The sequence below is a fragment of the Danio rerio genome, chromosome 19 (genome assembly GCF_049306965.1).
Source record: "Danio rerio strain Tuebingen ecotype United States chromosome 19, GRCz12tu, whole genome shotgun sequence".
NCBI classification, from domain to species: Eukaryota; Metazoa; Chordata; class Actinopteri; order Cypriniformes; family Danionidae; genus Danio; species Danio rerio.
The window spans coordinates 45,193,375-45,265,463 of record NC_133194.1 but is presented as its reverse complement, the minus strand read 5'-3'; the positions used below and the strand labels follow the sequence as shown (position 1 = coordinate 45,265,463).

The window sequence follows — 72,089 nt, the reverse complement described above, 5'->3', positions numbered from 1 at the left end:
GAGCAAACTGGGAAGTGGACGATTGAGGACGCAAAACAACTTCATCAGATGAAGGAGTGGAACTCACAATTGGATCCACTGATGATGAAGATGGTTGAAAAGGAAAGGCTTGATAAGATGATGAAGTAAGACATGGAGCCATTTGAATAATAGAGCTTGGAAAGCCTTCATTTGGATCTTCAGTAGCAGGCGACTCTGATGGTTTCATCACTGGCAGTAGGTGTTTGAAGTTCATGGCTGGTATAATCAAAAGTTCAGAAACACTTGGCAGCTCTGGAAGATCTCCCTCATTTGGCATCAAAAGGCAGGATTTGGCTGGAACTCGCTCAGGTTTGAGATTTTTCTCCATCTTTATCTCTCTTTTAGGTACTCTGAGATGTCTATTCTTGCATTTTCTGTCTCTATACACGGAAGTGAAGGCCTCAGTTGTCGATTGTGCCTCTGGAAGATTCTCCTCTTGTGCTGTATATTGTGATGTCTCTCTTTTGCAGAAGGGAGTAATAAGACACTCAGACAGTTGTGCAAATACAAAGCTAAACGCTGGCATTATAAACACCGCATGATACAGGTAAATTAAAGAGTTGTCGATGTTCACTGAAGATCACAAAAGTAGCTTTTAATTGTTCTACTCCTAACAGTAACAAACCAACAGATGCCAGATCAAATCCAAACAACAGTTCAAAACAAAGCAGCTTTCCAATGCCTTTCTGTCCATTATATGGTATTGTGTGCATGTTCTTTGTCATAATTGTCATTTTAATTTAAAATTGTAAGATATAATGGTGTATAATTTGTTTAAACAATTAATACTTGCAAAAACCCTTCTGATTTTTCCTGCTAAAGAATAAGCATTTTCTCCAGGCTGTGTGTAAGTCATCATATGGGGATTAAATAATTCCATTCCCTTTAAAGTGAAATAACTCAACATGAGAGAGAAAAAGATTATTTAAAAAAAATTCAGGTGGCACTATAAGAGGCTTTTGCATCTGAACCACATATAGATCAATGAAACTGAACTCTTAAAATGATACAGTTGACCTTGATTAGCCCTTTGTGCTGTTGGGGATGTTTTCATTCACTCGGGTGCTTTTAAGTCTTAAATTGGCCATAACCTTTTCTGTGTTTCAGCTAGTGGAATGATATGTGTTGACAGATCTTATTTTGACACACATTTTGAGAAAATGCTTTGAATAAAAAAAAAACCTTAACAATACACTCTGTGAAAATATACTATGCTTTTGATATGTTCAGGATGAAAACATCGACTAAATTAAACTGCTGTAAAAATGCATCAGATTATTTTCTTCTTTTCATTTTTTTTGCATAAATCTGTTAATCAACCTCTGTCCAGATCAAAACTACTATATGTTTTTTTTTTTAAATTACAGGATTTTTATTCTTTAATTGCAAAATTTATAAATTATGTCACTAATTTGGAAAAAAAAATACACTTATTTAAAAGTAGTTGTGGACTATATTTTTAAAGCTTTTATCAGTCTTGGACGAGAAAAATTAGTACAGCATTGCCTGTTAGTTTTTGTGCAGCGATTTACAAATGTTTTCCCTAATTTACTGTTTGTTTTTGCCCCATTTACTTCCATTACAACCACGTTTTTGATTGCAAAACCATGACAGCATATAATAATGCATTTCTGATTGTTGGTGGTTTTCCCTGTTCGGAAAAGGTACAATTTGTAATTTTCACAGCTCATCAGTTGGCATCAATAACCTTTTAAATACGTCTGTTCAAAAAAGCTTAGTTTTGGATTTAAATGAAGTTATATGGAGTATAACAGCAGATTAAAGTGTGTGTGTCTGTGAGTGTGTGAGTGACCTTTGCGCAGTTTACCTTGATGCGTCCCTAACAAGAGGTAAATTTGAACAGACCAAGGGTTAATAGGAATTTTGGAAGAGCAGACCAATACCTGTATAGACCAATATTAATCATGTTTTTATTATGCTAAGATTACACTTCACTGATGCCAGATGGCGCAGGTCCCGCCTTCACTAACCACAGCTTGATCCAAGCAGAAATGTGATTGGATGATAATTTTGTTCCTCAATATTTGCTATGCCAGGATTGGCTACAATTGATAACCCTATTTTCGCCTCAGAGGACTGCTAACTGCTAAGCCAGTGCGCGCTGTAATTTAGGTAAGATAAAAATACCTGAAAAAACATGATTTTTTTGTATAAAACGGGACGCCTGGTCTCCATGTTATCATAAGCCTATTTTTAACAAGAAGTTTACTTTGTTGTTTACTTGCATGTTTTTTTATAGGCATAGGGTAAACCTATGGCTTAATGTTATGCTATATTGTTTAAATAAACAATCTACAAACAAAGCAAAAGAGTAAAACTGTACTGAATGAAATATAAAAGTAAAAGTGACTCTTAAAATGAGCTTTAAGATAACGAAGATATTAGAAGGAAAACATCTAAAAATTATTTGAAATATTGAAGTGTTTTTTTTCATCAAAATAAATAACGTTAATAAGCTAATATAATGATGGCTACAAAGAAAAACATAAGCACTGAAATAGTTTATTCATTCTGTTAAATGACTGATAAAAGTGAAATCCCACCCTGCTGAAAAAAAACAGCATGTGCTGGAAATATGATTTGATGCTGGTATGTGGATTTCAATGCTGGTCTTGCTGGTTTTAATGCTGGTCTTAATGCTGGTCAGGACCACTGAGACCAGCAAGAACAGAACTGAAACCAGCAAGAACAGCATTGAGACCAGCAAAACATGCATTGAAACCAGCATTGAGACTAGCAAGACCAACATACCAGCATCATTCAAAACATACCTTACAACTTACAAGAATATGCTGTTTTTTTCAGCAGGGCAGAAACTGCATTTATTCATTCATTAATTCAATGATTTTCATTTTCTTTTCGGCTTAGTCACTTTATTAATCTGTGGTCTTCACAACGGAGTGAACCGCCAACTTTTCCAGCATATTTTATACGCAGCGGATGCCCTTTCGGATGCAATCCATCACTGGGAAACATCCATACACACTCATTCACACATACACTACAGACTATTTTAGCTTACTCAATTCACCTATAGCGCATGTCTTTGGACTTGTGGGGGAAACCGGAGCAGCTGGAGGAAACCCACATGAACATGGGGAGAACATGCAAACTCCACAAAGAAATGCCAACTGACACAGCCAAGGCTTGAACCAGTGACCTTCTTGCTGTAAGGCAACAGCACTACCCACTGCGCCACCGCGTTGACGAAACTGCATTTAACCAATTTAAAAATATTGTAATGGAAACAAACTAAACTTTATTCACACTGCATGACATTTTATTGTCAGTCTTCTGTAAAACATGGCAAAATGGATGATAAAAAATATAAAATTAAGACAAAAATATAAATATAGAAAGATATAAAGTCTTACTCATTGTTTTGATGCCCTATTTTGCCTTTGACCCAGTTACTGCCATTCATTTACTATCATCCAGTGAACTCTCATGGGTTTATAACAACAGATTAAGATGTAATACCATATTCCATTTTTAAATTTGACTTCACGTCTATACATAGCCAAACTTCTTATACTGACAAGCATTTAAAATCACCAAAATAGTGTCAAATATGTCAATATATAGGCCACATACTCTAGCAGTAAAAATAAGATAATTTGTTTGCTTTCAGATGCTTTATAGCACAAATATAATCTCCTTTTAAATACAAAACTCCTGTATGCTGTTGTTTTCTAATGCAAATTATAATTATTCTTAAAGCAGGAAGTTGTTTTGATGCTTTTTTGTTAGTCTCATTTCTGCCTGACCATAAGCCATAGATTCTAACGTGATCTTGACTTAATCGCCTTATAAAACCTTAACCCAGCCTTAAATGTAGAGCTTAGTTGTGTGAGCTTAGTTGTGTGAACTTGATGGCGGCCGTGAGGGTGGAACAACAGATTTTTTCATAAACAAAGAAAATGATTTAGCATTACGGCAGAAAATAAAATGAATGCAGAGCTGAGAGAGCACCGAAGCGGATGACATGAATTTCTCTTCAGTCTTGCAATTGTGGGATGAACTCAAGTCAAATCGCCTCGCCAAATACGGCACAGTTACTGCGGTCACAGCTATTAGTAAGTCATGCGATGTCTTTTCATACATCTGTAACTTTTGGTGAGCAAAAACAACATTTCAGTCAATTTAGTTGCTTTTAGGTGTATTATAATAGAGGAAAATGCCAGCACAGTAGAGCTTAAAGTGGCTCTAAAGGTATTTGGTTCACCTGATCTGGATAATCCAGTCTGAGTGGAATCATTTTTTCTATATTTAATTATTTGTATTTTTTTAAATATTTTAATATATACAGGATTCAACGCTATGGATTTTTTTCTACTCGGCCTATCGGGCCAGTGAGATTTTTACTTGCCCACCAAAAAAAAAATGTTAATAGCTATTTCTTAGCCACATACTTGAAATATTGTCTGTGAATCTAGAATTTAAACAATTTAAAAATGTCAAGACTTTATGCAAACGAAAGAGCAGTATGGAAAATTTTGCTGGTGTTTTATTGTAATTCTAAATTATTTTTATGAAAATGGCTTGCCAAACTGACAACAAAATCAATTCGTAACTTTTTGATTTAGTGGCTAATTCGAATAAATTTGTACGATGTAATTCGTACAATTTAGTACGACTTGCTCATCCCCCAATGATGGTTGGGTTTAGGGGTGGGGTTAGGTGCCACGCCTCCTTTTTAAAATCGTACAAATTCGTATGACTGAACTAAAAAAAAAATTAAGTATTAAAAAGTATTAAATGCTATTTTAAAAGCTATTAAATTTTGTATCACTATGCTAAAGTTTGCTTGAATTTAGTTTTCAAATATTGTGATGCTGTGTAGTTTATGAAATCAAACAAATCCTGCTAGATTAGACATCACACTGCTTTGTTTAGGGCAGTAACCAGAAAAAAAAACACCGTTATTCCCGCTGTTGTAAAGGCGCCACCTACTGGATTAACATTTTTATTCTGTATATAAATACAGTTTTAGTTTATTATTTGTTTCTTGGAATCAGTATTTAGTAAAAATACTACAAGTTAAAATGTCGGCAATGTTACTGGTTGAAACCTGAAGTGGTGATGAGGTCTTAAAATGTATGCAAAGAGTCTTAAAAATAGTCTTAAAAGGTATTGAATTTCAGTCTTTAAATCGTGTATGTACCCTGTAATTACGTTTATGATTAGTAATGCATTAGTAAATGTTGAACTGGGGCAGCACGGTGGCGCAGTGGGTAGCACAATCGTCTCACAGCAAGAAGGTCGCTGGTTCGAGCCCCAGCTGGGTCAGTTGGCATCTGTGTGGAGCTTGCATGTTCTCTCTGTGTTGGCGTGGGTTTCCTCCGGGTGCTCCGGTTTCCCCCACAAGTCCTAAAATGTGGTATGGGTGAACTGTGCAATTTAAATCGTCCATATTGTGTGTGTGTGTGTGTGTGTGAATGACTGGAAGGTTTCCCAGTGATGGTTTGCAGCATAAAACATATGCTGGATAAGTTGGCGGTTCATTCCGCTGTGAATAATAAAGGGACTAAGCTGAAAAGAAAATAAATGAATTAATATATATATGTCACTTATTGTAAAGTGTGACTGTGTTTTCCTCAAAATCAGGTTTGCTTCTTCTGAGGAGATGGATTTCAGGTGGAGTTTGCCGCTGCCGTGTGCGTCTGGATGGCAAAACTGTGGTCATTACTGGTTCCAACACTGGCATTGGTAAAGAAACAGCGCGTGACATGGCCAGGAGAGGTGAATAAGAGGTTGCTGTTAAACATCTTTCAGGAAATATTTGAAAGATTCACAGGAGAGCTAATAATTTTGACTTCAGCTGTATATATCCTGCTTTATTTTCAGGAGCTCGGGTTGTGATGGCTTGTCGAGATCTTTCAAAAGCAGAAAAGGCTGCGGCTGAAATTCGCAGATCTACAGGAAACGCAGACATAGTAGTTCGCCACCTAAACCTGGCATCTCTACACTCCGTACGCCAGTTTGCACATCAATACACGGCTACTGAGGATCGGCTAGATATACTTATTAACAATGCTGGTGAGAACTTTGACCATTATTTCAATGCTTTTAGCTGTATTTTGAATCATTTCATGCTTTTGTGTAAATAAACTCATTGTTGTATCAGGAGTGATGATGTGCCCTAAGAGCCTGACGGAGGATGGCTATGAAACCCAGTTTGCTGTCAATCATTTGGGCCATTTTCTGCTGACTGTTCTGCTTCTGGACATGCTGAAGAAGTCCAGTCCTAGTCGAGTTATTAATGTGTCCAGTATTACTCACAAAGGAGGTAAAAAGCACCCAATAACCGGAGCTTTTTAGTTTTGCATGTAACAGCCTTTGCATAAAACCATAGTGTTTATTTCCAGCTTTATTTAGTCAATAATAAAATCAATGCATTTTATTTAAAGGCGCCTTTCATGACACTTAAGGCCACCCTACAGGACAGCTAGAACAATAAATTCAGATAAAAACACAATAAAAGTCAATAGAAAACAATACAAACTTTAAAAATGCAGTCAGGTTAAAGTGAATAGGCTGTTTTAAACAGATGTGTTTTGAGTTTGGATTAAAAGAGCCCACATTATACATGAAAAAGGGTCATATTTCGGTTATATGGATATCCAACAACATACTGATATGCATGCAAGGTCAAAAAACACTTTCATGGTCTTATAATCTGCATTTATTTTTACCCAATTACCTCAGCGACTCCCATATGAATGGTCCAGCGATTCATTTGTTTCCAAACTCCTCCTTAGCGCGAAGCTAATCTGCGCTGATTGGACCGATGACAGCCTGTTGCGATTGGTCGACAGCGTTCAGCGCTAGACAAATGCCCAGCGTGGTTTGTCAAGCCCCCTCCGCGCGATAACCCCGTGAGCGTCATAACCCCCCGCACGGGAAGTATGACCCGCACTTAGCAGTGAAAATGAAACCGATAGCATGCACATCATTTACTGAGCATGATTTCCGTGACCGAGCTTTTCTCCCTTCTCAGCTGTAACTTAGATCATTTCTATTTGCAATCATTGCTGTGGCACCTCTTGCGTGAAGTGTTATATGTTCTCAGGGCTTACCTGTACTCTGCTTTGCCCAAAGATCCCATCCCCAGCCAGGGGGTTGTAGCGCTCCTCCTCAGTGTGTAGTAGACTGCCTTTGTGCCTAATAAACTGGCCTTATTTTGCACGCACCCCTGGTGTATTGTCTGCCCATTCTCACAAGTCTCATACACCAGTCTTTTCTGATCCTTCCTTTAACAAACAAATGAATCGCCCACTGTAAGCGTGTAGACTGCTGAATCAATTATTTCCCCTCACATTTCCAATAATATCCAGGTAGGCACAGTGTCTTCTTCACTCATGACTTCAGGATCTGTTTGTCTACGCTGCTGTGTTAGTGGACGGGGCGCTGGTTTAAATTATTTCCGGGTTTGCGCCCAAAACATCTATGTTTCGTAGTCACGTCATACCAAAACGGCTAAAGACTCGTTATGAAGACGATTCATTCTAACCACTATGAGTCGACTCTTTTATTAGATGAATCAATAGTTTTAAAAACTGTCCACTTTCAGATTTAAGCCTTAGCTGGATATTTCACTTCACTTAGATCTGTGTTACACACAACATGGAAGCTCATTTTCAAAAACCCACAATAGGGGCTCTTTAAATTAAAAAAAGAGAGTCTAAATTACGGAGATCATGAGGGAGTGAATACAATAGCTGAGGAGCAGAGTGGCTGAAAGATCTGCTCCCCATGGTGACAAGGCGGACAGAGGGAATAGTGAGGTGAATGGAGGAAGAAGACCTGAGTGTTCGAGGTGTGGCGAGATGAACAAGATTAGCAAGGTATGGAGGAGAGAGATTGTGGATGGCTTTAAAAGTGAGAAGTATTTTATAATTAATTCTGAAAAGAATGGGAAGCCAGTGAAGACAGAGGGGGTTTTTGTGATATTGCGGGCTGCAGCGTTTTGTACCAGTTGTAATTTATAAAGAGTTTTTTTAGAGAGGCCAAACGGAAGGGAATTACAGTAATCTAGCCCTTCCAGCTACAACCCAGTGTGTGCGTGAGCGTGTATGGGTGTTTCCAAGTACTGTGGCTGGAAGGGCATCCGCTGCGTAAATCTACTGTGGTGTCCCCTGATTTTTAACCCAACATGATAATCTATTGTGCATCTCTTTTCCATTCTGACATGCATGAGCCTGCTCTTATTCATACTAAATATTCCCATCTGATGCTCTTTCCTACAGGAAAGATCCACTTTGATGATCTTAACTTCAACAAAGCACCGTACGATTCATTGGTGAGCTACCGGCAGAGCAAACTCGCCAACCTGCTGTTCACTCGAGAGTTAGCCAGAAGGATTAAAGGTTTGTGCGCTCAATTCCAGTCCAGCAGAAACACAGAAACAGCTTTAAATAACTAATTACTGCATCAGACTTGTTTAATTGCTCTGTGCTTTAACTCAGGCTCTGGTGTGTCAGTGTTCTCTCTTCACCCTGGAGTGATCCGTACTGAACTGGGGCGATACGTGCAGACACGACACCCTTTGCTCAGCGGCCTGCTTTCTATTCCTGCTCTGCTACTCATGAAAACACCCTATCAAGGTGCTCAGACGTCCATCTACTGCGCCACGGCTGATGGTCTGGAGATTCACAGCGGCTGCTATTTCAGGTATACGACTACAGATTACACTGGTAAAAATGAAGAGTTGTAAATGTATTTACTTTTTAATTTAGTATTTAATTTAATTGATTGTAAAGGGGACCTATTTTGCAAAAATCGCTTTTGTAAGGGGTTTAAACACAGTTGTGTGGCAACAGTGTGTGAATATGGCAAAAATATGTTCATGGTATCAAATAATGAATTCCAGTTTTTATAATGACACTTGATAAACAGTCCGCAGAAACACTTTGATTGACATTTTCCCTTCGTACATGTCATCAGAGGGGATAAGCCCCGCCCACTAGTGACGATCACACCCTCATTAGCATAGACAGCATAGACAACAAAAATAAACAGGGGGGGTAATAATTCAGGGGGGATAATAATTCCTGAGTTATTAGCCCGCTGTTTTTTTTTCCTCAATTTCTGTTTAACGGAGAGCAGATTTCTTCAACATGTTTCTAAACATAATAGTTTAATAACTCATCTCTAATAACTGATTTATTTTATCTTTGCCATGATGACAGTACATAATATTTGACTAGATCTTTTTCAAAACACTTCTATACAGCTCAAAGTGCCATTTTAAGGCTTGACTAGGTTAATTAGGTGAACTAGGCAGGTTAGGGTAATTAGACAAGTTATTGTATAACGATGGTTTGTTCTGTAGACTTTCGAAAAAATATATAGCTTAAAGGGGCTAATAATTTTGACCTTAAAATGTTTAAAAAAAATAAAAACTGCTTTCATTCTAGACAAAATAAAACAAACAAGACTTTCTCCAGAAGAAAAAATATCATCAGACATACTGTGAAAATTCCCTTGCTCCGTTAAACATAATTTGGGAAACATTTACAAAAAAACTAATCAAAGGGGGCTAATAATTATGACCTCATCTGAATATATTCTCATTTTATAAATTTTATTGGGAAATATAGACATCAAAAGCCCACACGAAAATTCTCAGCGGATTAACTGGGTTTTTAGGTATGAGTTTGAGCTAAATGTTATGTATGTTAATGTTTGTTTTATTATTTAAAGGCCTGATAACATTCCTTACAATAATAATAAATAAATAAAATGCAGTCAGAACTTACATTTGAGCAGAATAACAGATGTTTTGATTTGTAGTGATTTATAAAATGCCAAAATAACATGCTCATGCTTTGCACTGAATGACACTGAGATGTGTTTACAGTGACTGTGCGCTGAAGGAACCAGCTCCTGAAGGTAAAGACGATCTCGCCGCCCTGCGATTGTGGGAAATAAGTGCAAAGCTGGTGGGTTATAGTGAAGAGGACTGACAACACTTCAACATTGCACCATCTGTTTTTTTTCTGTAATTGTTTTAATCCAGTGAAGAGGATGCTTATGGATTATTAATGCCCATATTCCCTGTCTTGCACATGACAGTATGAATGTGGAATGAAAATTGGTCTTAATTGTCATTTTTGAATCTGATTTTGGAGTATCTGAATTGATTATTGTAAAGTTTTTATTAAATCATACCTCTAATGTTCAATAATAAAATTTCATGGAATTTAACATTAATGTTTTAAAATGTATTTTTGAATGATGTGTACTTTGAATTTGAATAATTTGGTGATAAAATGTTGCTAAAAAAGCTAAAATAGTCACACTTGTGTTGTTTGTGGTCAAAAATGGGGAAATATTCATTCATTTTCTTTTCGGCTTTGTCCATTTATTAATCCGGGGTCACCACAGCGGAATGAACCGCCAACCTATCCATCACGTTTTTACGCAGCAGATGCCCTTCCTGCCACAACCCTTCTCTGGGAAAATGGGAAAATATGAAAATCTTTATTAAAATCCTTGATGAGTCATTGAAACTAGACAAACAGATCAGTTCGGTTATTGGCTCCAGTTTTTGGCTACGTTTGCTGTCTAAAGGTAAACACTTTTTAAATCCCACCACTCTAGAGAAGGCTGTCCATGCTGTTATTACATCACGGTTAGACTACTGCAATGCACATTACTGTGGCATGTCAAAATCCCAGGTTTCTCGCCTTCAGTTGGTCCAAAATGCTGCTGCTAGATTTATTTGTAATAGCAGAAAACATGACCACATTCCCCCTCTTCTAAGAGGACCTCATTGGCTGCCTGTCCAATTCAGAATTGATTTAAAGTGCTTTTACTGGTAAATAAATCCCTCCATAATCTAGCCCCATCCCATCTCTCAGAGCTGCTTCATTTTTACACTCCCCTGAGATCTCTTATGTCAAGTGATCAGAATTTTCCTTTGGCGGGTCCTTGGTTGTGGAACACTTTGCCCCTTGAGATTAGAATGGCTCCACTATTATCCATTTTCAAATCACTTCTTAAAATATACATCCTTAGCTTGGCTTTTGAGATTATTTTAATTGTCCTTTCTACTGCTACATTTTACAGACGTTTCTCTAGCTTTATTTCTGTTTTTATATTCAGTCAGTCTTGTGACTGCTTTTAAATGTGCTCTATAAATAAATGAACTTGAACTTTATGAAATAAATTGTTTAATTGTAATGTGATTTTATTACTTTGTTTACAAGAAATAAATAGTGCACTAGGTTTATTATTTTAGTAACTTGAAAACGTACAGTATGAAATATTAAAGAAAAACATTTTAGAAATGAAATACAGCTAGTACATTAATTTCATAAAATTCATGAGCTAATTTCTAAACAGTAGAAGCTATGGATTTGAATCATATCCTGCAGTTGTTTTACTCTATTTAATTTTATCTATTTAATTTTTCTTTTAATATATATATATATTCATTTTAATCATGTATGTATTTTTTATTCAATAAAAATAATACATAATAGAAGCTAATAGTTAACAGCATCTGAAACGCTCTTTCGCCCTCACCAACATGGCGCCTCATTTACTCCGTTTTACGTAGCAGCCTTGAATTATGGGATATTTGTCATGTACTGCTACCAGATCAGTTACTACACAACACGACCATTCTAAACCCTCAAATCGTTTTAAATTCCAGCTGTTCCCAGATCAGAAGCAGACTGACGCCTCGCGTACACCGGAAGCACTAGTGGGTCTTCTCCCATTGTCAACAGTAAACTGTATACGTGAGTTTACTGATGAAAACTGCTTTATTCACCCTTTAAACAACATTGAAACCATCTGATAAATCGACTTATTCTCAGTAACACGTAGAATATATATATAAAACGCCAAAATGAACGTGACTCTTGCTGTGAAACAGTACATTTCCAAAATGATAGAGAGCAGCGGACCTGGGATGAAGGTGCTGCTGATGGACAAGGAGACGGTGAGTCAATTTAGGATATGCCACTGTGTTTTAAAGGCTTTAAAGATCAATAATAAAAGCGCACATATGTATGAACCACAGATAAACTAGTACTTTGTATAGTATAAATAGCGTTTGCTGACCTGTCATGTGTCAAACAACTGAACTTTAACTCTGAAGTAAATGGCAGTCAGCAGGCTAACGTTACATTGAGGTAAAGTTTATATTCGGACTTTCGCGTCCAATAAAATAGTGAAGCAGAATTTAAAAAGGTTAGGGTTAATACAGGTTGATTATAACGACGTACTGTTATGGACAATGATATGTAATCTCAAGGGGCGACACGGTGACTCAGTGGTTGCTGGGTCAGATGGCATTTCTGTGTGGAGTTTGCATGTTCTCCCCGTGTTGGTGTGGGTTTCCTCCGGGTGCTCTGGTTTCCCCACAGTCCAAACACATGCGCTATAGATTAAATAAATAAACTAAGTTGGCTGTGTGTGAATGTGATAGTGTATGGTAGTTTCCTAATACTGGGTTGCAGCTGGAAGCATATCCGCTGTGTAAAACATATACTGGATAAGTTAATGGTTCATTCCGCTGAATGAAGGGACTAAGCCGAAGTCGAATGAATAAATGTAAACTCAAAATAATAAATAATTCTGATAGTAAATTCTGAGGAAACAAATACTTCTGAATTTTTGTCACAATTTGTTTTTGTTTTCATCTCTCAAATAAGAAATGTTAAAAAGAAAAAATACATTTGCCTAAATTCTAAGAAAAAGTTAGAATTGTGAGATATCACAACAATAAAAGTTAACATATCGCTATCATTCCTTTTTTGCTACTTTTTTTTTCAGAATCAAGAGATGGAAACTACACTTAGGGTGCTTTCACACCTGTGAATTGATTCATTTGTTCAGAAACAGGGATTAAATTGTTACAGTGTTGCTCTTTGCTCTTGGAGCAGTTTGCTTTCACACTGCAAAGTTTAAATGGACCAAAATAGCTAAAACAAGTCATGTCCCTACTGAAAAAAAAAACAGTATAAACCAGCCTAAGCTGGTCAACCAAGCTGGTTTTAGAGGGGTGTTGGTCACTTCCATGCTGGTTTCCAAAATCACAATTTGCTCTTTATTTAATCTCGCTCCAAACCTGTAGACACCAGTACCAAACAGCATTGTTTATTTGTTTTCTAGACCAGTATAGTGAGCGTGGTCTACACACAGTCTGAGATCCTGCAGAAGGAAGTTTACCTTTTTGAGCGCATCGACTCACAAAACCGAGACAACATGAAGCATCTTAAGGCGATATGCTTTCTCCGCCCGACCAAGGTAGACCTGTTTTTAGTTTTATCATGGTCTTTGATTTAGACTAGACATGTCTAGATTATTTCATACTTCTATTATATAATATTTCACACCCTCTTTGATTTCAGGAGAACGTAGAGCACCTGATTCAAGAGCTTCGGCGGCCCAAATATAGTGTCTATTTCATCTGTGAGTGCAAGTAATTTACAGTTCAACACAAAAGCCATCCCATGAAGTATTTATTCTTTTTAAATGTTTCCCGAGTTATGTTTAATAGACAGATTTTTTTTCAACACTTTTTAAAATATAATTAATTTCTAATAATTTATTTATTTTGTCTTGACAGTACATACAATTTTGCTAGTTATTTAGCAAGATATAGTGTTTTGTTCTGTAGTCAAAAAAATGAGACATCTGTGACTCACCGGCCACTTTATTAGGTACACTGGTCCAACTGCTCGTTAACGCAATTTTCTAATCAGCCGATCACATGGCAGCAACTTTAATGCACTTAAGTATGTTACAAACAAGATATGCAGCAACATCTCTGAATGCACAACACGTCCAACTTTGAGGTGGATAAGCTACAACAGCAGAAGACCACACCAGGTGCCACTCCTGTCAGCTAAGAATTGGAAACTGAGGCTACAATTCACACAGGCTCACCAAAACTGGACAATAGAAGATTGGAAAAACGTTGCATGGTCTGATGAGTCTCGATTTTTTTATTTATTATTTTGCTGCGACATTCAGATGGTAGAGTCAGAATTTGGCATCAGCAACATCAAAGCATTGATCCATCCTGCCTCTTATGAATGATTCAGGCTGGTGTAGGTGGTGTAATGGTGTGGGGGATATTTTCTTGGCACACTTGGGCCCATTAGTACCAATTGAGCATCGTGTCAACACCACAGCCTACCAGATTATTGTTGCTGATCATGTTCATCCTTTTATGACCACAGTGTACCCTTCTTCTGATGGCTACTTCCAGCAAAATAACGCATCATGTCATAAAGCGTGAATCGTCTCAGACTGGTTTCTTAAACATGACAATGAGTTCACTGTACTCAAATGGCCTCCACAATCACTTGATCTCAATCCAATAGAGCACTTTTGGGATGTGGTGGAAAGTGAGATTTGCATTAGGGATGTGCAGCCGACAAACCTGCAGCAACTGTGTGATGCTATCATGCCAATATGGAGCAAAATCTCTGAGGAATATTTCCAGTACCTTGTTGAATCTCTGCCACGAAGGCTTAGCCAGTACTAGTAAGGTGTACCTAATAAAGTGGCCGGTGATTGTATGAGTAAATTATATTAATCGTAGTAATTTTTCCATATTTGTCAACACTTTTTTTTTATTTCAGCGAAACTAAATCACAATAAAGTTTCTCCAGAACAAATATTATATTAAAAGTAATTATTATATTATTATAACATACCATTATATTATATATAATACGAAATTCTGTGCAAAATAAACCTGCCATGTCAAATGATCTAATTGAGAAAGAATTAAATTGTCACTAAGAATTTTCTCTTCAACTGTATTTGCAAAATATATGCTAACCTGGTTCTAGAAAGATGCAGATTTCACTGGCTTTTGGATTTATTCTCTGCAGATTTCAGTAACGTGATCAGTAAGAGCGAAGTAAAGGCTTTGGCTGAGGCAGATGAACAGGAAGTAGTTGCAGAAGTGCAGGTAATTAAAAAGCATTAAAATAATATTTTCAAGCTTTACATATCTTTTTTCTCCTCAGACAATTTGTCTTGTGTTTCTCCAGGAATTCTATGGAGATTTCATTGCCGTGAACCCACATCTTTTCTCTCTAAACCTTCAAGGAGTATCCAGGGTAAGAGAAAAAAATGAAGGCTTTTTATTAAACAGGCTTTTTTAAGGGAACCTAACGCTTTATTTTGTTGCTTTGAATGTTTTGTCCTGCATTTAATGAGTTTTAAATTGAAATAATCTATGATTTAAGTGGGTGCAATCATATATTACATATATTCAGGGCTTTACATTAACTTTTTTAATCACCGGCCACTGTGGCTAGTAGTTTTCCAGTGTTACTAGCCACAATTTTGTTGTTGGGAAAATATTTTTATATGCATAAATTTAATGTCGACATGCAAAAATTACTTGATTTAAATTTTGTGTTATGTCCACATGCTCCTCATTCATTTCACTTTTTGTGTGTCGAGTATGAGTTAGCTCAATGAGCATGAGCAGGTCATGGTTTCATAGTGTTATATGGCAATTAGTTTTTATTTCACATGACTTTTTTTAGGGCTCAAAATTATTGATGTACCAAATTTATCTCTATTACCACACGGAACAATAATTATTTCTTAGCCACAAGTTTTTAATGTGTCAAAACAAGCAAAATATAGCTGTATACGAAACTTTTTATTCAACAAAACATTTCTTAAAAAAGAAAGAAAAGCAATTGACTTTTAAAAAATAACTATTGTCATGTATCAAAAATATGCACAGTAATCTGTCGTGGCTAAAGATCTCTCGGATCAACAGTTAACTGCACATAAATGGAGAGTTCATCTCCCATTAAAGCGATGTTGTAAAAAAAAAATTAAATAATTAAACCATTTTAACAAAAATAAAAGCAAATAAAACCGTAAGCAAATGAAAGCAGGTGAAACATACCGTGTGTGATAATGAAAGGATGATCACATGCTCACGGTTAACTTTAGGCCATTTAATAATCTGTTCAAAGTGAAAGTAACCGGTGCTGCTTAAAAAAAGACACATTTTGAGCTCTTAAAAGCATCAGGACTGTGGGTGCATGTTCATCACTATTTGTCTAGTTTATTTGAAAGAGAACCGATGACAGTTGCGTTTCCAGAACCTGTTCCAGACACGGTTGCTTCACAATTCGGGAGCGCGCACGCGTTAATCAGCCGTGCGCATCACATCAGCTGTTAGCGCGAGCGATCATCCTCTCATACGGTATTCACTTGCTTTCTTCTGCTCGGGTGTTCACAATTATTTTACTTCTCGATTCTAAGATCACATTTGCACTCATATTGGGCCATCCTTATATTGTCGAACCCTGCTTTTAGGAAAACTACAATTTAAAAATTATTTTCAACCAGCCAAAGTGGCTAGTGGGATTGTCTGTCTAACCCGCCAAAGCTGAAATCTTGGCAGGTGTTAATGTAAAGCCCTGCATATATTTTAAATTAGCATGTCCTTTAGAAAGTATGCAATTTCTGAAGCAGCCATCCTTTATTAATCATTTATCAGTCAAAGATCCATATATGATAACTTTATTGGTATAAATTACCATGTAAAAATCTTTTTTTTACTCATAAACGTCTCATAATATCTCCTTGTAGCACTCCAGGGTATTTCATACAAAGGGTTAGTAAGTAAATGAACCGTTTTGAATGAATCGTTTGAACTACTGGTTCACTGAATCACTCATTAAGACAGGTACTTGCTGCCACCTACTGGCAGTTTTAATACTTTTTTTTCCATACCTTCACAACTCTTGATTTTGTCTGGCTTTGAATGTCTCTGTATGTTTGTAGGGTCGCAGTTGGGAGCCCAGTGTTCTTCCTCGTGTCACTCAAGGTTTGACATCAGTTCTGCTATCCCTGAAGAAATGCCCCATGATCCGCTACCAGCTCTCGTCTGACATGTCTAAAAGACTGGCGGAGAGCGTCAAAGTATACATACTCTATACATTTATTTGTCTCAGACTTTCTTCCTCTCAAACAAAGATTTATCAACACATGATCTGTTTGTGTTTCTCCACAGCAAATCATTACTAAGGAGTACGAACTGTTTGACTTCAGAAAAACAGAAGTGCCTCCTCTTCTGCTGATTTTGGACAGAAGTGATGATGCAATCACTCCTCTTCTCAATCAGGCAAGAAGACATGTCTCTATTGTTACTGTACACCTCTGAATCTCAAATTACAGAACCAGAGCCATTATTCACACAACAGTTTATCCTCCCACTAAGAGGTCTTCTAAATAGCAAAAATAAATCAATAAATAATAATAAATGTTTTGTTTGTAGCTAATAATTTTCTCTTTAAACCTATTCAGTCTTAAAGTCTTAAATGGATAGTTCACATAATTCACACAGTTTTTTGTCCTCCTGAACCTAAAAGAAGATATTTTGAAGAAAGCTGAAAACTGGTAACTAGTTACTTCCAAAAGAGGAAAAATAAAGAATATGTAAGTCAAAGGTTACACGTTTTCAGCATTTTCCAAAATAACTTTTGTGTTCAGCAACACCAACAACAGAAAAAAACTCAAACAGGTTTGTAACAAGTGAAGGGTGAGTAAATGTTGACAGAATATTCAGTTTTGGGTGAACCATCCCTTTAGGCTAAGAGTGAGGGCGGGGTTGACCTCATTGCGATGATGATGTCACCTTGAGTACAGATTATGCACGCTTTGATTGGCTGATAGGAAGAGGGAGGAGTCTCTGTCAGAGATTAATTTATGAAAACTCTGTAGAGCATGATATTCATTCATTAATTTTCCTTTGGCTTAGTCTCTTTATTTATCAGGGGTTGCCACAGTGGAATGAACCGCCAACTAATCCAGCATATGTTTTACACAGCGGATGTCCTTCCAGCAGCAACCCAGTTACTGAAAAAACATCCATACACACTCATCCACACACATACACTACGGGCAATTTAGTTCAGTTCACCTATCAGTTTCAGTTTTCAGTTTCCTTTATTTATGTCATTCAACACATCACAATAGAATTGTAATGCAGAACGAAATTACGTTGCAACAGACCCAACAAGAACATAAAAAAACATCACTCTACAAACACTGTATAATCCTAACATGATAAATAAGCTTTTATAATTCCATAAAAATATAAAAATATAATTATATAACATTTAACCTATTTTTTAAAAATCTCTGAAGAGAATAACTTAATACTTAAACACCTATTTCACCATTTGTTGTATTATTAACAATTTATGCTAGTTTAACAAATTTATTGATTTATGTTTAACACTAGCTATCAACAATGCTTAAGAAATGGTATTATTCAAAAGTTTTATAATGACAGGATAAAAACTATCCCGAAACCGCACTATACCGCATGTGTTTGGACTGTGGGGGAAACCGGAGCACCCGGAGAAAACCCATACCAACACTGGGAGAACATGCAAACTCCACACAGAAACGCAAACTGACCCAGCCGAGACTCGAACCAGTGACCTCCTTTCTGTGGGGTACCAACCACTGAGCCACTGCCCAGAGCTGGATATTATGTTGCCATATTTAAATAAAGTGTTCAAATTAAAAATATTGCCACATTCAAACAAAGATTATATAATGTAGGCTTGTAAAGAATTACATTGTTAAAATGATCTTACTTGCTTTTAGTATTTTGGACATTCAATAATTTCCTCCAGTGTTAAAAAAAAGTATGCATTTTTAGAAAATAATCAAGTAAATATATTTTTAATTGATTTTAAAATTATGTAAAAGTGGACAAAATGATATTTAAAGGACATGTATGTGCATATATTTATGCAGTGTATGCAAATACATTTATGCAGGAAATAAATGTACACATTTTTAAAAACATATTTCTGACCATTTGGGATTATATTCATGATTAAGGCAATAACTTGTTAAGAACTCATTGTGGTACTTTTGGGCAAAAATGTAGGAGTCTTTAAATAAATAAATAAACAAACAAACAAACAAACAAACAAAATAAACTATTTATATATTTATTTATTTATTTTCTTGTAAATTTTCAAATATAGCCTTAAGATGTTTTGTGAAAACAGCTTCAGATCTTTATTCAAAATCTTAGACAGACCACCAGAGGGAGGTAGAGCCCATGTTTTCATTCTGGATTATATAGAAAATGCTTTGAAGGCATTTTCAGTGTTGTTATATAGTGTTAGACATTAAAAGCAAAGCTTTTTATTATTTTTCTCCACTCTGAGGTTTACTGGAGTCAGCGAGTGCTGTTTGCTTTTGCTGAAATCTGTCTTACTGCAGCACATTAAACGCTACATAATGATGAAGTGTTTAATTTTTGCTGCAGATGCTTGATGTGCTTGTGTTTGCTTCCTCTAGTGGACGTATCAGGCCATGGTTCATGAGTTGCTGGGCCTTAATAACAACCGCATAGACCTGTCCAGAGTGCCTGGAATCAGTAAGGACTTGCGGGAGGTGGTCTTGTCTGCTGAAAATGACGAGTTTTATGCAAATGTGAGTGGCTGATTTGATGTTTTTTAGCACCAGTAGAGCATCCATAGATTGTATGACATTATGAAATTATTAGATTTGTTTTCATATAAATACACACTGAAGTCTTAGAACATGGAAATACAGAATATAAATCTAAAATCAAACAAAAAAGTGCTTCATGGGTAATTAATGTGTCTGTGCTCTTTGGATAAGGGATTCACAAAGATAAACAAAAAAATTAAGTCCGAAGGCACTCGAAAATAAGAGAAAAATCTTTTTATTTCAACTTTTTAACTTATTTTTCGAGTTAAATGAATATTAATATAATTAGTATAATTATTATTGGTCATTTACAGTAAAGATAATAACTTTAAAATATTAAGAGTTATTATCAATACATTAAATAACCAATAATAATTGTTGGTGATTGAAACTTAATTGTTTAGTTTTTTTGTGTGTGCACTCAAAATGTTATACATTTGCTTATTTAACTTGTAACTATAAGATTTAAAGATGTTTTGCTGAAACCGGGGTCCTCTGAGAGTTTTGGCCATGTTTAAATAAATAAAAAACTACATGAAGACTCGGAAATGCTTAATACAGATATCCAAGCCACAGAAATACAAAAGGCAATAGCCTCCCTTAAAAGCGGAAAATCACCTGGCCCTGATGGTATGCCGGTCGAACTTTATAAAAAATTTAGTAATATCCTTATACCATTTCTCCACAGAATGTACAACCAAGCCCAACTAGACAGCACCCTGCCACCAACACTAACTCAAGCTACAATCACTGTTATCCATAAAAAGGGGAAAGATGAGCTAAACGTTGGCTCATATCGTCCAATTTCCCTATTAAACATAGATTATAAAATATATGCAAAAATCCTGGCCAATAGACTAACCCCTTTAATGAATACAATAGTTCACAGCGATCAAACTGGCTTTATATCAAATAGATCCTCATCGTCTAATTTACGACGTCTGTTTGATATCTTATACACTGACAGGAAAACTCACAACGATCTAGCCATATTGACTCTCGACGCTGAAAAGGCATTTGATCAGATAGAGTGGGAATATCTGTTTGAAGTACTTAAACGACTTAATTTAGGTGAAAGGTTCATTAAATGGATAAGACTTTTATACACAAACCCCAAAGCTCAAATTCATACAAACCGCAATTTGTCTTCCTCATTTCATCTGTTCAGAGGAACACGTCAAGGATGCCCCCTGTCAGCTCTAATTTTCGCTCTAGCTATTGAACCACTTGCACAAAGTATACGTTTAGACCCCCAAATATATGGTTATCAGACAAAGACCACAACAAATAAAATTTCGCTATATGCAGATGATATTTTGTTGTATGTGACCAAACCTCTCCTCTCTATACCATCCATTCTTGAAAAAATTGAAATGTTTGGGAAATTCTCAGGATACCAGATAAATTGGACAAAGAGTTCACTAATGCCAGTTCATGACATTCCTCAAACAACGTTAGCAAGGTTCCCCTTTAAGGTTACCAATGACAAATTCACATATCTGGGTATAGAGGTTACAAAGAAACTTTCCTCTCTCATGCAATCTAATTTTCCACCTCTATTGGAAAAACTTAAAAATAAAATTCAGTTTTGGAAAACCTTACCAATATCACTACTTGGGAGGATAAATGCAATCAAAATGATCTTTTTACCTCAAGTACTTTACTTGTTCCAAAATATTCCGATTTTCTTAACAAAATCCTTTTTCAAGAAAATCGATTCAATTATTCAACCATTTCTATGGGATTATAAAACTCCAAGAATTAGCAAAAAACATTTAACCAAATCTAAAATGAACGGTGGTCTATCCCTCCCAAATTTCATGATGTATTATTGGGCGTGTGCTTTGAAAAATATTAACTCCTTTAACATCACTTCTAACACTCTCCCCATTTGGTTAGCTATTGAAATGGAAGACTGTGATCCATATTTACCTGCTGCCCTAGTACTTTCACCTTTACCACTTGACAAAACAAAGGACATTCAAAATCCGATCATACATAATTTGTTTCGTATATGGAGACAAATTAAATCACACTTTACCCACAAGACGCTGCCTCTTTCTTTACCAATTGCTAAAAATCCATCCTTTCCCCCTTCTAATTTAGATCTGACGTTTACTAATTGGAGGAAATTAGGATTATGTTGTATCCGTGACCTGTATATTGAGGGTAAATTTGCTTCCTTTGCACAATTGCAAACAAAGTTCAAATTACATAACAATAATTTCTTTAGATATCTACAGGTTAGAGATTACATTCAAAAATTAATGCCAGATTTCGATACACAACCACAATCTATGCTTGATGAATGTTGCACTATATCCCCATATAAAAATAAATTTATCTCTAATATATATAACAAATTACAAACAATATCCCCCCCCTCATCCAATAAATACAAGGATAGCTGGGAGAAAGACATGGGTACCCATATTCCTGATGACATCTGGGAAGAATCTTTGGAACACATACACTCATGCTCCTATAATACGAGACATCGTCTTATACAATTCAAAATTATACATAGGCTTCACTTTTCAAAAGTAAAGATTCACAACATTTTCCCAAACGCTTTATCCAACTGTGATAAATGTCAGTCCCCTAATGCAACACTTTTCCATGCTTTTTTTTCTTGCCCGAAGGTCACAAACTACTGGTCTGATGTATTTAATGTATTGTCAAGAGTTTTTAAGACTACACTATCACCTGATCCATTGTTGATTATTCTTGGCACATCAAAGCTATTTAGAAAATTTACTTCAGCTCAACAGCGGTTCATTTCCTACTCTCTTATAACTGCAAAAAAATTACTTTTGATGTCATGGAAAGGACCAACGATACCGACTGACAAAATGTGGCTTCGAGATCTCTCCAATACTTTACATTTAGAAAGAATTAGATATTTGGTGAAGGACAATCTCTCAGGTTTTTATAATATTTGGCAACCCTTCATAGACTTCTTACAATCAGTATCTGTATAAACACGCATTTTCTTCCATTTTTTTTTTTTATATATAAACTCTTATTGTACTTCTTGCTACAAAATTGTATTCTACTTCCACACTGTTTGTCTTTTCTGCTTTGTTTTGTATGTATATTCAAACAAAAAATATTCGAGCCTTTTTTGTATTGTTGATTGAAATTGTATAACATATATATACGCTCAATAAAAAAAAAAAAAAAAAAAAAAATAAATAAATAAATAAATAAAAAACTAAAATCAAATACTAGACGATTCTTAAATCATTGCCTCCATTAAATATTTATTTCAATTATTTATTTTTCTCTCTTCAAGTATTATGCTAAGAATATAACTTATTTTAGAAAACTAAAGAATGAGAAAAATACTAACTTCATTTTTCTTCTTTAGTGATTTTGTGTTTATGTGTTGTTTTTCTCTCAATAAGAACTTATACCTGAATTTTGGTGAGATTGGAACAAACATCAAGAACCTGATGGAGGATTTCCAGAAGAAAAAACCCAAGGACCAACAGAAGTTAGAGTCTATATCTGACATGAAGGTGAGTGGAGCACTGCTGAACTTAAATTAATACTCTTCACTGTAGCACATCTTAAAGAGACAGTTCACCCTAAAATGAAAATTTACTCACTATTTGCTCACCATCAAGTGGTTCCAAACCTTTAATGGTTACTTCTTAAACACAAATTAAGATAGTTTATAGAATATTAAAAAACAGGTAACAATTGACTTCCATATATTAGTAGTTTGATATACAGATGTCAGTGCTGTTCACTGTAGCATATCTTAAAGGGACAGTTCACCCTAAAATGAAAATGTACTCACTATTTACTCAGCACCAAGTGGTTCCAAACCTTCAATAGTTTTTTTTCTTTTGTTTAACACAAATGAAGATATTTTGAACAATGTTAGAAACTGGTAACATTGACTTCCATATAGTATTTGTTTTATGTACAGATATCATTGTTTACCGGCTTCTAACATTCTTCGAAATATCTTCAAAAGGATTTTCAGCCTAAAAAAGGATTTGTTGGATTTTCAAAACAGAAAGTTCAGTTTTGGGTGAACTGTCCTTTTAAACGAGGAGTAAATCATGTCAACCCTTGTTGCAAAACTTGCTATTATTGTGTTACCAAAATTTCTGACCGCTTTCTGGCCCCGTTGTAGGCTTTTGTGGAAAACTACCCCCAGTTTAAGAAGATGTCAGGCACCGTCTCGAAGCATGTGACCGTGGTCGGAGAGCTGTCTCGTCTGGTCAGCGAACGGCAGCTGATGGAGGTGTCGGAGGTGGAGCAGGAGCTGGCCTGTCAGAATGACCACTCCAATGCACAACAGGTGGGCATGCAAACTACTATTTGACTGTATTTGCATTCTTGATACAAAACCTCATTTTAACGTACATGACTGTCAGCTTCCTTTAGAAGAAGTAAAATGGTAAAATAAATTCAACATTTCTATTCAGCAAGAACTCATACATTTATTTTAAAAGGGACATAAGTAACTTTTGAAAATTGTGTTTTGACTTCAAAGAATCTTGAAAATGTGTGTTACAAATAATAAATACACACCTAACTGTACATTTAATATATATATAACATACATATATATATATAAACAAATACTTTATAGAGTATATTCATAATAATATGATATAAAATAAAATAATATAATGTTTTATAATGTATAACACAAGACTGTAGTAGTAATGCTGAGCAATGGTTCTGAACATTTTAAATACATATTTTTAGCTTTAAACAGTGAAACATTTATATTATTATCACTGGTAATATTTTAAAACTTCACAGTTTTTAGTGCAGCCTTGATGAGCAAAAGATAACTTTTCAAAAGCTGGAAAGAAAGATATTTCCGACTTTAAGCATTTTAACAGGCCACAAAGTCCCATGTGATTTTCTACAGCATGTTAAGATGAAATAGTCACCTTTTTTAAGATTTACTCACTTTTTTCTGCAGATGCTCAGGCGTCTACTGCAAAGCCCTCGTCTTTCTGAAATTGATGCTGTGCGGCTGGTGATGCTGTATGCGCTTCGCTATGAGAAACACAGCAGCAGTATTTTACCCAGCCTTATGGAGGAGCTCAACCGCAAGGGAGTGTCTGAGAGACACCGCAAGGTCAGGAACTGTGTCAGAGTTTTATTGTTGGCAAAAACGGATAAATTGAATTCAGGTATTTCGTAAAATTATCCAGAAATGAGTTCCAAAATGTACCTAATGATTTAAACAAGCTCAAACACAAATGTGTTTTAATTTCACACACTTCATCATCATCGTATCCACCCAAACACAACATTTATTATTAACGTTAATCCTAAACTAAATTAAATAAAGTGAAACTGAAACTAGCATGTGGGTGATTCTGAAATTGTGGGTGCATTTTGCATTTCTTAGTTCAACTTTCTATTATTTTTCAAAAACAAAACATTAATGAAACTTTTCCAGTTTTGTTTTATAACACAAATTCTATCAAATTATCTCTGAAGGTATTGCTTGTATGTGTATTTAAGGGCGATCATTCATTCATTTTCCTTCTATTTAATCTCTGATTTATCAGGGGTCTCCACAGTGGAATGACCTGCCAATTATTCCGGCATATATTTTACCTTGCAGATGCCCTTCCAGCCGCAACCCAGTACTAGGAAACACCCATGCATAGAATACTCTGTAAAGCACTGATAGAAAGCATGTGACTTGCTCCAAATGATGTCACTTCTTGCGGGAAACTCTGGAATGCACTGAGGCGTGCCATTATTCTTCTCATTAATTTGAACAAACTGTTTAGGATTCACCATTAGACAACAATTAGTAATAGAATCAAATGTAGCATATCACATTTAAGAATTTTGCATTATTATACATTATTAATGCATTCAGTTTACTGTATACATATTTATACATTTATTGTTTATCATTTCAGTTTAAAGAAAACTAATTGAATGTCCCTGCAATTCTGGAATGAATTATGTATGAAGTATATTATATTTTGTGCAAAAAACATGATATATAGTTGAAGTCAAAATTATTAGCCCCCCCTTAATTTTTTTAACTTTTTTAAATATTTCCCAAATGATGTTTAACAGAGCAAGGAAACTTTCACAGTATGTCTGATGATATTTTTTCTTCTGGAGAAAGTTTTATTTGTTTTATTTTGGCTATAATAAAAGCAGTTTTGCATTTTTTAAACACCATTTTAATGATAATATTATTAGCCCCTTTAAGCAATTTTTTTATTCAATAGTCTACAAAACAAACCATTGTTATACAAAAGCCTTCCTTTTTAACCTAATTAACCTAATTAAGCCTTTAAATGTCACTTTAAGCTGTATAGAAGTGTCTTGAAAATATCTAGTGAAATATTATCTACTGTCATCATGGCAAGAATAAAATAAATCAGTTATCAAAAATATTATTTTTAGAAATGTGTTAAAGAAATCTTTTCTCCGTTAAACAAAAATTGGGGAAAAAAATAAACGGGGTCCAATAATTTAGGGGGGCTAATAATTCTGACTTCAACTGCAAATTAAAAAAATAATTAAGTAAAATATTTCCTCCCTCTATACTGCAGATGGTACATGCTGTGGTGGAATATGGTGGAAAACGAATCAGAGGAAGTGACCTCATCACTCCCACAGATGCTGTTTCCATTACAAAGCAGTTTTTCAAAGGACTTAAGGTAGCTCACCTGTTTACCAATGTGTTATTCACTATACCACATTATATGTCTGGTTTGCATGTCATAAATGCTAACATGCATGCTCAAATGTGTGTGTGTGTGTTTGCATAGGGAGTTGAGAATGTGTACACGCAGCATCAGCCGCTTCTTCATGACACGCTGGATCAGCTGATCAAGGGTCGTTTGAAGGACAGCCAGTTCCCATACCTCGGGCCAAGTTCACTGAGAGACAGGTGACACAGAAATATAAATAGATGCACACTCATGCATTAATGATATACGGGCACGCGTATAGACAACTAATGGAAGTGTTTTGTTGTTGCTTTAAAGGGGTGGTTTACACAAGAATGAAAATGTAGTCATCATTTATTCATCCTGGTGTTGTTTCATGGATTTATACCTTTCTTTATTTTTTGGACCCTATTAATCCTTTTGTACTGTTCAAATGAGCTACCCTTTCATTATGTTCGGGGCTGTTTTTGCCCCATTGACTTCCATTATAACAACAGTTTTTGATTGCAAAGCCATAACACCATGCATTCTTGATTGTTGCTGGTTTTATCTGTTGGGAAGGAATACAATGAGTAATTTGTACGGTTGATCATCAGTTGTCAGCATTAACCCTTAAGATAGGCCTGTGCAAAACAGTTTCTGGCTTTTATGTGCAGTTCTATGGAGTAAAACAGCAGATTATAGTATGCGTGCATGAATACACTTACCATGATTACTATGTTCTCAGAGCTGAGCTGCTTATTTTGATTTTCTCAGACATATCAAGTGCACAAAGGTCACACACACACATGTTTGTTTTTGTAAAAAGTGGGTACAATACATGGGTTTCCATTAATTTCATACTGTCTAAATCATATATTGTATTGCCCTCACCCCACCCCTAAACCCAACTATCACAGGAGACTATGTGCAGCTTTACTCTCTGATTAATCTCATCCTGTGGGATTTATACGCTTTTTGAGAAATGAGGACGTCACCAATTTCCTCATATTTCACCTCGTTTTTGTAATACCTGTGTCATACCCATGTCATTATACACATTTGTGTCCTGATATGTCACAAAAACACATACACATTTGATTATTTTATTTGGAATGACTTATACTAATTAAATGTTTGTCATCCGAATAATCACAGAGCCCATTCTGTTACAATTACTAAGTATCTTTTACAGGACAATAATAAAATCACCTCTGCACCTCTAGGTCACAATTAAAAAGAACGTGTTAACCAGGGGTCACCAAACTTGTTCCTGGAGGGCCGGTGCCCTACAGATTTTAGCTTCAACCCTAATCAAACACACCTGAACAAGCTAATCAAGGTCTTGCTAGGTATACTTGGGGGTTTCGTGGTCCTTTAAATGTTTTATTTTTATTTCACTTAAGTTTGCAAAAACAATTACGTCAACTTAATTTGTATTGGGACAACATGATGTAATTTTGTGAAACCCAGCATAGACCAACATGTCTTTACGTCTACATTTTTGTGTTATGAAAACAAATGAAGGGCATACAGCATTGTAACCACACTACAGTGAGTAAATGATGACTCTATGGCTTTACAGATGAACTGTTCATTCTCAATTTTAAACATTCAACCATCAAGTTGCATGATTAATATACTTTAAGTACAGCTTTGTACTTCAAACCCATGAACAGCAGTTACATAAATGCTCTCCTTCACACCCTCAGACCTCAGGACATTATCGTCTTCATCATTGGCGGAGCTACTTACGAGGAGGCTTTGACTGTTTACAACCTGAACCGCACAATGCCAGGCGTCCGCATCGTGCTCGGGGGCACACACATTCACAACACTAAGAGGTCAGAGTCTAAATGCTTTCACCATCTTTCCTCGCCCTCTGGCGCTTGAGCAATTTTCAAGAACGATACCGGATGCAGAATGACGTTATGTAAAGAACAAACATGGTTGTCTTTGTATGACTGTGTTTTTCAGATGAGTGAGATTTCACTGATGCTCTACAGTATTGGGATTCTTGTTTTAGCACGGTTTTATCATTCTAATTTATGGCAAATATAAATAAGGGTCAATGATGAGACGCCATTTTGATGTTCCCATCAAATTAAATATATAGAAGACATTTTTTCATGTATAGAATCATATTAGATGCAAGTAAAGCATCTACTTTTAAATAAGCAATAAAGGTTTCAAACAACTCTTGTGAAAATAAAAGATGAAAATATGGGTGCGATAGTGTTTCATCACCATTCAGTGTAACAGATATAAAGATAAAACAACATAATTTTGTACTTATTAAAAAATGTACTCTACTTATTAATATGACTTTATATGAAGAGTTAACAAAATCAGGTAACAATTTTTTGTTTGTATAGTACAAACTGCAAAAAACTAAATTATTTACTAAATATTTAATTTATTAAAACTTAAATTATTATATATATTTAAGTATATATATACAGTTAAAGTCATAATTATTAGCTCCCCTTTTTCTTTTTCCCCCCAATTTCTGTTTTATGGAGAGATGTTTTCAACAAGTTTCTAAACATGATAGTTTTAATAACTCATTTCTAATAGCTGATTTATTTTATCTTTTCCATAGTGACACTAAATAATATTTAGATATTTTTCAAGACTCTTCTATACAGCTTAAAGTGACATTTAAAGGCTTCAGTCATTCATTTTTTTTCTTTTCGGCTTAGTCCCTATACTAATCTGCGGTCGACACAGTGGAATGAACCGCCAACTTATCCAGTATATGTTTTTAAGCAGAGCATTCCCTTCCAGCTGCAACCCATCACTGGGAAACATCCATACATGCTCATTCACACACACACACACACACACACACACACACGCACACACACACACACACACACGCACACACACACACACACACACACACACACACACACACACACTACTCCACACAGAAATGCCGACTGACTCAGCCAAGGCTCAAACCAGCGACCTTCTTGCTGTGAGGCGATTGTGCTACCCACTCCGCCCACATTAAAAGGCTTAACTAGGTTAATTAGGTTAACTAGGCAGGTTAGGGTAATTAGGCAAGTTATTGTATAAGGATGGATTGTTCTGTGGATTAATGAAAAAAATATTGCCTAAAGGAGGCTAATAATATTGACCTTAAAATGGTGTTTAAAAAATGTAAAACTTCTTTTATTCTAGTCGAAATATAACAAATAAGACTTTCTCCAGGAGAAAAAATATTATCAGACATACTGTGAAAATTTCCTTGCTCTGTTAAACACAATTTAGGAAATTTTTCAAAAAGAAAATAAATCAATGGGGGGCTAATAATTCTGACTTCAACTGTATATCTACCTGTCTTTCTGTCTGTCTATGTATGTGTGTATGTATGTATGCATATAGCAGCAAAATATGATAAATAGGAACATAAAACCTACTGGTTTAAGGAGAGTGGTAAAGTGTAAAGAATTAAAATAATAATTCATTAGTATTTTGGGACTGCACTATATGTCTGACAGCACGCTATATAAACAATTGTTAAAGGAAAACTCCACCTTTTTTTTAAAAAGGCTAATTTTCAAGTTAAATGGTTGGCTTTTTTAATCCATTCAGCCGATTTATTTTATTTTATTTTATTTTTTTATTATTTTTCTGACAGCATTGTTATTAGCTTAGCTTAGCATAATGAATTTAATTGGATTTGACCATTAACATTTTGTTTAAAAAATTAAAAGTTTTGATAATTTTCCTATTTAAAGCTCAAGTCTTCTGTAGTTACATCATGTAATAAGAATAAAGGAAAATGAAAACTTTTTTCTTACTATTTATCTTATTATTTACTATCTAACTTTTTCTTACTATTTTCTTGGCCAATATTGCTAGGAATTATTCTGTTATTCTGGCTTAATTGTCAAGAATCTATGGCTGCACCAGGTAGACCTTAAATAAGAAAATTATCAAGATCTTTGATTGAAAAAAAAAATCAAAAATATTTTAATCTTCAAATCAGATTTGATTTATTGTGCTAAGCTAAGCTAAAAGTGACCCAGCCAGAACAAGTAATTGGCTGAATGGATTTAAAAATGATTCAGGCCAATTGTTTAAGTCTAGGAGATTTGTAAAATAAGCCTTTTTCAATAAAAAGGTAAAGTGTTCCTTTAAGTTGAATGCTGTTTGAGTTGGCATAAATAAATGCATATACTGATTGGACTGAAAAATTTAATTTGTTCTTCTTCTGTGTTCAAGTTTCCTGGAGGAAGTGATGCTCTCTGTGGGTTCTGGCGGTGACCGGTCTCAAATCGGAGGCCGTCAGATGAGCCGGCGCTGAACGGTGATGGAAAAGCTCATTATGTACACTCACACTCTAGTCTGAACCCTGATCTGAGCACAAGTTTCCTCTTTTCTCTCTCCTGACATTCCTTTAAAATACTCCAGATTGTTTTAGGGAAGAAAATAGTAGCACTGCACAACAAGGATTAATTTTACAGTTTCTACACTATTTAATTATCTAGGTTAATGTCTTATAAATATAAACAATTATGTAATATTAATAAATATTCTATTGTTATTTTTTTAATTTGTGTTCATTCATTATGCAACATGAATTTAAAAAAATAGTAGTGTTTGTGTTGAAAACACTGACCTAGATTATTAAATATTGTATTACTAGTTCTTGTGTGTTAAGTAATATCAGAATAACACATATTTTAAGTGATGTGTGAAACACTGTAAATGTCATTACTTATATGACTGTGTGTAAATAATGTTTATATCTCCAGAAGTGTTCACAATGACTGCTTTTATTTATTAGTTCTACTGCGTTTGAGTGTTTTTTGACTGTACATATATCTGTATATATAACTTGGGTGACCGTGATGTGAAATGTTGCATCAAAATTGTCCAAAACAAATCTATAAAATCACTTTGCTTCAAAACCAGCTAATTGTAAAAGCTATTTTGATCTCTTTAATGCTTGGCATTTGAACAGCTGTACCTAATAAAGTGGCCGGTGAGTGTATATTTATTTGCAGTCTGTTTATGAAGAAGCTCATTTGCTCAAAAGGTGTACGATTACTGTAATATTAATTTAATATCAAAGTTATTTAACTGAGCTGGCTTTCATTTATTACTTTAAAAATTAAAAGCTAAATTGAGATCTTTCCAGAGTCTAAATTTTAAACCCTTGAAAAAAGCCTTTGTTTTTATATCTCAGCATGTTTCTTCATACGTTCATACGTTCATACGTATGAAAGCGAACCGCACCAAGAACAAAGAGCAACACTGTAACTATAGTAATCTCTGTTTCGGAACAACTGAATCGATTCCCAGGTGTGAAAGCACCCTTAAATGCTATTTTACAATGTATTAAATTATGTATTATTTATAGGGATGTAACGGTATCAGAAGTTCACGGTACGATCATACCTCGTTATGAATGCAGTACGGTATTTATTGAATCATTTACAGGAAAAACAAAACTAATGAAAAGACTCGAAAAAAGTGCCAAAAGTGTTTATTTACCTTAGCACTGAACATATCAATGACATACTAATTAGCCATCTATCTAAAAGTTTCGAAACAGGAACTTCAATTTTATCATATAACTATAACTATAATCTGGTAAAAGCTGGGATGCCTGGGCATTTACAATGTCCCCTGCAACAGAATTTTTTTTATATTTTTTATTCCCTTTTATTTGGGACTGAGGTTTCTGGGACAGAGAGATATGATTTAGCCAAGGTTGACAGCAGCGGGTAACAATGTGCATTGTCTTTCTACCACTTGAGAGGACAAGCCATGAGTGAGATAGAGGTCTCTTTGCAGTACAAGTCAATGTCTGCATCAATCTGAACAGTGTGCTGTGTTCTGCAGTCCCCATGACTGTTATTAGTCGTATTTCCCAGCTTATATTTCACCACAGTCTGGCAGTGCCTGTATACCGTTTTTTTCTTTTTCTGTCACCTTTTCTCCTTTTTCGTATCTTTTTAGAGAGAAACCGAAATGCTTCCACACATCCGATTTAAAACCTGCTTTAGGTTCGATCATTTCCAGCTCTTTTTCTTCCCCGCTACTAGCAACACACTCCATTTCCGCATTACTGGATCTGTAGTAACAACAGACCGCAAAGGATGATGGCCAGGCCTGGGCTGATGGGAATTGTAGTTCCAGCTACCTCCCGTTCGCTTCATTCGCCTGAGCAAATTTTTCTCAGAAATATAGTTTTATTGAGTCATGCGCCTACGGTAATATTGAAAAAAATTACTATTGCGGTATGACGGTATTTACAGTATTGTTACATCCCTAATCATTTGTTGATCATGCAACGTGTAGCTGTATGCTATAGTTTGCCTGAATTTAATCGGTGAATATTGGGGTTCTATGTAGTTTATGAAATCGCTAAAATAATGCTAGATTTGCCGTCACGATGCTTTGTTTACTGCAGTAACCATGAAAACACTGTTACTTCTGCTCATAGATAAATAACACTAGATATCGCATGCGGACCCTGAACATTCATCAATACCGCAGGCATATTTGTGCAGTGCTTCCAGGACAAATGTCATTCAACCGCACTTAGTCAAGACTGCACCCAATATGAAGATGCTGGGCTTTTGCGCTGCGTACGGGTGTAGTAATGAGCAAACAAAGCATCATTGTCATAATATAAAAAATATTTGCATACTCACCACCGGGAAAACTCCCGAGATAGAGATATGTATGTATGTGTATATATATCTTGGGCTCCAGATAGCCAGTCCTCCACTGCACCTTCATTACAAAGAAGTGTGACCCTGTACCAAAACTGCTGCTCTATTGACGCATTACTTAAAATAGACAACAATAGCGTAGGTGACAACTAATGTAAATATCAATGATTCCTGATGTTCTATACGCGCCCCCTGCTGGAAGAAAGTGAATTAGCATTTATTCAGTATATGAATAATGTTATTTTACGTGGTGTTACATTTTTTAGCATTTTTGATTATAGTGTATGCTAATGTTTGCCTGAATTTAATGATGAAAATATTGGGGTTCTGTGTGTGAAATCGCTAAAATAATGCTAGATTTGAAGTCACTTTGCTTTTACTGCAGTAACCAAGGAAACACCATTACTCCTGCTGTTGTATGAGCGCCACCTGCTGGAAGAGAGTCAATTAGCATTTTGTTTTTACACGATAATTTTCAATTTAATCGACTCAAGTGCATCAAATGAAAGGCTAAAAAGAAGCGTCTTGAAGGGGCGGGTCATGCCAAATACTAGTGAGCATCGGTTAGGATTTGATGAGAAACTAAAGTATGAAGTGATGTGTACAAAACCGTTGATTCATTAAGGCCAGGCATGTCCAAGCTCGGTCCTAGAGGGCCGGTGTCCTGCCAAGTTTAGTTCCATTCCAATCAGACACACCTGGGCTAGCTAATCAAGCACTTACTAGGCTTTTCTAGAAACATCCTTGCAGGTGTGTTGAGGGAAGTTGGAGCTAAAACCTGCAGGACACTGGCCCTCCAGGACCGACTTTGGATGCTCCTGATTTAGGCGGGAGTGACAAACTACAAGCGTTACGCATTTTATATCAGTTTAATATCTTCTAAACACAAACTTTATCACTATTTTTGAGCATTCTAGCTTATAGATAGCTTAAAAACTAACAATGTTGAATTCTAAAAACTTCATTTAAATTTCATGGGATCAAATGTGGTCATTGTTATTGGTTTAAAATGAACCTAAAGTCTTAAAATGTGTGGAAAGAGTCTTAAAAAAGATCTTAAAAGGTATTGAATTTCACTCTCTGATTCCTGTATACCCTTTATCAGCCTTAGTTCAATCTGTAACACAAATTGCATCAAGTAGACTAAGTTTAGCCTTGACCTTTTCGGCCATTACTTTAACCTCCTGAGCTTAAACCCCACTAGACGCGTTCAGTTCTCTCCACGATAACTCTCCTCCCTCCCTCTATAATCGCACCCATTAATCCCCACCATCAGCCGGAGCACCGGAGACCTGAACCACTTAATGGCTTTACTGCATCAAGCACACGATTCGCTGGCTGTGGATGAAATAAGGTTGTTTATGATGAGTCAGTGAAGCCCTGGTAGATTGTGTCACTCTTGTCGTGTTGTACCGAAATACACATTACATACAGCAGATCGAAATTCAGCTCTTACTGAAGATGTTTGTTATTTCCAGTGCTTTATGAAAGAAATGTCTTAAGCTGTTGGTGAGCAGATGTACCGTAGAGCACTTTGTCAATCTAAGCGAAGCATTTCTTGGCCCTGTTTGAGAATAATGTGGTCAATTTCTGCAGACGGAGTAGAAGATTAGAGCAGTGTAATTATAGTGATGGAGTTTGTCTGAATGAGTGTGTGTGTGTTTCTGTGGGAATATCCTGTAGGAAATCCCCTATGTACTCAATGTTGCATAATAAACCTCTTATATTTTAAATAAGATTATTTAGAAGATATAAATGCAACTCTAGATATTTTATTTGAAATATTTTTTTTTCTTTTCCAACATATTTCTTACATTTTATGAGTTCAATTTGTAACACTGCAGTAGCATTTATTACAGTATTACAGTGTTGTAAATAAATATGATAATATTTACAGTATTTACTGTATTAAACATGGTTCAAAAACACTACAGTGTGTACTACAAATTACAACACAGTGTTGTGTTCATTTTATTCATTTATTTAGTAGAACTTTTGGGTTTGTACATAATTGTTTTTTTTAATTGGGTTTGTCCACTTTTTCCCAATTAAATTTAAATGACATGTTTTAACCCAATGTTGGGTAAAGTAATGACAAACTCGTTTTGTTCAGTTTTTTCTAAATTAAATTTTAATCACACTTTTAACTCAACATTGGTCCAACATTTTAAACCCAATGTTGTGTTCATTTTTATTATTAAATTTAAATGACACTTTTTACCCAAATATATGGATATTTAATAAAATGATTAAAATCAACACAATGCTGGGGGTTTTCTATTTTTTTCTGTCCATTCATTCATTCATTCATTCATTCATTTTCTTTTCGGCTTAGTCCCTTTATTAATCTGGGGTCGCTAAAGCGGAATGAACCGACAACTTATGCAACATACGTTTTAAACAGTGGATGCTCTTCCAGCTGCAACCCATCACTGGGAAACACCCATGTACACTCATTCACACACATACATAACAGACAATTTAGCTTAGCCAATTTACCAGTAGCGCATGTCTTTGGACTGTGGGGAAACCCGAGCACCAGGATGTAACCCAGGCGAACACGGGGAGAACATGCAAACTCCACACAGAAACGGCAACTGACCCAGCCGAGGCTCGAACCAGCGACCTTCTTGCTGTGAGGCGACAGCACAACCTACTGCACCACCGCGTTGCCCTTTATTTGTCCACAGTTTTATTATTATTTTTTAATATTATTATTATCATTGAGTTTAATATAAGTTACATTTTTAACCCAATGTTGGGTCAAATATGGATTAACCCAATGTTTGTTCATTTTTTTTTTAATTAAAGCAAAATCAAATTACAATTAAATCACAATTAGGGCATAATGGTGGCGCAGTGGGTAGCACAATCGCCTCACACAAGAAGGTCGCTGGTTCGAGCCTCGGCTTGGTCAGTTGGGATTTCTGTGTGGAGTTTGCATGTTCTCCCCGCATTCGCCTGAGTTTCCTCTAGGTGCACGGGTTTCTCCCATAGCCCAAAGACATGCGGTACAGGTGAATTGGCTAAGCTAAATTATCTGTAGTGCATGTGTGTGAATGAGTGTATATGGGTGTTTCCCAGTGATGGGTTGCAGCTGGAAGAGCATCTGCTGTGTAAAACATATGCTGAATAAGTTGGCGGTTTATTCCACTGTGGTGACCCCTGGTTAAAACTATTATGTTTAGAAATGTGTTGAAAAAATCTTCTCTCCGTTAAATAGAAATTGGGGAAAAAATAAACAGTGGGGCTAATAATTTTGACATCAACTGTAATAGTTTTATATAGTTATTATATTAATATAATTTACTAGATATTTTTCAAGACATTTCTATACAGCTTAAAGTGACATTTAAAGGCTTGACTAGGTTAATTAGGTTAACTAGACAGGTCAGGGTAATTAGGCAAGTTGTTTTATAACGATGGTTTGTTTTATCAAAAAATATAGCTTAACTATCAAAAAATATAGCTTAAAGGGGGTAATTATTTTAACCTTAAAATGTCTTTTTAAAAAGTAAAAACTGCTTTTATTCTTGCCAAAATAAAGCAAATAAGACTTTCTCTAGAAGAAAAAAACATTATTAAACATACTGTGAAAATTTCCTCGCTTTGTTAAACATCTGTGAAATATTTAAAAAATAAATAAAATAAAGGGGGCTAATAATTCTGACTTAAACTGTGTGTGTGTGTGTGTGTGTGTGTGTGTGTGTGTGTGTGTGTGTGTGTGTGTGTRTATATATATATATATATATATATATATATATATATATATATATATATATATATATATATATATATATATATATATATATATATATGATAATTCTGTGTCCTCTCATGTTTTATTTATTTTTTCTCTTTCAGTCCTTCTTGTTAAGGAATATGAAGTGGTTTTGTTGTAAAATTAAACTGTACATGCTGGTTCTTGTTAATAAAGCAAAAAAAAAAAAAAAAAAGAGAGAGAGAGAAGAAGATGATGAGGTGAAAATACAGAAGCCATAATAGAGGCTGAATGTGCAGCGTGACATCACACCGACAGCTGTGCGCGTTCAATAGATGGAGCAGTCGAGCTCTATAAACGGGGAAATCCGTGTCGGTGAAGCACAGCAGCTGCGGGACTCACACAAGCCAATGGAGAGCCCGTGCCCGCGGTTTGTGAACCGTCAATGTAGAGACTGGCTGCAGTTTATCTTCACATCCATCACAGCAGCACCAGAAACCGGCAGATTCACCTCAGAGGATCCCAATAAACAGCTCTGCTTTGGGTCAAAATAAGCGGCACAGATCGCGGAATATACGTTACTTATAAAAGACGCAACATGAAGAAAAGCCATTTGGTCAAAAGGGTAAGAAATTCACACAGCGAGTCTAGGATATCGATTATAAATGCTCATGTATGATTTTATAGTAGTTTTATTGATTACTCAGTGACTTTCTGAATATTGGTTTTGTGTATATTTATTTAATAGCCTACAATGAGTCCTTTGTTATGAGAGCGTTTGTGTACGTTACACTTTTGCTATAAGCTATAGTCACTCGTTTGATTAGCAAAACGGAATATTTAATTGACCACACCCTTAATTGGCTAATTTACTGTAAATCATTTTGGGATATACATTTTCCTAGTTAATATACTCCTCTTGAACAAATCGTTTTAAAATGTTTGGGCATCTAGTATTATTGCTAGCAAACAATCCAGCACTTGCTTGCGTTTTCTGTTAGTGTCTTAATTATTGTAGTTTTAACCCTGTATATTATGGATTAACCTTATTATACAGTAGTTACCAGTGTCTATTTCAATTTTAGCAGTATGTATTTATTAGATGCTATTTTTCTATTTATATAATGCTAGTGTGTGGTCTAATAATACTTGCTAAAGTGATTTTACTTGCCCTAATGTTATTACCAGTACAGTGTTTATACACTAGTATTTATCGGCTGCTAACAAAACTGGAACTATACAGTAGAAGCTGGTTTCAGCCATGAAATAAAAGATAAAGAAGTTAATTTTATCTCACAATTTTGACTTTTTTTATTGCCAGTATGTATATTACATTTTTGGACAATAATAAGTTTATATGTAGAAATGATGAGGAAAAAAATAGTCACAATTATGAAAAATATGCCAAAAAACGATTTTTTTCCCTTTAATTATGAGTTTATTTTTACTTTGTTTATCCTGTGGAGGACATGGCTTCTATACTGTTTTGAACACTCTTTGAATACATCATATAGAGACATACTAGCGAAAGTATCATTAAAGAAAACCCACCAGTAGGTGTCTGACAACATTATAGATGTAAACATTTATACTGTAATAACAGATATGATTTAAATATATCGTCACCTTGGAATTTTAAGTTTCTATCTGCGTCCTGAATGATTGTTAGAAATTGACCTTCAAAGTTTTTGCATTCCATATTACAAAGAGTAAGCGTGTAACATTTGTTTTTTAAATAAAAAGTCTTAAAATGTAAACGACTTATAAAAAAAACATCCCATAATGTAAATAAGCTGACATTCATTAAGAATATGTCCATAACTCAAATTTGACAAAAATGTCAGATAGAACCTTATAATTCTAAGGTGACGATATGAAGACAGTGGTTTTTGACAGAGTTCCTGCTGAAACCTGAATAAAAATATTATGTAATACGAGCAACAGAATAACCGGGTCACTGTTGACACGCACAGGGTCTTCAGGATGCCAACCAGCCGTCGTCCCAACCAGATAAAGTAGGCTGGATCCGCAGATTCAGTGGCAAAGGAATATTTAGGGAAATATGGCGAAATCGCTTCGTGATGCTTAAAGGAGATCATCTGTTCATCTTCGAAAAAGAGGTGAGTCATGATTTTAATAGTAGTGATCGATTAAAACATTTGTGTGCATGTTATCTGTACAAAGTGAGTTCATGTTAACATTTATAGAGCTACCAAGATTTTTACATGAGAGTCAGAGTTTTGAAGCTTCAGTAAATATGTATTGTTTTCTGTATGATAGAAAGTTGACATTTTCTGAGCAACAAAATAATGACTGTCATACTTTTTTTATACGTGGTTTAAAGAAAACGAAAATGTGTAACAATAGTTTATGCACCAAATACACCAAAATATATCTTCAAGGATATTTAGAGGAAGAATAATTTAATGCCATATAAAACACTGTATTTAAGGACACTAATATTTCACATTTAAAGTCACATAAAATATAATATCATTTAAAATGATCACTAATTCTTTTCAGAATAATTGTTTTTCTAGGAAATGCTTATTGATTTAAGACCTTTTAGCGATGAACAAGACAAAAACTCTAAGAAAAGCTTTTTTTTGTAGTGCGCTTATTTATTATTTGGTACATCATCAACTAAACTGTGTTGTGAATAGTTGAATCTTTTAGTTTTTTCACTAGAGAATACCTTTATTTGTCAACTGGGGTTATAAGCATGACTATAAAGGGATAATTCACCCAAAAATGAAAATGTACTCAATATAAAAATGTAGGCGCCCATCTTAGAAACGCCTCTTGGGCAGTTTGCTCAGGCATTCTGTCTGAATGGGGAATGTTAACATTTATGTAGCTACTGAGATTTTTACATGAGAGTCAGAGATATTAAGCATCAGTAAATATGTATTGTTTTCTGTATGCTAGAAAGTTGACATTTTCTGAGCAACAAAATAAAGACTGTCAAACTTTTTCATATGTGGTTTAAAGAAAACGAAAATGTGTAACAATAGTTTACGCACCAAATACACCAAAATATATTTTTAAGGATATTTAGAGGAATAATAATTTAATATCATATAAAAATGAAGTCAACTTGTTAACAAAGGTTCGGCAGCGGAACTACACTTCACTTTGTCTCTTTAACCAATCACCTTTTCCCTAAATCTTATTTAAGGCAGACCAGCCCTCCAGCACTGTTCTTCTCATTCTTTCCAACCCACTCTCCCTCCCTCTATTTCCTCTCTTTCATTAACAATCCTATAACCCTGTCTTCACTCTTAGGTTGAATCGGGGGGTCCAATCACTCTACCAAAAATATTACAGAGACTTTACCCCCTCTCTGAGTCTCTGGGCATCATCGTAGGACACCCGATCAACCAACCTACCTGTTCACTGTTTATCCTCTTACTTCCCTTCCTCTTCATCCCACTGTTCTCTTACCATCTTCTTCATTCCTACAATAAAGTCTAGCTCAAAGTGTGGCGTGGTCCATGCTGGTGAAATTGTATTTAAGGATACCAATATTTCAGATTTGAGGTCACATAAAATATAATATCATTTAAAATGATCGCTAATTCTTGTCAGAGTAAGTGTTGATTTTTTTCATTTTTCATGAAAATATCTGTTACACTGAATGACAATGGAATGTTATTTCATCAATATTTTGAAGTTTTATTTCGTTGCAACATTAAACTTCTCCTGGATTTAATATACTTCATGTAAACACTTTTTAAAAACAACAGTGTTGATAAACGAATTATTAATATGAGTAATGAATGTTTCCCAATACCCCATGTCCTTCATATTAAAGACATACTCTTGTAACATCAAAGTAATCCTTCTGACAAGCTATAATTTCCTAATGCTATTACATAAACACTGAAAATTGAAACCTAATTTTAGCCCCAAACAATAAGCATCACATGAACCTGGCTATTCGCTGCAATCAATATTTCCCTGTGCTTGTCATGGATTTTGTGTCACTACAAAAAACATCCCTAATGCTCCTGAAAGTTGCTTACAAATATTCAGCTGAATTCAATTTCCGGTTCGTTGTAGGAGCAACAAATCTTTACAATTGAATCAGTCGCTCACTTGAAGCATGGTTGTAATTTTCATGGAAGTGTAGCAGCTTGTTGCTGTCAGCGCCTGTAGGCCTTCATCACTTTCAGAGAGCTGTCAGAAAACAGCATATCATCATGGGTAAACAGTACCATGGGTTTTCTCATTACAATCGATGTTTTAGTGGTTTAAAGAGTTGAGAAAGCAGTTGCACATCCCTCATTTTCTTAGCTGGTGTATTTTTTTTAATGATTGTTGCTGTTGTTTGCATTGACCCTCCTGTTGTCTTAGAATTATTTGCCCTTTGGGTCAAAAATGACCCGACTGCGCTCAACATCTAAAATAAAGCAGATCAATTTTATTTCAGTCATCAAATCTATAAACAACATTTTAATCACAAACTTCAGATGAAGTCAGAATTATTAACCCCCTTGAATTATTAGCCCCCCTGTATTTTTATTTCCCAAATAAATATACAAATAGAAAGTATTTTTAACACACTTCTAAACATGATAGTTTTAATAACTCATTTCATTCATCATTCATTTTCTTTTCAGCTTAGTCCCTTTATTAATCAGGGGTCGCCACAGCTGAATGAACCGCCAACTTATTCAGAATATGTTTTACGCAGTGGATGCCCTTCCAGCTGCAACCATGACTGGGAAACACTCATTCACACACATACACTATGGACAATTTAGCCTACCCAATTTACCTGTACCACATGTTTTTGGACTTGTAGGGAAAACTGAATCCAATACAAGGAGAACATGCAAATGCCACACAGAAATGCTAAATGACCCAGCCAAGGCTTGAAACCAGCGACCTTTTTTCTGGGAGGCGATCGTGCTACCCACTGTTCCACAGTGACGCCCCATTATTATTATTATTATTATTATTATTATTATTATTATTATTATTATTATTATTATTATTATTATTATTATTATTATTATTATTATTGGTTTCATCCAGGGTCTTGAATGTAAGAAAGGCACATTATAAATACAGTTTATTATGATTCATAATTCTGCTTAGACACTTTTTAGAGATTTAAAGCAAGATCAGATATAATTTGTATATTTTTTAAATTATGTCTGTTTGTTAGCTGGAAGTATTTAGCAGATGCTCCTGAGAGACAATGATTTACATGTGGAGACACAGTAAATGCAGGTGGTGCAGAAGAGGGAAGTAGAAGGAGTGTCAGAGCTTCCTATATATAGCACTGAATTATTCAAACATGAACTTTACAGAGACAGAACACATGGACATTAACTGGGCCTTCTGACAATGAAGCTTGATTTAAAGGAATAGTTCATCCAAAAAAACAAAACAAATGTCCTTAAATCAAGAAGCATTTTTAGACATGTAAAATGTTTTGTTTTCAGAAGCAATACGTCAAACTAAAGTCATTTTTTCCATATAATAAGCAAAATGATCTTGCTTGCTCCACTTGCAGATTGTTTAGTATTTTTTAAAGGATAAAATTCACTTAATTTTGACTTATTACTTCTGAAATCTTGACAGTATTTTTTACTTGTCTAGAAAATGCTTCCTGATTTAGTACCTATTTGGGTTGTCACGATACTAGAATTCATTACCAATCGATACTGAAATTTAAAAAACGTCCTTTCTCGCTCGTTGGTTTGTCTATATGCTGACATACAAGTGATTCGCTGATGAAACGCAGCTTTAAAACGCTCCAGTGTTCCTGTATCCTTGGTTACATTTACTAAACAGTGGTGAGTTCGGTGAACTGATGACCTTCAGAGCCAATCACAGTCATTTCTGTTGAGCATGTGAACATAATGGCAAATCAGCGCTGTTTAATAACTTGCTCAACAGCGCTCAAATGTTAGCGGGAAATGGATGTTTTTAAAAATTTGATCGAATTTAAGTATTGTGACAACCCTAGTGCCTATTTGAGTGGTAGATGATTTCGGACACAGCCTATTCGAACATATTACTCGGCTCATACTGTTTTTTTAACATACTATAAAAATGAAGTTTGCTGTTTGTTCAAACTACATATTCAAAATGAGCTGAAACAACACAGTTTTTGGAGTTTTCTTTTGACAACCTAATTGTTTTATGTTCAATCCACTTAAATTTGTTAAAAAAAATAAGTTAACTTAATTTCTTTGTGTTGTCTTAACTCACTGATCGTGTGTATTCCAGCATTTTTTACAGTGTATAGTATGGAAGTATGGTGGCTCTGTGGGTAGCGCACGTTCGCCTCACAGCAAGAAGGTCGCTGGTTCGAGCCTTGGCTTGGTCAGTTGACATTTCTGTTTGGAGTTTGGATGTTCTCTCTAAATTCCTGTGGGTTTCCTCCGGGTGCTCCAGTTTCCCCCACAAGTTCAAAGACATGTGGTATAGGTGAATTTGGTATGCTAAAAATAACCGTAGTGTATAAATGTGTGTATGAATGTGTGAGTGTGTTTGGATGTTTCCCAGTGCTGGGTTGCGGCTGGAAAGGCATCCGCTGAGTAAAAACATATACAGGATAAATTGGTGGTTCATTCCACTGTGGCGACCCCAGATTAATAAAGGGACCAAGCCAAAAAGAAAATGAAAGAATGATTATGGAAGTATGCGATTTCGGACGCAGCCATAGTCTTTGTTAATTGTCAGAATCGTTTGGTTTAGTGTGCATGATGACACATTTTCACGTTTGTTTCAATAATTAAACTAGTAAAAGGAGCCAGATTTTTCACATTCTGTGCTCCCGTCTCACGGCTCAGCGAATCTCTCCAGCAGTCGGGCAGGCGAGGTTATTTTTGAAGCATCTGAACACAATGTCAGCAGGTTGCATCAGTCGTGTATGTATGTATGTGCGCTACAGGTCTGTCCTCTAGTGATCGCTGGCTTCAGGCTCTGTGTATGAACTGTTCACAGTGCATGTCTATAGCACTGATATCTTCATGCATCGCTGCACTTCACTTTCCTCCAGTGACCGATGTCACCTGACACAACTCTTCAATAGATCTCAGTCATATAGCATCGTGAAACACAGCTCGCACAGTGCTAAGCGTAAAGGCTACAATGCTTTCTGACTCCCGAGCGAATCATTTGAAGTTTATAGTTGTAGACAGCTGAGTATCTAAACCTGTGTTCAAAGTGCTTCTGTTCAAGCTCCCTATATATCTGCTGTAAATAATTGATGCTGTATTCTGGTATTCACGCTATTCGGGATGATCAGTCATGGATGAACGCTTCATGTGTGCTAATGGAGCGTATATGCAAACGTGTACTCAGGATTTATTTGTTTTTAGTGGATTTACAGATTTTTGTTTGTGAGATTAACAATGTTGTAGAAATTTCTATTTTCAATGTTAATTGTAATTGCTGTCTTTGTTACAAGCACACAAATATAAATAATTATAATAACGATGAATTTAAGAATAAGATTCACTGTGTATTTTTATATTCAGTGTATTTTTATTTATTATTAATAATAAATTTAATATTAATTAATATTCAATTTATTTATTAATATTAACTTATGTTAATCCATTAATTTTCTTTTCAGCTTAGTCCCTCTCTCAATCAGGGCTCGCCACAGGGGAATAAACCGCCCGCTTATCCAGCATATGTTTCACACAACAAATGCCCATCCAGCCACAACCCAACACTAGGAAACACCCATAAACTCTTGCATTCACACTCATACATTACGGCAAATTTAGCTTATTCAATTCACCTGTACTGCATGTCTTTGGACAACACGGGGAGAACATGCAAACTCCACACAAAAATGCCAACTGACTCAAACCAGCGATCTTCTTGCTGTAAGGCGATTGTGCTACCTACTGCGCCAGCGTGATGCCTATTAACTAATATTATTATTCATTATTTTTTATGTATTATTAATATTACAATTAATTGTATTCATTCTCCCTTTCTTATATTAATTCAGTTAGAATGTAATTATTTTTGCATAATGATTTATTTATTAAATCGTGATTTTGTTTTGTACTGTATTAGTTCCTGTAATTAGCATTATTATTATTTTTTAACGATCAACTATTTTAAATAGATTGTTTTATTTATTAATTAAATATTTATAATTTAGATGTTGTATTCATAGAGATCGATGTATATTTCATATATATATATATATATATATATATATATATATATATATACTTTTTGTAGTTCATGTAATATATAACAGTTTTTCAAATGTTAAGGTAAAATATTTTTCTCTAATATTTTAAAATAGAATCTGTCTTATTTATTGATTAAATATTTATTATTTAAATGTAATAATAATAATAATAATTATATATATATATATATATATATATATATATATATATATATATATATATGTATATAAATATAATATTTCTGTATTTTATTACTTTAAATAATTTGTATCATATTATGTTGTAATTTTTTATGAGAATTTACATTCATTATTTACATTTATTACATCATCATGGTGGTGCAGTGGGTAGTGCCTTGGCTGGATCATCTGTGTGGACTTTGCATGTTTTCCCCATGTTTACATGGGTTTCCTTGGGGTACTCCAGTTTCCCTTACAAGTACAAAGACTTGCGGTTCAGGTGAATTTGGGAAGCTAAATTGTCTAGAGTGTAGGAGTGTGTATGGATGTTTCCCAGTGATGGATTGCAGCTGTGAAGGCATCTGCTGAGTAAAACATATGCTGGATAAGTTGGCGGTTCATTCCGCTGTGGGGACCCCAGATTATCTAAGGGACTAACCTGAAAAGAAAATAAATGAATGAAAATAGGATTTATATATTTTTATATTAAAAATAATTCATACAGAATCTAGTTAACTATATTAATTTAAAATATTTTATGTTTCATGCAAAATGATGTGTAAAGTGAAAATCATCTGTCAGTCAGTGATATTTTATTTGCTCTTTGATATTTGACTTCAACGCTCTCATCAATCTGCCAGGGCGAAAGGCTGCGGGGTTTACTTTTTGTGTTTATTTTAATTATGTCTATTTTAGGAAAATTGCTTGACCTGAAATAATGCAGTCAACCAGATTACAGAAACACGCTGCACACGTGACTCGAGGGGATTCTGCAAATCTATTTCCACCTTTAATTCCAGTCTGCTCGTGCAGTAGTAAAACAAGTAACTGCAATATTGGCTTCAGTTTTACTGCGCTCTACAGTCCTGCAGCTGATTTTATGCATGTTTGGCTAGAAGCAAAGTAAAGGAGCCAAACCCACCACCAATTCCTTGAAAACCAGCTCTTTCCTCAAATCCTTGGAAATGTCAGAGGGGAAAAGCATGGAGTGAATGTAATATTTATGAAGTACTGCGTTTTAGTCCTTACATTTAGTTGTGGATGGAGTTACCTCCGTCAGACTGAAGATGGTGGGATTGTGGGTTATTTTTGGTGTGGTTAATCCAGAGATCAGGACGGCCCCCTGTCGGGAACGTGCTGCGCCATCAGTGGGGGAGTGAAATATTGATGTGGTGAAGAGGGGCTCTTTTCCTCCAGGGGTCTTTTGGCCCATATTAGCATCACTAGTGCGCTTTCTGAGAGTGTGCGCTCACTCACATTTAAATGTGTGACCCCAGGAGACCGTATGGAGGCATACGCTCACACAGATTACCTTTGGCCATATGTAGCACCAGGAGGATTTTACCTCTTTATCATAAAACTGCTTGTATTTTAAGCTCATTCAGGGTTGAAAATGAATGGGAGGTGGAGTCTGCAAAAAAAATGCATCTAAAGGAGGTTAAAATGCATTTTGGTAGGGGGGTGCGTTGCATATATATATATATATATATATATATATATATATATATATATATATATATATATATATATATATATATATATATATATATATATATATATATATATATATATATGCAACGCATATATATATGTATATATATATATATGTGTGTGTATATATATATATATATATATATATATATATATATATATATATATATATATATATATATATATATATATATATATATATATATATATATATATATATATATATATATATATATATATATACATATAGTATTTATAAGTATAATGTGGAGGATCTTTATATACTTGTTTATAAATTATTACACAATTTTCTATTTTTTTCCAATTGTGTATATTTCCCTAATTAAAATATACTTTTTATATATACTTTATAGTCCAAATATCAAAAATGTTTTATGACAAGTAAAAATATTCTAAGTAAAAAAAAAAAAAAAAAAAAAAAAAAATATATATATATATATATATATATATATATATATATATATATATATATATATATATATATATATATGTATAGTTTTCAGAAATAACTGTAAATTAAACATTAAATAACTGTAAAAGTCTAGGGGTCGCCACAGCGGAATGAACCGCCAATTTAGCCAGCATATGTTTTGTGTTGCGGATCCCCCTCCAGCTGCAACCCATCACTGGGAAACACACTCCTATCCACACATATACACTACGGACTATTTCACTTACCCAATTCACCTGTAGCATATCTGTTTGGACTGAGGGGAAACTGGAGCACCCGGAGGAAACCCTCGCCAACACGGGGAGAACATGCAAACTCTACGCAGAACTGGCAACTGATTCAGCCGAGGCTGGAGGGGACAGGGCTATCCAATGTGCCATCGCGCCGCCCGTACAGTCAAAATTAAGCAAGTTAAATAATGAAAAAGTTAATTAAAAAGTGACTTTAAAGTAGGGTAAGTAAATAAGACTTTTAAAAATATTATTTTACTCACCCCTTTTGCTATTTAGCTTTTTTTTTTAAGGAAAGCCTCACTTAATTTTGACTTATGTCTGAAAACATAATATTTTTACTTGTCTGTAGAAGCTTCTTAATTTAGGCATTTTGAAAAAAGACAAATTTGTTGTAGTGTGCATTATGTAACAGTCTAAACAAACGTATGTAAGGAGGCAAAATTCAACTATGAAATTGTTAAAAATGCTTTTAAATGAGCAAGAAATTAATGTAAGGTGCCAAAAATGAAGCTTGGGAATGCAAGGTAGAGTTTAAATGGATTTCAGATAAAGTGTTTTTGAAAGTGTTTTTCAAAACTATATTGTGATTTAGTTTATTTATTTATTACATAAAAAAACAACGTCACATTTTTTGATTTGATATTCATTTTTAGACAACACAATATCAATGTTTAAATTTCAGAAGTGTCATCATAATTTGGTGGAATAACACTGATTCACAATCACAACAAATAAAAAAACATTTAACACTTTAGAATGATAGTACAATTAGTTAATGTTAGTTAAAGAGTTTATTAACGTAAAATAAGTTCAATAATCTTCTAAAGCATTTATCAATCACAGTTCAACATTTATTAATGCATTATTAAAATACAAATGTGTGCTTATAAAGATAGATGCACAGTGAGTTAACATGAACTAAAGTTATTTCATTTAAATAACGCTAACAATGGGGTGGCACAGTGGCTCACAGCAAGAAGGTTGCTGGTTCAAGTCCCGGTTGATTTCCCCCAAAGTCAAAAAGCTTTGTAATATATTTTAATATTATTTAGCTGACTTCTCTAATACAGCAAAAAAATACCGGTACCCAAGTGTTTAGCATTGTCACCTCACAGCAAGAAGGTCACTGGTTTGAGTCCCGACCGTGCCAGTTGGCATTTCTGTGTGGAGTTTGCATGTTCTCCTCGTGTTGGTGTGAGCTTCCTCCAGGTGCTCCAGTTTTCCCCACAAGTCGAAACACATGCACTATAGGTGAATTGTGTAAGATTAATTGGCCGTTGTGTATGAGTGTGTGTGAATGAGTGTTTACTGCTGTTTTCCAATACTTGGAAGGGCATCCGCTGTTAAACATATGCCAGAATAGTTGGTGGTTCATTCTGCTGTGGCGACCTCTGAAATAAAGACTAAGCCGAAGGAAAATGAATGAACATTAACAAAAATTAATACTGTAATAAATGTATTACTAATTGTTTGTCCATGTTTGTAAATGCACAACTTCTTAATGGAATAAAAACAAAATTTTACTCAAACCCTTACCTAATAAATGCAGTAAACACAGAAAAAACAAATATAGAGAAGAAATTTTGTTACGAACCCCAATTTTTTAAGGCTCATCTAGGGAGGGGTTACCAACATAAAAGGACTCAAAAAAGATTTTTTTAAAAAGTGTCCTGGCAAAATAAAGTGGCAACAAAAATATAGATAATTAATTGAACAATATTACTCAATCAAAAGAATTACTTAAGCAAACAAACTTACAAAAACAGATAAAACATACAGTTGAAGTCAGAATTATTAGCCCTCCTGAATTATTTGTCCTGAATTTATTTTTTCCCCAATTTCTGTTTAACGGAGAGAAGATTTTCTAAACACTTTTCTAAACACAATAATTTAATAACTGATTTCTAATAACTGATTTATTTTATATTTGCCGTGATGACAGTAAATAATATTTGACTGGATATTTTTCAAGACACTTCTATACAGATTAAAGTGGCATTTAAAGGCTTAACTAGGTTAATTAGGTTAATTAGGCAGGTAAGGGTAATTAGGTAAGTTATTGTATAACGTTGTTTGTTCTGTAGACTACTGAAAAAATTTAGCTTAAAGGGGCTAATAATTTTGTCCTTAAAATGGTGTTAAAAAAATAAAAACTGCTTTTATTCTTGCTGAAATTAAACAAATAAAACTTTCTCCAGTAGAAAAAATATTATCAGACATACTGTGAACATTTCCTTGCCCTGTTAAACATCATTTGGGAAATATTTAAAAAATAAAATCAAATCAAAGGGGATCTAATAATTCTGATCTGAACTGTATATCAACAAAGAATTGAATAAACAGCAACAACAACAGCATCATCAGCAGTGGCTGCACAAGACGCGCACAGAATTCTCAAACCTTCATCAGGACAAGATACACAGAGACTCTCAGCAAGTACAGGTCATACTCTTAACAGAGCAAAGATTGGAAGGATCAGTCAGATGCGCTGGAAAACAAAGAGCCACTAAGACACACACTCAGCTTCCGCTTATAAAGCCGACAATCCAAATTAGCGGCAGGTGGAAGGTGGAGTTCGCCTCAAAGAAAAGAAAATCATCAATTAATATTAAAAGCTTCCAAAGCAACACAAATTAATGATGATAATAATAATAACAAGAAGAAGAAGAAGAAGAGGAAATAAATACTAAACCGTTAAAATTTATGAAGGTAAAAAATCCAGGTGGCACATTTTTGCTCACAATAAGAAAGTCTCATCCTGACAATGACTTTAAGTAAACATGTGCTGACTTTTAAAGAATGTGATATTGTAGAGTCATATTAGCCAGAGCTGTTTTGAACACGCTGCTTTACTGCGCTGCTGCTGTTTTTCTGTGATCACTGATCTCTTTGATCTCTTGACTTTAATCTCAAGATCACTCGCACCAGATTCCTTTGTTGCGTATTTCTGTTGCTTAGTAACTCTGACCCAAAATGTCTGAGTTTATCTTTTTTGGCTTCGTGTGACATTACGCAGCGCATGCTAAAATATCCAGCGTTGAGGTTCTGTGTTCATCTCAGCAGAAGCTCCCGTGACCCTCACTGCGGCTCAGTGGGATTTAAAGCCCCTCTGTGGCTTTTTTTCCCTCAGGTTCAGTGAAACGCATCACTTTTTTTCCACCAGAGTCAGCTATAATGAGGCCTGACCTGTCTTAAAATGAGGCGTTTTCACAGATGGGTCACTGGTTGAATAATTAGAGGAGGAGCAGAGCTGACTGAAAACCGTTTTGAACATCTGTCTGGATTCATGATGAAAGCAGTCACAGTTATTCTACTTTTGGAGTATTATATATAGGATAATAATAGTAAGATTAACATGAATCCCGAATATATTCAGAATCAGGTTATGTATCCGTAAGGCTTCCCACAAAGAAATCTGATGCACGTCAAATATATGCAAATTAAGTTTACATTTGGATGTCACATATATAAAATATAAGTCATAAATGCAATATATATTTTCAAATATTGCAGACATTTCCCTTTAGATATATATTTATATTTTTTCAACCGTTGGAATTACATGTACTATACATGTAATACAATATATACAATATATGTTGCAATGTATTAGCTATAATGTTATATATTTGTTAATATATGGCTATATGTGATATAATTACATGTAATTGAACATTTATAGAAAATAGAAAAAAAGAGCATTTTGAGGAATAAAGTTCTGCTAAATTAAACAGTTAAACATGCTTTATTTTTTAAACCTAGAAAGCATTAGATGTAAATGTCTAATTTAATATTTTCTGATAACTATGGGTGAAATAATGTTCCATTAGTTAGTGTAAATGTCACGGTCACCAGCAATCCAGCCTGTGCAGAACGCTGGTATATACACTGATCGCTAACAGACAACAAATCTGCCATTTCATAGACTACACAATCCAGTCATGCACCACACACACTCACAGCAGTTCTTAATCCTGACTGATTGCATACACACAGCCGGAGGATTGTCAAGGACTGATTACATAGGCTATTTAAGCAGCACAGACACACGCACACTGTTGCTGAGTCTTTACTGTGCTTCTGATATTAAAACCCATTTCCTGTTTTGACCTTTGCCTTGTATATCTGTTTATTCCTGCCTGCTGCCTGTTTTCTGGCCATGCTTATTTGACTACGACTCTGGATTGTCCGTGTACATCTGCTTACTCCTGGTTTGACCATTGCTACCCTGACTATTCTCTGTTTAATAAACCTGCATTTCTATTCACACTTCCGTTGTCAGCGTCACATCACATAATTAGTTATTGTAAACTAAAACAATGTAGTCATTATGACCTGCAAAGATCATGCAATTTTTCTATTATATTTTAAATGTTTAAAATCTTCTTGCTGATGATTGGATGAAATCTGGTGGTCTGAAGTATAGTGACAAAGTGTAAAGGTTTAAAATGACAATCTTTTCATTCATTAAAATATATTAAATTGTAATACATTTTTAATGTATTTAGGTGCTGCACGGTGATCCTTTAATACAGTCTTTTAATATGGCTTCAAAAAATTATATTAAAACGACTTTTGCTATATGATCTATTTTAACACTGAATGACTCTTTGGTGGGTGTCACAATAGTCATTATATTTTGCTCATAAAAATACAACACACATGAATGTACAGAACTATGACACTTGTATTGATTTGTTTGAAATGCGATGTCTGTCTTTGACCCCCATGGCATGTTTCCTTAAACAGATGCTTTTGTAACTTCATGAAAAATGAATGTTTTACAGTGGTTTTGTTTAGTGTTCTGTCAGCATTGATTGAGCTCATAATGATCTCACAGCAGTGCTCTGTTGAACATTAATTATTGCTGTCCTTCAAGCTAAAATCAATACGTCCCACCATGGATCACTGTTGTCTGCACAGCTGGTCTGGGAAAAAGCACTGCTGATTTCAATTAATGGTAGCTGTTATTTGTAGCTTCAGGCCTGGTGATGATGTGTGTGTATGTGTGTGTGTGTATGTGTGTGTGTGTGTGTGTGTGTGTGTGTGTGTGTGTGTGTGTGTGTGTGTGTGTGTGTGTGTGTGTGTGTGTGTGTGTGCGCGCGCTGTATTTGTGTCCAGATGAAAAATAATGGGAAAACTCATGAAGTGTTTGACCTGGTGCATTACGAGCGCTCGGAGGAGCTGCGAAAAGCCAAAAGCCACAGCAAGAAGAACCACAGTAAATTTACCCTGCTCCGCTGCCAGCATCCCGGAAACAAGGTGAGGACAAGACATTATGTGCCTGTTTACATCTGATATTAAGATATGCTTTTACCAGTTTGATCACAAGGTGACCACTCTTAATACAAGTGAAATGCACAGTTCATAAGAGATGCACACAGTAATGAAAATATGGGTCAATCAATATCAATGATATAGGACTTATTATTACAGTATATTTAAAGCAGTCGTGAATTAATAATTATAGTATAACACTATGGATTAGGATCATTATTGTTAAAAAAAAAATGACTTGAAAGAAAATTAAAATTTACTGAAATAAAATAATACATACAAAACTCTTAAAAATATTTGATTAAAGCTAGAAGATTATGTGTATATATATATATGGTTTTATTTTATTTTATTTTAATTATTTGTGTCAAGGGAGTCAACAATTAGGCATGGGCCGGTATATGCTTCTGGCTTATGATAACCTTGGATAAAAAAAATCATGGTATCACGGAATTGTGATTACTGCTCTAAAATAAGTAATTTTTAAATGTCTCAGTAAAAAAAACATCAAGATAACTTGTATTTTTAGGAAATATTTTTAATATTTTGTAACAGTAAACATTCAATTATTAAAATTTCCTCCATCTTAGTTGCTTTATTTATAAGGGTTCGCCACAGCAGAATGAACTGCCAACTTATCCAAAATGTTTTAGACAGCCATTCCAGCTGCAACCCAGTACTGGGAAACACCCATACACTCTCTCATTCACACTCAAACACTACGGCCAATTTAGTTCATTCATTTCACCTATAGCGCATGTCTTTGGACTGTGGGGGAGGCCGGAGCACCCGCATCAAAGTTTAAATTTAAAAAATCTTTATAATCAATAAAATAATTAATAAAAATAATTAGTTTAAAAATCTTTATAATCATTAAAATAAATTATAAAAAATATTTTAAAAATATTCAGTTTTATAATCTTGAATGATATTAATGAAATGACGTAATTTCAGAAACTTCCAACTTCTATGGTTATCCGTCTGATTTTACGGTCAGTTTCTTTTGACCGCCCTCCTGTAGTTTTAAAGAATATCTCGATGGCAAACGCATTAAGTATAAAAGCCTTGTCCGTTTCGTGAGGTGCTTGCATAGTCAGCGGAGGTCCACGACGTGATGCCAGGCGAAAGTATAAATCAGGCTTTAAAGTAGGGATGCTTTGATCAAGATTTTTGCAGCGGATACCGAGTATCAATTCCTTGTCATGGCCGATATTAAGTATTGATTCTGATGCTTCAAGCTGTATAATGCACAAAGCACATTTTCCCTCTAAGTGTGATACTTAAGTGGAGATCTCTGCCTACCTAAGAGAATAAAGGAAGGATGTTGCATATATTTCCGTAAACATGCCTCTCGTGATCAGTTCTCTTTCTCATTCACTCTCGCCGTCATGATTTACGGGGTATTTTAACTAATTTTGAGCTGTCACGAAGCCGGTATGAATATGCGGGAGACTCGTTGAGCTTCTGGGGGAGGTCAAACGATTTGATGAGGCACTAGATAGGCACTAGATCGCTCTGCTCGCTTCACAGCAGCTCAAAACACTGGATATACAATGGCTGTGACAAAGAGACCATCACTCACACGAGTTGTGCCAATAAACTGTAGAAACAGAGGTCGCACCGCATCTGTATGTATTTTAGCTGGTATTATAGCTTCTTACGCATTGAAGATTTTTATGTATAACCCAGGTGCACACATGTATCTTCCTCTGCTTGTATATTCCATCAAACACTTGCAATCAGTTCATGAGATCGGCCAGATCAGCAAGTAATGTTCGAGTCATTAAATGGGATTATCAGCCGATACTGATCTCTGGCCGATCAATCTGAGCATTTCTACTTTAAAGTTAATGTATGAAAATTCGAAATACTAACATAATTCATTTTGAAGCGCATGGTTATATATGTGATATGATATTACAATGTTATTAAAATATTTCTGTTTCCTTCATTAGAGCCCCAATCTTGTATTTCTGGCTGTGAGTCCGGAGGAGAAGGAATCGTGGATCAATGTTTTAAATACAGCAATTACCCGAGCGAAGAATCGTGTGCTGGATGAGGTGAGCAGACACTTCCAAATACTCTTTTTTTTTATTCTATCCTGTTTGATGCTCGACTTCCCACCTATATATTATAGCTTTCCTCTCCTGCTGTCTCTTTCCTGTCATTAGTCTTATTTTTTATATTCCACCACCAACCCTCTTCCTCTCACTTTTCAAAATTTGTTTTGTCATTCTTTTATTATTAGGCTTTCGCACTTTCATGATACTGGAAATGCCAATTATTTCACACTGAATGTAAATAATATATACATTTGTCATATACACATGTCATTTTAACTAGGGCAAAATCATGCTTTATTAATTTGATCAAATTAATTAATTATTTACAATTGAGGGTTTAGGATTTAAAGGCACAGTATGTCATTTTCGCCACTAGAGGGGGCATATTCACAACAAACAAAGGCATAGTTTTACAAAAGCAGCAGTGCTTTTGTTATGCAACCGTCCATCTTTTAAAATACACAACATCAAATCTAACCATATTACTTTTGTTAGCTCACATTGCTAGTTTTGTGGTGAAAAATTAATCTGTAGATGTTATTGAGAAAAAAATAATTGTTTGCCCTTGTAATCTAAAATTGAAATCTGAAAATGCACTTCCTGTTAAATTCTCATATTACGTCTGTCTGAGGTATTTAGCGTGGCTAACCTACTTAGGCCCAATCCCAATTTTTGTACCCCTACCCCTTCCCCTTGGCCCTTACAATCGAGGGTTAAGGGGAAGGGCTTCAAAATTTACACAGCAAATAAACTACAGCACCTGCACACGTCATCAAATGTCATCGCGATCTCATGCTTCATATGAGATCAGATGTCTGCTGTAGTTATTCCAGTTGTGTTTTTTTTTGGTATTTATCTGCCGGCATATATTATGTTATCATAACAATCTAAAGTGGCAATGAGATCGTAACTGTACTGTGTATTTACACAGTGGCCATATTCTTCTAAGTAAACGCACCAAAACAACACTAACATTATAGCAAACACTGTAAAAAGCTCATTCTCAGCCACTAGACTTTTCTGACAGAGTATTCGAGTGTCATCGATAGGCCCACCCGGAATCTGCGCGCGCAGAATTCGGCAGATTTTCGGCAGATTTCCGCAGATTTTTAGCCCATCATTAATTCTGTTTATTTACATGAGTAAATATGTATAAATCTATATTTATAATTTTTTTTTATTAATTTCAGTAATATTAATGACTAAATGTGAAAATGTTCATCTGATTTATGTACAATGCAGTTTGTAAAGTAATATTTTCTGTCTTTTACTAGATATATTATATGACAAACTTGCTTTATTTATCAAATAAAGATAATCTAATTGGATTTGCATTTTAAACATTAAATAAAAGTTAAAAAGATGTTATTTTTTATTTTATATATTAAGGTTTTAGTTATGATACTCCCAAAATAATTTTTACCAAAATTTTCCGCAGAAATGGGAAAAAACGTCTGCAGATTGCATCTGGCCCTAGTCATCGAGTGTCAGAATGTTGTAGGACTGCTATACAGGAGTTATGATTATGGATTATAGATCACGAAATTTAGCATTTTTTTTAGAAACCATGACGGTAAAATATGAACGCGGTTATGAATATATTAAAACGTGTTTGTTTGTCGGAAAAAATTGTAATAATGACAAAAAATACTAATTTGTGGATCTTCTTACTTCCTGGTTCAGCAATACTGCCGTTGTGGCTGGTGTATTCTGGGAAAACTTCTTACCCCTTGGTTTCGAGTGTGGTTCTAAAAAATCTTTGTTCGTAAGGCTATTCACCCCTTCCCCTTAGCCCGACGCCTTCAAGCTAAAGAGAATTGGGACATCCCAATTTAAACACAAAATTGTTTTCTTAAACATTTATATCTATTAAAATAAGAGTTTGGTCACCGAACATCTTTAGGAATAGATGGATATTACATTTATATTTAAAGAAGGTATTGCAAAGATTAATTACAAATTACAATTAAAAAAAAAAATTTTCTCTTCATTTTTGCTTTTTATTCAAATTTGATTTAATACAGGGAGTCCGCGGGGTCTTAAAAAGAATTAAAAGATGATAAATCAGTTAAGGCCCTTAAAAGGTATTAAAAAGTCTTAATTGCATTTTTACGAGGTCTTAAATTTTGTTCAAGCGTTGTCCAAAGTTTTTGTCTCCAAAAAAGCACACATATATTTATTTTCCTCCAAATTTTAACATGCTCGATCCACGCGATTGGTTATGTAGCGAAACCAAAGAGCGAAACAGATGGCAAAAAGGGGGAAATGTATGTTTGCATACTGGTTGGAGAAAGACGAGTTTAAACAACGGCTGAAGCCTGTCGCTGACAACAACCGCATAATCTTTCAAGCTTTGTTTCTCCTTTGCAAAGTTGTACTCCATTGATTCTTTTAACTACAACTGTTTATTAACAACTGTTTATTAAGTTAAAGGTTTAATACTAGTTAGAACTTTAGGTGGCGATGAGGTCTTAAAATATTCTGAAAAGGTCTTTAAAAAGTCTTAAAAACGTATTGGAATTACCTTTAGGATTCCTGCATATACCCTGTAATATTTTCCCCAACTTATTACTGTAATATGGGTGCACAAATTTTTGCACGTTTTTTGTTAGATTAGTTCCAGTTTTGGAATTAACTGAATATATTACTGTAAATAGAAAATAATAATTTATTAGAGAGATCTGTGAGGGGTGTACTCATGTATGCTAAGCACTGTACATAAAAAAATTCTTACATTACAGCCTTTTTATGAAAAAGAGAACAATTTCACAAGTTTTTTTCTCTAAATTGCACGTGCATCAGCACTAAAAGAATCCTAACCAATTTTATATGGAGACAAAAATGAACACAGGCAAAATCACTGGGAAGCCACTTGTGTGAATTTAGCATCACTTGCATGTTGCACTTCTATTTTAAAATCTGTAAATTAATTTTCACACCAACAACTGCTGGATTAGACTGAGATGAGACTAATTAACACCTCATGTCACGCAGGCCTTTAGTGTGGAGTGAGTTAGAATCCGTATAAAGCTGCTATAAATTAGTAGAATTGAGCTCCGGTTTTGTTGCTTTTTCTTCTGCAGGTCACGATTGAGGAGGAGAGTCTTCTGGCTCATCCGACTCGAGATCGGGCCAAAATCCCACTCGGCCGGCGTTTGCCCACGCGGGGTCATTTAATGGCTGTGGTGGGTGCTTTTCCTACTTTGACTTTGATTCTGATGATAGCAATTCCAGCGTTATGGATGTGACATTTGCAGTAAAAACTTTTAAATAAATTCAATACCTATTCAAGTTTTAGAAACAACAAATAATAACTTGACTTTTAGTTGATCATTTGGTATCAGAAGTGGCTTATATGAAAGGCAAAGGCCTCTAGGTTACGCTTATTTTACCAAAATAAAATATGACCATACCTTGATTTTTAATGATTTCATTAGGACAGTAAGGTCTGACTTTGCTTAGACAAAAGTCTTGTCACTTAACAGAAATAATGTCCAGTATAGAATATAAAGTCATGCTGCAGTGGAAACAGAATGAATATTGTGTCTGACTCCCATGAGCTTGGAGGACTGCATCCATACATCTCTGCAATGACTCAAATCACTGATTAATAAAGTCATCTGGAACGGCAAAGAAAGCGTTCCTGCAGGACTCCCAGAGCTCATCAAGACTCTTTGGATTTATCTTCAATGCCTCTTTCATCTTACCCCAGACATGCTTAATAATACTCATTTCTGATGACCGGGCTGGCCAATCCTAGAGCTCCTTGACCTTCTTTGCTTTCAGCAACTTTGATGTGGAGGCTGAAGCATGAGAAGGAGCGCTAGCCTGCTGAAGAATTTGCCCTCTCCTGTGGTTTGTAATGTAATGGGCTGCACAAATGTCTTGATATCTCAGGCTGTTGATGTTGCCATCCACTCTGCAGATCTCTCACACGCCCCCATACTGAATGTAACCCCAAACCATGATTTTTCCTTTACCAAACTTGACTGATTTCTGTGAAAATCTTGGCTTCATGCGGGTTCCAGTAGGTTTTCTGCAGTATTTGTGATGATTGGAATGCAGCTCAACAGATCATTCATCAGAAAAATCCAGTATGTGTTGCTCTTACAACTGGGATCAACGACAAGACTTTTGTCAGGAAGTGTACACATAGAAATGAAAACTTGACATTGATATTTGCATGGAATTGCTCAGGACTGTTGTTGTTGTTGTTATTTGTCTGTAATGTTGTGCGGCAGTGGAAATGTACAGACTAGGTGGTTGTTTGATGCAATAGTGATGAAACTTATATGCAGCTATTTATAACCTGACTGCATAACAGCGAGAGAGAGGTGCTGTGCTGTCCAGAAAACTTTGTTAAAGCCTAAAAGTACACTCAGTATTTTTTCTCTACTTTCTCTATTCTCTATTAAAGTTGTATGCATGAAGACATTAATGGTAGGATAAGATGACAATGTAATGATTAATTGTTCCCTTCTACATACAGATGAAATCAGAATTATTAGCCCTCCTGTGATTTTTGAGTTAGGGTAATTATACACGTCTTTATAACAATGAGTTTGTTCTGTAGCCAATGAAAACAAAAAATTGCTCAAGAGGGGTTAATAATATTGAATAATATTGAATATTAAAATGGTTTAAAAAATGTAAACTGCTTTTATTCTAGTCGAAATAAAACAAATAAGACTTTCTCCAGAAGAAAAAAATATTATCGGAAATACTGTGAAAAATTCCTTGCTCTATTAAACATCATTTGGGAAAATAAATATTTTAACTGAAATATTAGTATTTTATAATAATTAGTATATATAAAGTATATAAAGATCTCCACTGTACTGAGCGAGAGCGCTTCTGAACAGCGCATCATCGATGACGTAGGTGTGCTCAGACCCCATTGCAATGTGAGTGCGGGCTATTGGGGGACAAGCGTGCTTCGATCTGGTTCAAGGCAACTGTACATAGTGCGAGTACACCCTTAATTAAATTGCTGTCCTTTAAAGAGGACATATTATGCCCTTTTTTCCAAGATAACTACCCCTTTTACGCTTTGATCCAAATTGTGCCATTTCGTTGACCATCGCTTTAAATTCAAATGAGTTTGCGCTCTTTTTAAAAGAGGGCGGAGCTACAAATGCCTGTGTGTCAGCATAGTGGCAGATTCAAAAACAAGACTAACATTCTATACTATGAGAGAAAGACGGTCACTAATGGGCGGGGCTTTCCCCCTCTGATGACACATACAAAAAGAGAATGTCAAAGTGTTTCTGCAGACTGTGTGATTAAAAAAATACAATAAATGAATATTTACCATTCGAAGCTGGTTATATTCACACACTGCTGACACTCAACTGTGTTTAAACCCCTTATAAAAATGTTTTTTGCATAATAGAAATGCAGTTTGAAGTGTTTTTTTATTGTTTTATTTCAGGGCTCCGCCTCCTCAGATGGAATGCTGACCCTGGACTTGGTAAATGAGGAAGACGCTGCAATGCTGGATGAAGACGAGTGGTTGAAGGACCATCGGGCCAGCCTGGATAAGCTGGCTCCGGGCCGTCGACGTGCTGGCACTGATGCCTCCAGACCGCCAGCCTCCAATACTGAAGCCCAGGAGAAAACCAGCAGCCTACCACGCAAATCTGATATCTCCTGGAGTCAGGAAGACCATCCTCGCACACCCCAAAATAAGAAGAAGTTCGCTCAGGTACGCAACCGATGTGCTTCCATGGACGACGCTCTATCCCGAGGAGAGCGAAAACCTAAGAAGAATATTCCGAGTCCCACGGGACACCTGCAGGATCTGATCACGCAACGTCTCCAGAGGACTCAAGAACTGCTGGCTCAGATTCAGGAACAGGAACCACATCGAGGACGCATGGGATCGTATCCATACCTAAGAGGAATCGACTCTCCTCGTCTGCGCCACCTAAAGGGATCAGATTCGCCACACTCCAAGGGCTCAAGTTCACCACACAGCGCAAACTCACCCTCGGTGCGCGCAAAAGACTCACCCTCTTCCAAAAGCAAAGAATCGCCTCATGCGAAATCAAAAGACTCCCCCCGTTTCAAATCTTCCAAGAACGCGCTTCGCTCCAAAAGCATCGATTCGCCCGATTCAAAAGAGTCGAGTTCGCTTCATATGAAGTGCATCGATTTGACTCACATCAAAGGTTCGCAGTCGCCTCTGTCCACTGGCTCTAATTCACCGCATATGAAGTCTACAGATTTTTATCAGATGTCTTATTCACCGAATTTTAGGAACATGAAAGGTGGGGATTCTCCTCTGGGTGAGGCTTTGGATTGGGACAGCAGGAGGGCGGCTGCCGAACGCCTCTTACAGGAGGCCATTTCATCCTGGAGAGAAGCTAAAGAAGTTCTGGCTGAAGTGAAGGAGCTGCAGGCCAGACAGCGGCGGGAAGAGCTGAGTAAAACTGGAATGGCATCACAGAAACTCCAGCAGAAAAGCCCTTGACCAAATCTGCAGCTTTCTAAGACTTGTGAGCCTTTATTATGAATGCAAGGAAGGAGAACAATAGGTGGAACTTTCAGTGTTCTGCTTTATCTCACGGTCTATTGTTTGTCTAATAACCCGTCGTTCCTCTGACACCTCAACCCTTTGTTTTTGCACTTTTAACTATTGTATTTTTACTTGTGTGACTCCACTTTGAAGACTGTGCAGTTCTGTCTCCTTTGGCGATGTGTAATGCAACTCCTGAATAAACTGGTTCACTTTTGTTTTTTGCAAGAACAGCTCAGGTGAAGAAAACTTTGAGTGTTTCAGGTAAACAACAACAACAACAAACAATACTCTGCTGCCAATATCAGGTTGGTCAATCATAATTTTACTTGCATCTCAGATATTTGTATAATATTGCAGGATAAATTACTAAACACAGATTTTTAAAATAAAGCTTTTTTTCTGGTTACTGTAGTCTTATTTACAGTTTAACTGATTTACTGCATCTCCATCTTCCTGGGAAGTTTGTATCGAGTTCACAGTAAAAAAGATATTGCAGAAATTTTAATTCTGTCATCGGCGGCACTGTGACCCAGTGGTTAGCGCTGTCGCCTCACAGCAAGAAGGTCGCTGGTTCGAGTCCCAGCTGGGTCAGTTGGCATTTCTGTGTGAAGTTTGCATGTTCTTCCCATGTTGGCGTTGGTTTCCTGCGGGTGCTCCAGATTCCCCCACAGTCCAAAAACATGGACTATAGGTGAATTCATTCATTCATTTTCTTTTCGGCTTAGTCCCTTTATTAACCTGGGGTCACCACAGTGGTATGAACCACTAACTTATCCAGCCTATGTATTACACATCAGATGCCCTTCCAGCCTCAACATTGGGGAAACACCCATACACTCTTGCATTCACACCCTACGGCCAATTTAGCTTATTCAATTCACCTGTACCGCATGTCTTTGGACTGTGGGGGAAATCTATTAAGTAATAATATTTTAGTTGGCGGCTCGGTGGTTCAGTGGTTAGCACTGTCACCTCACAGCGAGAAGGTCGCTGGTTCTAGTCTCGGCTCGATCAGTTGGCATTTCTGTATGGAGTTTGCATGTTCTCCCCATGTTGGCGTGGGTTTCCTATGGGTGCTCCGGTTTCCCCCTCAGTCAAACCATATGCGCTATAGGTTACTTGGACTAAATTGGCCGTAGTGTATGTGTGTGTAAATGTGAGAGTGTATGGGTGTTTCTCAGTACTGGGTTGAGGCTGGTAGGGCATTCGCTGCGTAAAACAAATGCTGGATAAATTGGTGGTTCATTCCACTGTGGCGACCCCAGATAAATGATGGACTTAGCGGAAGAAAAATTAATGATTGAAATTCTGTCATCATTTACTCTCCACTTTTTCCAAACATTTTTGAGTTTGTTTTTTTGTTGAACAAAAAGAAGACATTTTAAAAAATGTTGTAAATTGGTAGCCAATAGTATCATCAGTAGTATATTTTCCCCACTATGGATACCAATGGCTACTGATTTTCAAACCTTTTCAATATATTCATTCATTTTCTTTTCGGCTTAGTCCCTTTATTAATCTGGGGTCGCCACAGCGGAATGAACCGCCCACTTATCCAGCATATGTTTTACACCAGTGGTCACCAAACTTGTTCCTGGAGGGCCGGTGTCCTGCAGATTTTCGCTCCAACCCTAATCAAACACACCTGAACAAGGTAATCAAGCTCTTACTTGGTATACTTGAAACATCCAGGCAGGTGTGTTGATGCAAGTTGGAGCTAAACCCTGCCCTGCAGGCCGTCCAGGACCAGGATTGGTGACCCCTGTTTTACACAGTGGATGCCCTTCCACTTGCAACCCAACACTGAAACTCCCACACACTCTTACACACACCCACATACACTACGCCCAATTTAGCTCATTCAATTCACCTTTTTGCTACTCTTTAAAAAGCCTTAAGATTTTAGGGTTATATATTAAATGACAAAAAGTTATAATAAAAATTCGATTTTAGCAGATTTATGTCCAATATTATGAGAAATTACATCTAGGCTGCTGATAGGAGTGGACAACAAAGTACAGTTTTCAATTCACCAACTTTCAGTTTGACTTTTTTTGTCAAGTAAGTTTGGTCATTGATTAGACTTACAATAATCACAAAGTTCCAGGATTCATTTTCTAATATGCATAAACATTCAAAAACAAACACACCAACCACAATATATTTATATTGTTAATGTACAATACAGTGATGATCAAAACAACATCTAAGTCTAAGTGTAGATCAAGAACATCTGAAAGCACTTTAAAAACCTAGATTTTTTTATTTGTTTATTAGATCACGATTAATTGGGCTCATTTTGCCTACATACATGAAAATAAATCTCTCTGTTAGCGGAGAAAATTGTACTGAACAATGTTTTAGGCTGATTTAAAACGATTAAAAGTATGGACTAATGAGAGTCGTTTATTTTTGGTTCGTGTATCGAGCTACGCGGCTCTTATTTTGACTCACAAAAGAATCAGATCTTTCGAGTCATTTGGTGAATCGGATCGGTCGTGTAGGACAACTGCGAAATGTTTCTCGGTCTTCTTTGAACTATCCCGCACAACACTGGTAAATTATATTTTTGTCGTGGGCTTTAATATTCTGCAGTGTTACAAAGTGCAAACAACTACAAAAATGGTGCCTAATTAGAGGTATGATTATGTAGAAACGTAATTTATATATATATATATATATATATATATATATATATATATATATATATATTTTTTTTTTTTTATTAATGTTAAGCACCTTGAGTCTGAGAGTAACGCAATTTCGATTCTCTGTATGTCTTGTACATGTGGCTGAATTGACAATAAAGCTGACTTTGACTTGACTTTGACTAATTTAAAACACCGACGCGTCCGCCATATTGGAACGGTCAACCTGTCGTCACAATAAAAGTCAATGATTTTGACATGATATACGCTAATATGACATGTTTGATTTTTTTATTTATTTTTTGATGATTATGATTAGAAATAGAAACAGTTAGTTTAAAGACAAAACTTTTGTACAGTCACGAAAAAAAATATTCTTCAGAAACAGGCTGTGTGCTGTGAATGTAGCCGGTTGCTGCTCTTGCACTTGAATTGCATCAGTCTGCCATTCATTTTTCATCAGGCAGGATGACCCACTCATTTTAGATTCCTGCTGTTGTTTTGAATAATTGCTGTACTGAATTGAATGAAAGCATAGCTATGAATGGGATACATTGTGATTTGAAGAGGCTGCTTATTAACATCTTTCAGCCGTCTGGAGGAATGCTAATTATATGAGGTCATGATTACAGACTTGAGCCTCAGTTACTGATCTGAGCTTAAATCAGGTGGGTTTACTGGACTCGGTCAGCGCACTGCTGTCATCTAAAATAACTATGTTTAAAGTCTATTATCTTAACAGAAGTTAATCCACATAATTAAAGTTTTTATGAGGAAACACGAGTCCCCCCATTATATCATGACTGTTCTGAAAGCCCAGAGTTTTAGCCATATTAGATGACAAAATGAGCATAAATCATACACTACTAAATTAATTATGACTGTAATGTAGGCCACAGCTATCCGAGGCAGCCTTGACTTCAGCATGCCAGGCTTAACACGCAAAGCTTATTCACATCGCTAAACGTACGGCTAATTAAATTTGGTTTAAGGCCAAGTGAGTGCCAATCTGGCAGAAATCATAGCGTATAGCTTTTAACCTCATTGCTTTAGCACCCGTCCATCTCACAGGCACTGACTGTGAAATCAAAGGCATTTGCTGATTCAATGTAAAACTTGATTGCTGTAACACATGATTATATATACACACATTGCAAGGTCATGGACAAAATTGTTAATTATCAGCAAAGAAGGCTGTAACAATAGATCAGCTCTGTTGACCCTTTTTATCTTTCATTCAAAACAATCACGATTAACCTTTCGGTGAAATTAATGAAAAATAAACTTTGAAGTATTCTCTTCATATACACTCACTGGTTTAACTGCTCGTTAATGCAAATTTTTCATCAGCCAATCACATGGCAGCAGCTCAGTGCATTTAGGCATGTAGACATGGGCTGCGTCCGAATCCGCCTACTACTCAGTAGGTACTGCATTTGAATTAAAACGTACTACTCGGCCGTTAGAAAAGTACGTTCTATACAGTATGAATGTGAAAAGTATGAATGGAATTCGGGCGTACTACATCCGCCATTTTGTCATGGTCACGTGACCTACCTGCGTCAGTTCGCTTCACTTCCATTCATGAATTCTCTCGCGGGGCATTATATGATAGCGCAGCTTGCATGGGATGCGCACTCCAGAATCGTGTCGGATGTAGTAAGTCATCCGGGTACTTTTCGCATACTGATTTTCGAATTCCATGAATTTAGACATACTACTCGGCTCGTGTACTGATTTCAGCGTACTATATAGTATGGAATGTAGTATGCAGTTTCTGACACAGCCATGGTCAAGATGATCTCCTGCAGTTCGAAGCGAGCACTAGAATGAGGAAGCAAGGTGATATAAGCAGGCCTGGATTGGCTAATTCCGAGGACCGGGAGAATTCTCGGTGGGCCGGTTCGTTTTTTTGGCCGCGAGGGCCGGTGTCCCTAGCTGCTTGCACTCTCAGCAGTCGCACTTTTTTCATTTATGTATTTATTTGACCATAGCTTCACTCTTTTTATTCATTATTTTGCCGCAGCTCTGCTTTTTTAAATTTATTTTCTCGCAGCCCCGTGAGCAAAATGCAGCCTGCAGGTTAATGATAACAAATGCCTTGTTAATGCCAGAGGTCAAAGGAGAATGGCCAGACTGGTTTCAGCTGATAGAAGGGCAACAGTAACTCAAATAACCACTCGATACAACCGAGGTCTGCAGAAAAGCATCTCTGAACACACAACACGTCCAAACTTGAGGCGGATGGGCTACAGCAGCAGAAGACCACACCGGGTGCCACTCCTGTCAGCTAAGAACAGGAAACTGAGGCTACAATTCACACAGGCTCACCAAAATTAGACAATAGAAGATTGGAGAAATGTTGCCTGGTCTGATGAGTCTCCATTTCTGCTGCAACATTTGGATGGTCGGGTCAGAATTCGCTGTCAGCAACGTGAAAGCATGAATCCATCCTGTGTTGTATCAACGCTTCAGGCTGGTGGTGGTGGTGTAATGGTGTGGGGGAGATTTTCTTTGCACAATTTGGACCCATTAGTAAAAGCTGAATGTTGTGCCAACGCTACAGCCTACCTGAGTATTGTTGCTGACCATGTCCATCTCTTTATGACCACAGTGCACTCATCTTCTGATGGCTACTTCCAGCAGGATAATGCGCCATGTCATTAAGCGTGAATCATCTCAGACTGGTTTCTTGAACATGACAATGAATTCACTGTACTTAAATGGCCTCCACAGTCACCAGAGCTCAATCCAATGGAACACCTTTGGGATGTGGTGGAACAGGAGATTTCATCATGGATGTGCAGCCAACAAATCTGCAGCAACTGCATGATACTATCATGTCAATATGGAGCAAAATCTCTGAGGAATATGTCTAGTAACTTGTTGAATCTGTCATGAAGGATTAAGGCAGTTCTGAAAGCAAAAGGGGCTCCAACCTAGTACTAGTAAGGAATACCTAAAAAAGTGGCCGTTTAGTGTAAGTTGGCCAAAATTATTGACACTTTCTAGATGTTCGCACAAGTAAAATATTTTCCATTAATATTTAGATTATTTAATTAGCTTTAGAATTTTTTTAGTGTGAAAATGAAACTATCCAGCCATGATGTGTTGTTTCTCAGCTGTGTTGGGGTGACGCATTACAAGTAGCTCAAATTACCTAACATTATTACTTTTCTAAAGTAATGCATTAAATTAAAAAATAGTTACTTTTTAGAAAAATGTAATGCAATTTACTATTAGTTTAATTAAATAGCTTTTAGGGGCTGCACGGTGGCTCAGTGGGTAGCACATTCGCCTCACAGCAAGAAGGTTGCTGGTTCTAGCCTCGGCTAGGTCTATTGGAATTTCTGTGTGGAGTTTGCATGTTCTCCTCGCGTTAGCGTGGGTTTCCTCTGGGAGCTCCGGTTTCCCCCACAAATCCAAAAACATGAGGTACAGGTGAATTGGGTAGGCTAAATTGTCTGTAGTGTTTGTGTGTGAATGAGTGTGTATGGATGCTTCCCAGTGATGGGTTGCAGCTGGACGGGCATCGGCTGCGTAAAACATATGCTGGATAAGTTGGCGGTTCATTTCGCGGTGGCGACCCCGGATTAATAAAAGGACTAAGCTGAAAATAAAATAAATGAATGATCATTATATTATGCTTTAAAGTAAAGAGCTGCACATCAGTTCAGTGATGCACCTAATGCATTCAGATGCCTTCAGTCTGCGTCTGTTTGCACTGTACATACATGTTAGTATTCATGTGGAACATCACTGACACACTTTAGGCTATGATACAAAACTGAGTCATCTTCTTGGCCCAGTTCCAGTCTGTGATGAATCCAGTTCATTGTGTGGAGCTTTGATGGCTTATCATCCAGATCTGCGGCACAGGCCAATGCAAACTGTTGTTGTCATACTGGGAAACTAACTCCACTGTCATTTTAAGCCACAGCTTTATATTCAGTCATTTCATTTATGTACAGTTAATGTCAAAATGATTTGCTCTACTCTAAATGTTTTTTTTTAAATATATTTCCTAAATGATGTTTAACAGAGCAAGGAGTTTTTCACAGTATTTCCTATAATATTTTTTCTTCTGGAGAAAGTCTTATTTGATTTATTTCGGCTTGAATAAAAACAGTTTTTATTTTTTTTAAAAACATTTTAAGATCAAAATTATTAGCCCCCTTAAGCAATATTAGTTTTGATTGTCTACAGAACAAACCATAGTTACACAATAACTTGTCTAATTAATAAATCAAAATCAGGATTATTCCACCAAATATTAATATTTTAACTCATCTGACATTAAAGCATCAATATTGTGTTGATTAAAAATAAATATGAACATGCCTGAAAGAATAACATATGCACAGAAAAAGCTCTAAATAGCAACGTTGAAATTTGTTTTCAGAATAAAACACAAATTGCAAATAGATTTTAATTGTTAATCGTAAGAAATTAAGAATTTTTAAGTGACCTCTTAATTTCCTCCATAGCTGTACACGAGCTCTTGAAATGAAAGAGGTGTTTTCCAATGTTTGTGCTGAACTGATTCTGCTGCTGCATGACTGGAATAAATGATTTATATCCCGCTCCCCTCGGTTTCTCACTTCACACCGACTTTAATAAGCTTTGGGGCCTGTGAGGATCAGCGTTACACGTTTTCTCCGAAAAAAAGCAGCTTTGTAATCAAACATGATTTGGGAGCATCCGACTGCTGTACATTTAAAGCCTCGCCGTATTTTTCATCAAGCTTGTGTTGAGACAAGACACTGCAGATAAATAACATAAAAAATACATATATGTATATATTTATAAAAAACAACAACAACAAATATTTATCTATGCTTCCCCATCTATACACTTAAAAAATATTCATTGGATTTACAAATTGCAAACAGTTTATATGGTCTGTACTTAAACAAATTAAGTTGAACATTACAAATTTTTAATTTGTTTAAATTCAGCTCGTATAAATTGTTTGCAACCACTGATTCATAAATTTTCCTTCGGCTTAGTCCCTTTATTCATCAGTGGTCACCACTATGGCATGAACCACTAACTTATCTATTATAAGTTTTACATAGCATATGCTTTTTAAGTATATAAAGTAAGTCCAATGTACCATTTTTTGTGTACTTCCTTACATTCTATTGAATGTTTGATTGTTTGATTGATTTGTTTAAATATGCAAATGTTGCATAATTTATTTAAATATGCATTTATTTGCATAAATTTCTAGCACAAAAATTAAACTGAAAGAAGTCAAGTTCAAAATTTGTTAATTTTTTTACAGTCAAAGGTCTTTACCAGATTGATTTTGGGAATTTGAAGTGTTGCTGAAGTGGACATTCGTAGTTTAAAATATTTACTTGAGAAAACATCCTTTAAAAATATGACCACCATTTATTTTTAGGTTAAATTCTTGCTATTAACAAACCATTAATTATATCTTTTAGCTAATTCATTCGTTTTCTTTTAGGCTTAGTCCCTTTATTAATCCGGGGTCGCCACAGCAGAATGAACCGCCAACTTATCCAACACGTTTTTACGCAGCGGATGCCCTTCCGGCCGCAACCAATCTCTGGGAAACATCCACACACACTCATCCACACTCATACACTACGGACAATTTAGCCTACCCAATTCACCAGTACCACATGTCTTTGGAATGTGGGGGAAACCGGAGCACCCAGAGGAAACCCACGTGAATGCAGGGAGAACATGCAAACTCCACACAGAAACACCAACTGACCCAGCCGAGGCATGAACCAGCGACCCAGCAACCTTCTTGTGTGAGTTGACAGCACTATCTACTACGCCACTTCTTCACCCACTTTAGTACAATTTGTGTATAATAAACATGCACAATGTGTAACTTTTTTTTTTTTAAAGCAATAATACATTTATGCAGTCAATGACATGTTTTGACAGTTATATGATGGCAGGCCTGGATTGGCTAATCGGGAGGACCGGTAGAATTCCCGGTGGGCCGGTCCGTTTTTTGGCCGCGAGGGCCGGTGTCCTTAGCTCCAGAATCTGTTGCTCTCAGCAGTCACACTTTTTAAATTAATTTAATATATTTACTTTACCGCAGTTTGGTCCAGTGGTTAGCACGTTAGGTTACGACGCTGCCGACCTGGGTTCGATTCTCGTCTGAGTATATAATATCTTATTTTTTTCAATTTATTGTTAAGACATATAATACTGTTAGGGTTGTTGAACATTTGAAGTTCTGAAGCAGCTGTTTTCTCAAAAAAGATGTGATAGTGTAATTAGAAACTGAATAGGAAATGACCTTATTTTTAATATAGTCAGTCGTGAACTGAGGTGGGCCGGTCTGAGGCTTGAAATTCCAGGGCTGTGATTTGAAAATAATCTTATTACAAATCGAAAAACAATATTATTTTTCTTACCCCATTGGCAGATTATTTTGCTTGATTTAAGGAAAAACTCGATTCATTTTGGCATATTATTTCTTAAAACAAGACAATATGTTTTGCTTGTCTAGAAAGTGCGTCTTGATTTAAGAACTTTTAGATATTTGGACTAGAAACAAAACAAAAAATCTAAAAAAGAAAAGTATTTTTTGCAGTGTAGGCAGGTAATAAGCAGCTAGTTAATAGTAGAATTGGTTAACGTGTAACCAAAAATTGAGAGGTGCATGATGGATCAGTGTTTTGGCCTGCAGTGTCTCGCCTTAACATTCTCGCTGGAGGGTTTTTTTCTGTATGCAGGGCATGAATTCGAGCGGATGATCAGCAACACCTGATTCACAAGCGCTTCATCTGGGCCAATGAGAGCGCGTGTGTGTTGGCATTGGGGAGAAGCTGCTGCTTTTGTGACTCATTAGCCTCGCAGCATCTGCTTTTGCTTTTTTCTTGCTTCTTCTGATTCACATAGATTAATAGAGACATCCCAGATACGTCAGTATTGGGTTTGAAGCCTGGAGCTAAATCGTATCGCCTTTGCTCACCCCTAAAATTGTATTCGTGCATGGGAGAAAGGCTTAGAAAGAATGGCTGTTAAATGTGACCTATATTCACAAATAGATCAGACGTGAAAACAGCACGGCGGTGGATTCAGATGGTGTGTATTTACAGTAGGCTATATGTACGCTGTGTGTTTGTTTAATAGGTTTGATTTAAGCTCAGTTAATCAAAACAAAGCAGTTTATTTAAAAAAATGGGTTGAGTTGCATATGTGGGTCAGAAATAAAGTGTTTTTGAGCATCAAAAGACTAAATACACTTCTTTCTGCCTGTACATAGTAATCAGATGTATGGCTGTGTAGGCTAATGATATACAGTTGAAACCAGAAGTTTACATATACCCTAAAAAAGGAACATAACCATTTAAAAAAAAATCTCTGATGGTAAATCATACTAAACGTTTACTATTTTAGGTCAGCTAGGATTACCTAAATGATTTTCATTTGCTAAATGCCAGAATAATGAGAAAACTTTTTTTGAGAATTCTTTATTAATTTCTAGACGGTTAAAAGTTGACACACATTTCCTTGGTATTTTCTAGCTTTGCTTTTAAACTGTATAACTTTGGTCAAATGTTTTGGGTATCCTTCCACAAGCTTCTCACAATAGTTTGAAGGAATTTTGGCCCATTCCTCCTGACAGAATTGGTGTAACTGAGTCAGATTTGTAGTCTTGCCCGCACAAGCTTTTTTAACTCTGCCCACAAGTTTTCTATAGAATTGAGATCAGGGCTTTGTGATGGCCACTCCAAAACATTTACTCTGTTGTCCTTAAAGCACATTTTAATTAATTTGGCAGTATGCTTAGGGTCATGGTCTGTTTGGAAGAGCCATTTGTGGCCAAGTTTTAATTTCCTAGCTGATGTCTTGAGATGTTGCTTCAGTATTTCGCCATAATGTTCTTTCTTCACGATGCCATCTATGCTGTGAAGTGGACCGGTCCCTCCTGCAGCAAAACAGCCCCCATACTTCTCAGTTGGGATGGTGTCCTAGGCTTGTAAGCTTTCCCCTTTGGCCTCCAAATGTAACACTGGTCATTATGGCCAAACAGTTCAATCTTAGCTCCATCAGATTAAAGGACATGTCTCCAAAAATGAGTCTTTTCCCAGTGTACTTTAGCTAATTGTGATCTGGCTTTTTTGTTGTTCTTTTTTTAATTTTTTTTTATCAAATTTGTTTCTGTTATGTTTAATAGCAAAATAATGAGAGATATTTTTTGAGAAATTGTTTTAACTTTTCTTGAAAGTCAAGTTGACCATGCCCCCAAGCATACTGCCAAATTAGTTAAAATGTGCTTTAAGGACAACAGAGTGAAAGTTTTGGTGTGGCCATCACAAAGCCCTGATCTCAATCCTATAGAAAACTTTTGGGCAGAGTTGGAAAAAGCTTTTACGAGCAAATCTGACTCAGTTACACCAATTCTGTCAGGAGGTATGGGCCAAATAT

At 35.8% G+C, this 72,089-nt stretch overlaps 3 protein-coding genes across 11 annotated transcripts in view; all 3 read left to right on the top strand.

Moving 5' to 3' along the window:
• zgc:153441 overlaps window positions 1–10,251 on the top strand; it is an 11,804-nt gene extending 1,553 nt beyond the window's left edge. The window contains exons 1-8 of one of the 8 annotated variants that reach the window (XM_073931120.1): window positions 1–330; window positions 492–568; window positions 5,650–5,784; window positions 5,890–6,081; window positions 6,170–6,331; window positions 8,292–8,411; window positions 8,511–8,715; window positions 9,905–10,251. The exon at window positions 1–330 is cut by the window's left edge and continues 734 nt beyond it. In XM_073931120.1, the coding sequence (XP_073787221.1) occupies window positions 5,772–5,784; window positions 5,890–6,081; window positions 6,170–6,331; window positions 8,292–8,411; window positions 8,511–8,715; window positions 9,905–10,010 (798 nt within the window). In that variant the 5' untranslated portion in view covers window positions 1–330; window positions 492–568; window positions 5,650–5,771 and the 3' untranslated portion in view covers window positions 10,011–10,251. 8 annotated transcript variants of the gene reach the window in all.
• A 1,521-nt stretch (window positions 10,252–11,772) lies between these two features.
• vps45 (vacuolar protein sorting 45 homolog) lies at window positions 11,773–31,191 on the top strand. The gene is made up of 15 exons (NM_001256656.1): window positions 11,773–11,995; window positions 13,171–13,305; window positions 13,410–13,470; window positions 14,904–14,983; window positions 15,066–15,134; window positions 16,831–16,968; window positions 17,060–17,170; window positions 19,372–19,506; window positions 22,935–23,048; window positions 23,675–23,842; window positions 24,479–24,637; window positions 26,088–26,195; window positions 26,307–26,428; window positions 27,899–28,030; window positions 30,420–31,191. Exons 1-15 carry the CDS (start codon window positions 11,903–11,905, stop codon window positions 30,499–30,501), a joined length of 1,707 nt encoding a protein of 568 aa, NP_001243585.1. The 5' UTR covers window positions 11,773–11,902; the 3' UTR covers window positions 30,502–31,191.
• Window positions 31,192–36,981: 5,790 nt separating this feature from the next.
• On the top strand, window positions 36,982–61,425 carry plekho1a (pleckstrin homology domain containing, family O member 1a). Of its 2 annotated transcripts, XM_005159748.6 has the most exons (6): window positions 36,982–37,227; window positions 38,576–38,722; window positions 52,276–52,416; window positions 54,387–54,491; window positions 57,578–57,679; window positions 59,926–61,417. In XM_005159748.6, exons 1-6 carry the CDS (start codon window positions 37,201–37,203, stop codon window positions 60,964–60,966), a joined length of 1,563 nt encoding a protein of 520 aa, XP_005159805.1. In that variant the 5' UTR covers window positions 36,982–37,200; the 3' UTR covers window positions 60,967–61,417.
• Window positions 61,426–72,089: the final 10,664 nt, after the last annotated feature.

Excerpts from the sequence above, each read along its gene's own strand:
- vps45 (NM_001256656.1), top strand. The coding sequence starts at position 11,903 with ATGAACGTGACTCTTGCTGTGAAACAGTACATTTCCAAAATGATAGAG. Across the intron at positions 15,135-16,830 it reads ACCTTCAAGGAGTATCCAGG|GGTCGCAGTTGGGAGCCCAG; the intron begins GTAAGAGAAAAA and ends GTATGTTTGTAG. Across the intron at positions 23,049-23,674 it reads AGTCTATATCTGACATGAAG|GCTTTTGTGGAAAACTACCC; the intron begins GTGAGTGGAGCA and ends GCCCCGTTGTAG.
- plekho1a (XM_005159748.6), top strand. The coding sequence starts at position 37,201 with ATGAAGAAAAGCCATTTGGTCAAAAGG. Across the intron at positions 52,417-54,386 it reads GCCAGCATCCCGGAAACAAG|AGCCCCAATCTTGTATTTCT; the intron begins GTGAGGACAAGA and ends TTCCTTCATTAG. Across the intron at positions 57,680-59,925 it reads GGGGTCATTTAATGGCTGTG|GGCTCCGCCTCCTCAGATGG; the intron begins GTGGGTGCTTTT and ends GTTTTATTTCAG.